General features: G+C 38.8%; 4 protein-coding genes across 7 annotated transcripts in view; 1 reads left to right on the top strand and 3 right to left on the bottom strand.

Annotated features, from left to right (window-relative positions):
* Positions 1-10,386, bottom strand: part of tiam1a (TIAM Rac1 associated GEF 1a) — a 234,798-nt gene extending 224,412 nt beyond the window's left edge. Inside the window, exons 1-4 of one of the 4 annotated variants that reach the window (XM_061899333.1) lie at positions 10,371-10,386; positions 9,941-10,006; positions 6,457-6,489; positions 5,991-6,377 (exon numbers count right to left, since the gene is read on the bottom strand). The gene's annotated coding sequence lies outside the window, so the exon portion shown is untranslated. Of the gene's footprint in view, positions 1-5,990; positions 6,378-6,456; positions 6,490-9,940; positions 10,036-10,370 lie in introns of those variants that run through there. The other 3 variants (XM_061899334.1, XM_061899336.1, XM_061899335.1) reach the window with 3 other exon arrangements.
* Positions 10,387-16,620: 6,234 nt separating this feature from the next.
* On the bottom strand, positions 16,621-27,451 carry sod1 (superoxide dismutase 1, soluble). The gene is made up of 5 exons (XM_061899356.1): positions 27,288-27,451; positions 23,025-23,121; positions 22,887-22,956; positions 17,031-17,148; positions 16,621-16,946 (listed from the first exon to the last, which is right to left on the bottom strand). The coding sequence occupies exons 1-5, from the start codon at positions 27,357-27,359 to the stop codon at positions 16,839-16,841; spliced, it is 465 nt and encodes a 154-aa protein (XP_061755340.1). The 5' UTR covers positions 27,360-27,451; the 3' UTR covers positions 16,621-16,838.
* A 4,176-nt stretch (positions 27,452-31,627) lies between these two features.
* scaf4a (SR-related CTD-associated factor 4a) lies at positions 31,628-67,774 on the bottom strand. Its single transcript, XM_061899331.1, has 19 exons — positions 67,615-67,774; positions 60,079-60,162; positions 59,974-60,018; positions 59,726-59,887; positions 56,678-56,804; positions 56,458-56,600; positions 50,645-50,836; positions 50,492-50,568; positions 50,350-50,413; positions 46,550-46,690; positions 43,111-43,181; positions 42,861-43,045; positions 42,656-42,756; positions 42,468-42,581; positions 40,046-40,202; positions 39,865-39,980; positions 39,649-39,802; positions 36,371-36,520; positions 31,628-34,105 (listed from the first exon to the last, which is right to left on the bottom strand). Exons 1-19 carry the CDS (start codon positions 67,642-67,644, stop codon positions 32,628-32,630), a joined length of 3,591 nt encoding a protein of 1,196 aa, XP_061755315.1. The 5' UTR covers positions 67,645-67,774; the 3' UTR covers positions 31,628-32,627.
* A 3,059-nt stretch (positions 67,775-70,833) lies between these two features.
* The window catches only part of hunk (hormonally up-regulated Neu-associated kinase), a 24,748-nt gene continuing 23,492 nt past the window's right edge, over positions 70,834-72,089 (top strand). The window contains exons 1-2 of the mRNA XM_061899330.1: positions 70,834-70,991; positions 71,082-71,340. Of these exons, the coding sequence (XP_061755314.1) occupies positions 70,960-70,991; positions 71,082-71,340 (291 nt within the window). The 5' untranslated portion in view covers positions 70,834-70,959. The remainder of the gene's footprint in view (positions 70,992-71,081; positions 71,341-72,089) is intronic.

Here is a 72,089-nt window from a genome sequence, read left to right as displayed (position 1 = left end):
GGCGTGAGAGGTGTTAGTGACATAGCGTATATCTTGGCACATACAGATAAGTAAATACATATTCACTTCAGGGGGGGCGTGAGAGGTACTAGTGTATATCTTGACGCGTACAGATAGGTAAATAAACATTCACTTCAGGGGGGGCGTGAGATGTATTACCGTAATAAATATTCACTTCACCTATTCAGTCACCTAGAAAAATGTAACTTTGAGTATTTTCCATACAGCAGTGAGGCAGTAGCATAATTAGTCTTAAAAATAACTAAGGGTACTATGCTAACATGCAAACAATAGCATGCTTACAGTTGATTATTAATTAAATACTAAATTATACGACTGTTAAATTATCTTTAAAAAAATCCAGTTAATATGCTAAAAGTACAAAAATATATTCCTCCGAGGTGTGTACCCGAAAAGAAGCAGTAAGTTGAATGATGCAGACACGTTTGTTACTGGATGTTTTCTAGAGTTAAGGTATATGTGTTCATGTAGCACACTTTTAAAACAGCCACTACTGCCCCAAAGTCTTGTACTTGTTAAAAACAGGAAAGGAAAATATAACAAAAAAATAATACAAATCATAATGAGTACGGAACATTCTATAAATAAAACACAGCTAAACAAACCATCCATCCATCCATTTTCTACCACTTGTCCCTTTTTGGGGTCGTGGGGGGTGCTGGAAAACCAATGAATTAAATAATACAAGTAAATACAGTAAGTACTACACCTACACAACACAATTAGCACTATAAATAAAATAAGGGATGTCCATAAAAAAGTATTTTTTAAAGTATAAATAAAAACATTTAAGAAATAATATAGATAAATAAATATGTATAATAAAACACGCTTCTGCCTTGGAGACTTAGTATGTGTACGTAATATATAAATATAAGGATTTCATACTTGTTTATGTCTAAAAATGTGCTCTTTTACACGGCAATATTGTGTAATGATTATTAGGTATGTCCAGCTTGTGTGCTTAGCTGTTGTGTAGCTGCTCGCTCCAAGCAGCCTGGTATGTAAACACGCTGCGGGACTGCCAGTATCGGACATTTTACATGCGAGCCCGTCTTGTCCGATATCCAATCAGGATTGAATACAAAGTCTCCCTACTAACATGGTAATGCCCTCCTCTACCTCAAAGAACTGCTCACCCCCGCCACTCCCAGTTTGTGGAACACTCTACCTGACCACCTGAGGGCACCACAGACTGTGGATGCTTTAAAAAAAGGCTTAAAAACACTTCTTTAAAAAAAAAAAAAAACTTTTTGTAGTTTTATGCATGCTACTTCTGGCTATTATGACACGACACCTCCGCTCCTGACAGGCAAACCACCCCCAAGTCCTCCACACGACACCTCCGCTCCGGACAGGCTAACCTCCTCCAACCTCAGAAGACAAAGCTCCGAACAATGGGAGACCAGGCTTTCTGCTCCGCCGCTCCCAGTCTGTGGAACGCTCTCCCTGACCACCTGAGGGCACCACAGACTGTGGATGCTTTAAAAAAAAGGCTTAAAAATCCTTCTTTTTTAAAAACCATTTTTGTATATTTATGCGTGCTAGTTCTGGCTATTAGGACACGACACCCCCGCTCCAGACAGGCTAACCACCCCCAAGTCCTCCACACGACACCTCCGCTCTGGACAGGCTAACCTCCTCCAACCTCAGAAGACAAAGCTCCGAACAATGGGAGACCAGGCTTTCTGCTCCGCCGCTCCCAGTCTGTGAAACGTTCTCCCTGACCACCTGAGGGCACCACAGACTGTGGATGCTTTAAAAAAAGGCTTAAAATCTCTTCTTTTTTAAAAAGCATTTTTGTATATTTATGCGTGCTAGTTCTGGCTATTAGGACACGACACCCCCGCTCCAGACAGGCTAACCTCCAACCTCCGAGGACAAAGCTCCGAACAATGGGAGACCAGGCTTTCTGCTCCGCCGCTCCCAGTCTGTGAAACGTTCTCCCTGACCACCTGAGGGCACCACAGACTGTGGATGCTTTAAAAAAAGGCTTAAAATCTCTTCTTTTTTAAAAAGCATTTTTGTATATTTATGCATGCTAGTTCTGGCTATTAGGACACGACACCCCCGCTCCAGACAGGCTAACCTCCAACCTCCGAGGACAAAGCTCCGAACAATGGAAGACCGAGCTTTCTGCTCCGCCGCTCCAAGTCTGTGGAACGCTCTCCCTGACCACCTAAGGGCACCACAGACGGTGGATGCTTTTAAAAAAAGGCTTAAAAAACCCTTCTTTTAAAAAAAGCCTTTTTGTAGATTTATGCGTGCTATTAGGCTGTTGTAGTTTTTATTTATATTTATTTTATTTCTTTTTTTTTTAATACACTGTAGCACATTGAGGTTGTTTGCTCATTTTAAAGTGTTTTTTACAAATAAAATCCATTATTATTATTATTATTATTATTCGGTGACTCGGTGAACTACCCGGGTAGCGCCAAATCTATTTGTGGCGGTCCACATTTATTGGTGGCGGACCTCCATGCACACATAAAGCATCGTTGTGGATGTAAAGCACATGGCGATACATAACATGTGCAGAAATAGAAGTGATGATGAATAAAAGATGTGTGGAGTGAGTGGGGAGAGAAGGATGAGTGTGGGAACACAAAAGAAGACTTGACACTGCAGCGTCACATGTCACACACGCGCGACACAATGGACAGACAATGGAAACCGGCGCTCGGGAGAGGAACGGCTGATAAAATAATGTGCAAACACCGCTTCCTGTCTTCATTTTCCTCACCGCTTCCTCCTTTGTGTAACAACTGTTGGCTAATATTTGCTTTGGAAACACGGGGGGGTTCCATTTACATAACCAAACTCTACAGGGAGAAGCCTGAGAAAGATGACTCACGGGAACAAAGACGCATGGCTGAGGAAGCAGATCACAGCGGGGAAATAACGTAGAAAATGGAACCCGCGAGCAGCGTTGAGAGGGGCCCTGGTGCCAGCGGTCATGCGGTGGCAGCTCACCCTAATGCCTCGACCGAACGTAGGAAATCTCACAAAAATTAGAGCGGGGAGTCAACTTCTGCGGCAGCTAACTACTGTGTCAGGTGCAAGCGGAGCGGTGCGAGTGGTAATACGAGAGAGAGAAGGTGCGAATCTGGTAACAAATGGAGGAAGAAGAAATAATTCCCAAGAAAAACAGCAGTCTGGTGATCGCTTGGCTTCAAGCGGAAAGATGTTGAACAGACAACAGTAATATGTCAAGTACGCGGCAAAAACGCACTGCTAATTTGTAGCATTATTTGAAAAGTCACCTGCTACACAATGAAGAGTGCGTGTCAACATCTGCGGCCGATGCCACACCAACAAAATGCCCTAGCAACCTTTTCCAGATCAACAGCGTATGAAAAATCTAGTCAACAACATTAGGAGATAACGTCCGCAGGAACCTACCACATTGCGAAGGGCATACACTATTTGATTTCCTATTGTGAAGCCCATTTTTATTTGACATTTATTGAATTATCTTGTGTGACATCATGCACAAAAGTGCACTTTATTATTTTTTTAACTATTGTAGGGGCGTTCTGTACAAAAGGTGCACTTTAATTTAATATTGTTTTGATATGTCCTCTTGGTGACATCATGCACAAAAGTGCACTCACAGTTTGTTTTAAAATGTCTCTGACAATCTTGCACTTTCTGTTTTAAAAATGACATGAATGTTTGTGCCACTGCTTAATAACTGTTTCATAAATACACTTTTGGACAATTGACTTAATTTGGATTTCTTCTATGCATGAAAGTTTAAAAGTAGCATATATTAATGCCGTATGGACAAGAATGTTTTAATGTAGACACATAGAATCATCATACTGCTGTGATTATATGCATCAAGTGTTCATTCAAGGCTAAGGCAAAATGTTGAGAGATATATCGTGTATCATGATATGGCCTAAAAGTATCAAGATATTAATAAAAGAACATATCGTCCAACCCTAATATGTATATACATACATACATATATATGTATATATATATACATACATATACATATATATGTATAAATATACATACATATACATATATACCTACATGTATACATACATATACATATATACATACATATATATACACACATATATATACATGCATACATATATGCATACATAAATGTACATATTGATACACACATATAGATACACACATATAGATATATAATCTAAAGAAATATAATATATACAACATAAATATTGAGATATATATCGTGACATGGGCTAAAAAGATCGAGATATTAATAAAAGGCCATCTCGCCCAGTCCTAATATGTATATACATACATACATATTTATACATACATACCTGTATATATATACACATATATGTATATATATGCGTACATATATATATACATACATATATATATATATATCTGTATATATATATATGTATACATATATATATATACAGATATATATATATATATATACACATATAAATATATAAAGTATATACACATATAAATATATAAAGATATACACATTTATATATATATATATATATATGTGTGTATATATATATATATGTGTGTATGTATATATATATATATATATATATATATATATATATATATATATATATATATGGGCTTCACGGTGGCAGAGGGGTTAGTGCGTCTGCCTCACAATACAAAGGTCCTGCAGTCCTGGGTTCAAATCCAGGCTCGTGATCTTTCTGTGTGGAGTTTGCATGTTCTCCCCGTGAATGCGTGGGTTCCCTCCGGGTACTCCGGCTTCCTCCCACTTCCAAAGACATGCACCTGGGGATAGGCCCCTCCCACCTCCAAAGACATGCACCTGGGGATAGGCCCCTCCCACCTCCAAAGACATGCACCTGGGGATAGGTTGATTGGCAACACTAAATGGTCCCTAGTGTGTGAATGTTGTCTGTCTATCTGTGTTGGCCCTGCGATGAGGTAGCGACTTGTCCAGGGTGTACCCCGCCTTCCGCCCGATTGTAGCTGAGATAGGCGCCAGCGCCCCCCGCGACCCCGAAAGGGAATAAGCGGTAGAAAATGGATGGATGGATATATACTGTATACACACACACATATATATCATATATATATATATACATATATCATATATATATATATATACATATATATATATATATATATATATATATATACATATATATATATATATATATATATATGATATATGTGTGTGTGTGTATACAGTATATATATATATATATATATACATACACACATATATATATACACACATATATATATAAATGTGTATATCTTTATATATTTATATGTGTATATACTTTATATATTTATATGTGTATGTATATATATATATATATATATATATATATATATATATATATATATATATATATATATATATATATTCCCACAAATGATAACGAACCATGTACAAAAATGAATAAAGTTGGTAAATCGAGTTTACAAAGTTGCATTATCACTGGAGGACAAGGACTAGCTGAACATGCTACACAGCACACAGTCACACTGTAAGAGGTTATGCTAACCGCTAAGCTCGAGCTCTTGACTGTAAGAGATGGGCGGATCAATACAAATATCTACGGTATATAATAAAAATGTAAATTGTTGATCAATACTTAAAATAATGAAAAAAATACTTTGTCATTTTTGTTTATTGTTTACACATTCAGGACACAAGTACTTTAGGGTACTTTAAGGGCAAAGAGCAAATATATAAAACTAAAAAGAGATATGATCCAATATCACAACAGGAAATGAGGCAATATGTTACTGCGTACCTCATGTCATGAAAAGCAGATAGTAAATATATATATATTTATTGTTATTATATGGCAGTACAGTGCAGACTGCTGAGTATTGATTTTAGGCCCAAGTTGGATGACAAATCTGCCTAGCAACAGGAGCATACACACAGCAGCTTTTAACATCTTGATGAACATTCCACCAAAAGTTGAGCACGCTCGACACATTTTTGGACTCACTTGACTGATTCCCGGAGCATCTTGGGAATGTCACGTGAGTCGTCCCAGCGCCGAGATCCAGCATCTTGAAGTGGGGGGGGGACAACAGAGGGCCCCAGGTCAAAGTTCAGGCCACGCAAGCTGCGATGCCTTTGAAGGCAAAAGAGAGGTTTTGAGGCACAAAAGAGGAGCAAAGGTGGTCAGATTTAAGAAGCCGAGCTCCACTTTCCCATGAGACACAGCTTAGGGGTCAGGGGTCAGGGGTCGTGTCACAGGGGTCATGTAATTAGTCTGTCTGGCAGGATGCCATCTCCTGGAAAACATCGGCTGCTTCTAATGGAGGCTTGGAAGCACTTTAGAGAGGTCAGTGTACAGCTTGTGCAGCGACACATGCCAAAGGGCCACACACTGAAAAATAAATGTATGCGGGGGCCAGTTTGATATTTTACATTTTGAAAACCAATACAATATGAAGATTTTTTTTTACCTTTAGGTCTCTTCTCAAGTTCGGTCCTGGGACCTAAAAGGGTTTTAAAATAAGTCACATTTACAATACTTTCAACAAGAAATATTTCAAGGTGAAGTAATTGGAGCCTTAAATAGGCAAATAATTATTTTTTTGTTTTGTGTTATTAAAAAAAATGTCACTAAAATTATTTGGGTATGTATATATATATATATATTGTATACTCATAAAATAATTAAAAATAAGTCACCAATGTTTGCATTTTTACTTTCAACGCTTACATTTCTAGATCAATTTCAGATCTATCTGTTGATTAAAAGTTTGTATTATTTTGTTCATGTTTTGGTTTTAAAAACCCACACAAAATATGCAATATTTTCCTCAAATATTATTTTAAAGTGGAATATTCGTTGTGAAGTAATTGGAGCCTTTAATGTGTCGATAATTCATAACAACAATGATTTTGATTCATTATTTTTTCTTTTAAAAATGACAGTTCTAAAGGAAAAAAACAGCCTGTATGGCAGTTTTGTGTTATTAAGAGTCAACTTTGCAACTTTTTCTCGTTACATTTCACCTGTTTGCTCTTTTATTACACTTCTTTATGGAGTTGGGGTTTTTTTAATAGTATTTTTAGAAATAAAAAATGTTGTTGCGATCCAAACTTTGGACACCCCTGCTCAGAATCATAATCACCTTTATTGTCATTATGCAGGGTAACGAGATTGAGATTATACAAGCTGTACACTGACTACTCTAAAGTACATCCACACTTTCTTCCTGTAGGTTTGTCAACATGCTCATGCCAATATGCTGGTGTAGTAATTGTAATTCAATTATATATTTGTATAATTATTACAAATAAAATACATAATAAATACATAATATTTAAATTAAATAAACAAATAAATAAAATTAAAAGGTTAGAAAAAATTAACATAAATAAAAATAAAATTAATAATAAATACATAAACACTGATTTTTTATTTTATGTGTATATGTATATTAAAAATATCAGTCTGTATTTGAATGAATCCAAATCCCGAGCAATATTAATCAGTAAATCCCAGGTGTGACGGGACGCCCTCTAAAATGCGGCCCAGCTGGTTCCACAGCAAAACTTTCACAATAAAGCAGCTGAGTTCCAGCCTCGCCGCCCGCGTGTGTGCAAGCGGGTGAGGAATATCTGGCAGCGGCGCCACTTTTGCCGGTATCTCTCTGAAATGTGACGTGCGCGCAGCCAATGTGAAATAATGCAACCTTTCACCTGTTGTAACTGCACCTCTGCCGCGAGACTTACGGTAAAAAGTAGCAAAAAAAATTCCTGGCCACAATCCAAGGCGGAAAATTGGGTCAGAAGAATTATTTCTAACAGCCGATAATGGAAAATAATTTAACATTCCTTTATACAATGTTATCATCAATAACATTATATATATATATATTGTAACTGAGGGTTTTATATAAGTCGCCTATACTTTATAAAACTACAAAAATAACAGGCTCTAATGTTACACAAAAAACACGTTATTTCGTTTTTTGTTTTTTTTTACAATTACAAACAGTAAGTCAAACAACAATATAAAACATTATAAAACATTATGAAAACAGTACAAAACAGCGCCAGGGGGTTGTACATTCAAAATAACAAAAATAGAATACAAACAAATATATATATAATGCAGAAAGTGAAAAGCCATAGGCTCATTCAGATTCATTAAACAACTTAAATTTGGAACACGTTTTAAAGTCAATACTTTTTTTTTTTTTTTAAAGGTTTATTTATAAATTTCAACAATTACAAACAGTAAGTCAAACAACAACATAAAACATTATAAAATATTATGAAAACAGTACAAAACAGCGCCAGGGGGTTGTAAGTTCAAAAATAATAAAAATAGAATACAAATATATATATATATATATAATAAACAAAATGCAAAGCCGTAGGCTTATTCAGATTCATTATAACTTAAATTTGGAACAAAGTATCATCGTTTTCACAGCTTTTTTGTTGTTAGAGGTAGAGAGTGTTTTGTAATTGTTGAAATTTATAAATAAACCTTTGAAAAAAAAAAACAGGAACTTAAAGGCTTTTTTATATATATATATATATATATATATATATATATATATAAATAGTCTGATCTTGAATGAGATTGTGCTGAAAATGTTCATTTTCCTGAAGGAACTCTCCTGAAGGAATAAATAAAGTACTATCCATCTATCTAAATAATATAATATTAATTATAATAATATATATAAAAAATATGTGTGTGTACATATATATGTATATATACACACACATATGTTTATATATACATATGCATATATATAGATATACACTGTATATGTATGTATAATATATATGTGTATATACACATATGTATATATGTATATGTTTATATTTGTATATATATACATATACACTGTATATGTATGTATAATTATGTATATATGCATGTATAAATATGTTATTTATACTCCACTGAATATATATATATATATACAGATATATATATGCGTTCATACGTATATACATATGCATATATATAAATATACACACATATTCATATGTATATATATAAACATTTATTTATGTATATATAAATATACACATATATACATTAGTATATATATATAATACATATGTATATAAAGTTAAACAAGCAATACATACATATATATGTGTATGTGTGTGTGTGTGTGTGTGTAACTTTTATATATGTATGTATATATTTTTTGTGTGTGTTTTTTTATATATACAATTTATTAACTACTCTTAAATCTCTCGATCACCTTCACATCTATCAGTTGAAATCAATATTTTTTTTTCTGTTTTATGCCCATTTTGTCTAAAAAAAATATATATATATCCTCGTTTTTCTTGGCGGACGCACAAAATATGCAATATTTTCCCCCAAAAAACATTTCAAAGTGAAATATTTGATGTGAATTAATCTGAGTCTTACATAGGTCAATAAACCATAACAACAATGATTTTGATTCATTATTATTTCGTGAGCAATGAGTTTTACTTATTTTTTTGGCCACCACAAGTCTCTCGGAAACGCTACACAAATATATATATATATATATATATATATATATATTTTTTTTTTTTTTTTAAAGCTACAAAATTAAAATCAGAGAATATTTATTTAGACAAAATATTTTGAGGAAATGTATCATTATGACCAAATAAAGTCAGTATTTTTTTTCAACGATTATTACAATTTGATATTTAATTTATGCTTTTTTTCCCCAATATGCGATATTACCTTATTGACTTTTGCGTTTCGGCCTATACAGGGATTTAACCCTTTAAAACGACCAATTTATTAAATTTTTTACAGTATATCCTCAAAAAATAGAATAGTTTTCCTCAGTTCATACAAAAATGTACTTTGTTCTGCATGTTTTATTTTATTTTAAATACTTTTGTCCCTCCTCCATATTTGGTCATTGTTTCCTTTGGAGTGTTTTGACACAATTTGTGACTGACCTGTGGATGTTCTGTCCAAAAAACCCTCGCCCAGGGAGATCAGAGGCACGGAGTTCCAGACCATTGCTGCTGAAAAAAAGGGGACAAGAATGAGAGAGCAACACAGGACGAGCACGAGAGGAAGTGTGTGTGAGTGTGTGTGAGTGTGTGTGTGTGTGTGTGTGTGTGTGTGTGTGTGTGTGTGGTAAACAACGCAGGGCCACAGCTGCTCACTTTAATAACAGGCCAGAAAGAAGCTTGGATCCAATTCCAGCATCCAAACCCTCCAATCATAAAATGATATTTATATTTCAGTAGCTCAGCTGCGTGTGACATGTTCATCAAATGTTTCATGTGCGCGCAACCGCGTTTAATAATTCACGGGGAATAATCGTCATCAATATTTGAGTATGTGGACTTACCGCCTCGCTCACTTTTCAGAAGAGCTTACTTTTGGATGAAGATGACAAAGAGTGAGTGGGAATGTTGGGATGATGATGATGATGATGATGATGATGATGAAGCTGGTTGCCAGGTGAGGCTCGACGTCACCACCTGGTGGACAATACCGAGCAGTGCAGCACATGTTAGAATGGCGGCGAATGTTTTTTTTTAATAAAACGTTTTAAAACTACAATAGAAGTTGTCACTCTTACACGGAGAAACTATACAATTTAAAAAAATTAAAAAATAGGATTTCTTTGATACATTTACTTCCGAAGTAACGACAGTTCATTGAACCTTTTAGTAATTAAAAAAAAAAAAGTTTTATATTAAAACAGCTCCTCAGAGAAGGCAGTCCGAACAGTTAAAAATACAGTAGACATAAATACACAAATTATTGTATTATATAAATGACGCGTAATTGTAGAATTCAGTTTGGTTTTGTCTTCCCACCATTGCTAATGCTAGCATCGGCGCTAGCTCGCTTAGCAAATGCTACTTCCGGTATGAATGATTACGCAGTAAAAAAAATACGTCGATTAATTTTGACCATAAAATGTTGAATATGATGTAACTTATTTTTATGGACTTGCCTCTTTGTGGTGTTAAATTCCTGTTATAAGCTGTTTTACAGTATATGCAAAACTCCGCTCCACCACAACGTGTCACCACTTCCGTTCTTCAAAATAAGAGCTCAAGGCATACACCGTATAAACCAGGGGTGTCCAAACTTTTTCCACTGAGGGCCGCATACTGAAAAATCAAAGCAAGCGGGGGACATTTATTTTAAAAAACAATACATTATATGAATATAAAATTTACATTTAAGCCTTCACTCAGGGTTTTGGTAATAATAAAATGTTAAAAATGTGTCATTATTCAGTATTATTTTTATTATTCCAAGTTTTAAATCTCTAGTGCAGGGGTCAGCAACCTTTTTGAAAGCAAGAGCTACTTCTTGGGTACTGATTCATGCCAAGGGCTACCAGTTTGATACGCACTTCAATAAATGGCCAGAAATAGCCAATTTGCTCAATTTACCTTTCATTTATATATATATTATATATATATATATATATATATATATACACACAAAAAGGGTATTTTGTCTGTCATTCTGTCGTACATTTTTTTTCCTTTTACGGAAGTTTTTTTTTATAGAGAATAAATGATGTAAAAACACTTTATTGAAGGGTTTAAAAGAGAAAACAGGAAAAAAATGACGATTAAATTTTGAAACAGCACTTTGTTAGAATATATAACAAATTGGACCAATCTGTATTTCTAACAAAGACAAATCATTATTTCTTGTAGATTTTCCAGAACAAAAATTTTAACCCTTAGATGCACGAGTGACTGGACCCTACACTCTTCCACAAGTGGGTCAAAAATGACCCATGTTAGAATCAACGTGTTTTCATGCCATTTGTTGTCATTTTGGTGAAGAATAATCACTTGTATAATATTTTGTAATATATTTAGGACCACACAAGAATGATTTCATGTTTGAAATATCTTTATTCTTCAATTTTCTTCTTCACAATTTAAAACAAAATTACCCAGAACAGCAATAGAAAAAATGTGAACATCCATTGTGTGTGCGTGTGTGTATGTATGTCCAGTCATTGACAGTTCTTCTTTCTTTTCCCTGTTTTGCCTGGTCTCATCATTGTATGCAGTTCAGACAAACTACCTGTTTCTGGCTGTGATCATTGCACACAGGTACATTGCATTTCCCACAACTGTTGTTAACTTTGCGATCTTTGTTACTTGGGCAGATCTGACACCTCTTTCTCTTTGGTTGGCCCTGTCTGCTTCTCACCTGTGGCTGGATTTTGGCTTTTGTCACCCTACACCTTTCCATTGCTTCAATAATCGGGGTTTGCAGTTGGGGGCAGCCTTCCAGTCGACTCCTCATGTGTGGGGTGACAAGCTCCTTTGACAGCTCTTTGAGGAAGATCCGTCGTGCATTGGTGATGCCGCTCTTGAAATCTGGGTGCTGAGCCGTGAAAAAGGTGTATGAATTCAGGGTGGCGATGTCAATTATGTTGTACCACAACACCATGGGCCACCTCTGTGTTTGGCGCTTGCAGGTGTAGGTTCCAACCATCTGGTCAGTGGTGTCTACAACTCCTTTCGTCTTGTTGTAAAATGTGATCACTTCTGGTTTTTTCTTTCTGCTATTTTCATCCACTACTTTGTCGTGGTGCATCGTGCTCAGGAGCACAACAGCTTTTGCTTTCTTTCTGACATAGCTGACCATGGTAAGGCTTTTGTTGAATCCAAACTCTGTGCTGTGAACCTCCCTGGACTTGGAAGGCTTCATCAGAGGAGGGATGTCTGGCTTGTTCAGACGTAGAGTCCCCACAATAGTGAGATCCTTCTCTAGAAGATGCTGTGCAAGAGGCACACTGGTGAAAAGGTTATCCATTGTGATGTTGCGACCTGTGTTTCTAAATCTACCACACAACTGCTTGACAATGTTTTCCCCCAGATTCTTCTGAACCTCTTCACCTGGTTGTCTCCCTGTGTAAACTATACCATCTATTGCATAGGGGATGCGTGCATCACAAACCCAGAAGATCTTTAGGCCGTACTTGGCGGGCTTGCTTGGCATGTACTGTAAGAACTTGCACCTACCCCTGAATGGCACAAGCTGTTCGTCCACAGTGACACAATCACTGGGGATGAATCGCTGTCTGCAGTTGACCAGGAACAGGTCCCAGACATAGCGGAAGGCTGACATATGGTCTGTTTCCAGTCGGAAGGCTCTGGTCCTCTTATCATCGAAGCGCAAGGTACGGCGAATGTCTTCAAATTTTCCAACAGCCATAGTGGCCTTGTACATGGGATTATGTAGAGGACTCCCAAAAAGCTCACGGACTGAAACATCCCAGTTCTTCTCACTTCCTGCAAGCAGGGCCAATCCAATGAAGGCCATGAATTCATCTTTAGTGACATTTGTCCATTCTTTTCTTCTAGCTGTTGCTACTCTCCGTCCTACCAAGTTTGTGCACTTCATCACCTCTTGTATTATATCATCAGTGATAAAGAGCTCCCATGCATCTTTTGGTGAGACAGTGGTGCTAAGCCCTTCTGCAGGCCCTGACCGACTTCTGATGATATTGTGGCTCTGTGTTCTACCCTGGGTGGGAGGTAACTCGCTCCAGTAAGAGCCCTTCCGACTCATTCTGTTGGACATGATATTTTCTTCTTCAGAGGACACCGAAGAGGAATCTTCTGAGTCAGATTGATCCTGTTCAGTTGGATTTCCAGGTGGACGACTGCCACTGCCACCTGGACAATAGTCTGGGTCCTCATCATCAGAAATTTCAGACTCTGAGTCCAACCCCGTTACTGCCTCTCCATCATCCAGCATCTGTAGGACCATTTCAACTGTGTATCTAGCAGCCATGACACCTTGATGAAGAAACATGAGAGTAATGTTTTCAATAGATCAATATGTAGCACTCACTTACACACACATACACACTAAATACCATATAGTAATGCTAGCTAGCTAGTGTTAGCTAGTTGTAAAGTAGGCTAATTTATTGATGAATAATACTAACACTCTTTCACACACACAAACACAATACAAATAGTAATGTTAGCTAACTTAGTTAGCTAGCTAGTGTTAGCTAGTTGTAAAGTAGGTTAATTTATTGATGAATAATACAAACACTCTCACACGCACAAACACAATACAAATAGTAATGTTAGCTGACTTAGTTAGCTAGCTAGTTTTAGCTAGTTATAAACAAGGCTAATCCGTTGATAAATAAAAGCAGTGAATAAGTCATGAAAAACACACACACACACAATACTATATGACAATAATACTTACATGTATCAGCTATTGCTGTGTAAAATAGTCTTCCTGAAGTGTCAAACTTCTGATATAGCCCGTGTGGTCCACAATTTATTTATTCCAGACAGCCACAGCTGATAAGAATTGAAGGTTCCCATTGGATTCCAAAGAAAATGCATGCGGGTCATTTGTGACCCACTTATGGAAGCTTGGGGTAGTAGTACAAAAACTAAAATTTCTTAAAATTTTTAAAAGGTACATTAGAAATGTAAATGGAATTATGTCAAAAACATGTTTTTTGAGGAATACCTGGAATATGAAATGTTAAAAAATTTTCATTACAAAGATATTTCAAGAAAACAACCTCACCGGGTCATTTTTGACCCACTTATGCATCTAAGGGTTAAAAGAAATTCAAAAGACTTTGAAAAAAGATTTAAATTTGATTCTTAAGATTTTCTAGATTTCCCAGAATATATATTTTTAATTTTAATCATAAGTTTGAAAAAACATTTCACAAATACTCTATGTGGAAAAAACAAAAGCTAAATTGAAGAATTAAATTAAAATGTATGTATTAATCTTTACAATAAAAAAAAGTAAATGTACTTGAACATTGATTTAAATTGTCAGGAAAGAAGAGGAAGGAATTTAAAAAGTAAAAAGATATGTGTTTAAAAATCCTAAAATCATTAAGGTAGAATTTTTTTTTTTTTGTCCTTCTGAAAGTTTTAAGAAAAATACTTATAAAAACAATCACTGTAAACATGATCATCTAAGGGAAGAATGTAATAAAAAATATAAATTTGTCAGGACAGAATAAAATTATACAGTCTACAGGTCCTAAGATATGTAGATATCTAATGTGTTCATACATTGTTTATGTAGGATATAAACGTGTATATATATACAAAACCTAATCATATTGTTTCTTCAATTCAAAACTAGCTGACATTTTTTTCCTTTTACGGAAAGTTTTTTTGTAGAGAATAAATGATTTAAAAGAGAAAACAGGAAAAAAAAATGACAAATTTTGAAACAGTTTATCTTCAATTTCGAGTCTTTAAAATCCATAATTCAACCGAAAAAAAGAGAAAAACTAGCTAATTCGAAACTTTTGGAAAAAATAAAAATAAAAAAAATTATGGAACATCATAAGTAATTTTTCCTGATTAAGATTAATTTTAGAATTTTGATGACATGTTTTAAATAGGTTAAAATCCAATCTGCACTTTGTTAGAATATATAACAAATTGGACCAAGCTATATTTCTAACAAAGACAAATAATTTCTTCTATATTTTCCAGAACAACATTTTTAAAAGAAATTCAGAAGACTTCGAAATAAGATTTAAATTTGGTTCTACAGATTTTCTAGATTTGCCGGAATGTTTTTTTTTTTTTTTTAAATCATAAGTTTTAAGAAATATTTCACAAATATTCTTTGTGGAAAAAACAGAAGCTAAAATGAAGAATTTAATTAAAATGTATTAATCTTTACAATAAAAATAAATACATTTACTTGAACATTGATTTAAATTGTCAGGAAAGAAGAGGAAGGAATTTAAAAAGGTATGTGTTTAAAAATCCTAAAATCATTAAGGTTGATTTTTTTTTTTTAATTGTTTTTCTAAAAGTTATAAGAAAAATACATATTAAAAAAAATCAATGTAAACATTTAAGGGAAGAATGTAATACAAAATATAAATATGTCAAGACAGAATAAACTATATAGTCTATAGGCCCCTAAGATATGTAGATATCTAATGTGTTCATACACTGTTTATGTTGGATATGCGCATCTATGTGTGTATATATATATATATATATATATAACCTAATTAAATAGTTTTTTCAACTTAAAAGTAGCTGACAGTTTTTTTTTCTTCCTTCTCTGGGATTATACTCCCAGTTTTGATCTCGGACATCTGGTCACTTATAGCATAAAAGAATGTTTTATTACTGTTAAACAAAATATGAATAATAAAACATGTGTCCTTTATCATGGGTACATGTATGACAAAAACCAGTGGTATTGAGTGAGGTAAGATGAATTAAATGTGCTGATAGTTCATTGCGCCTGACAAATGTATTGCACTGAGTGGAGCAGATCACCACTCCAAGATGGCGGCCCCGCGTCTCGTTAGCGCCAGTAGGCAGTAGTGCTGTCTATTCTAGCCCGCCTAGCCAAATGATACTTCCGGTATCATTCCAGACATAAAATGTTAATAATCTTGACCTTTTACTTGGACATTTTGCTACACAATATTAGTTGGGGTCATATCTCCAGTTCTTTAGCAGCCAATAACATTGTAAATACAAAGCAACTGGTGAGGTTTTTACATTTTTAAATCTAGTTCTTGATATCAGTTTTATTTATTTTAATATACAAGCCAAAAGAAGCGAAACGTTAACATGTGACCTGACAGAATCCTAAAAAGAGAACATCATGAAGATGAACTTTATTACACTGTCAGTTTACAACATGTTAAGGAGATTGGCAGAAGAAAGAATAGTTTGTAAAGTAAGAAGAGTGGAAATGCTGGTCGTCAGCAACACCTGAGGCAAAAAACAAAAACAAACAGCTTCACAACGCTACACAAACACACTTCGTAGCTTAGTTGGTCTTTTAGGTGCTATGGGAAGAAAGAGTTGCCTCCATGTTTTACTGAGTGATGCCGATCACGCCGCAGGCCAGACGTGCGCCAGCATTGCCCGTCTTCAGGCTTTCCTCGTTGCCTCCTTTGCCCAGGTCGTCGGCTTTCTCATGGATCTACAAACAAATCCCGCACGCACGGTGAAAAGACCACAGGTGCAAAAGATACATTTCCGTCAGGGCAGAAGAAGAAGAACTGACCACCATGGTTCTTCCAATGATGGAGTTCTGGCCAGAGAGGGAGATGACTTTATCTGTGATGTCGAGTTTGGCCACGTTGTCCGCACTTGCAGTCACGTTGCCAAGGTCCCCCACGTGTCTGTCACGTAGCACAAGACAAATGTCACTGCTTTGAAAAGACAACAACTCACCTAAATAACAGTAGGGCTTAGCGATATAAGGCGGGTTTGTCTCTGTGCGATACAGAAAATGACAATCGTAGGGGTGTGACAGTACGTGTATTTGTATTGAACTGTTTCGGTACGGGGGTGTACCGAACTAGTTTGTACGCTAAAGTCTTAAGCTGCTTTGCTGCTTCTGCCTCTGTCAGCACCCAACATTGTCCCGCCCACACAACCTTCTGATTGCTTACATACAAAGCCAATCAGCAGTGTGTATTCAGAGCGATGTAACAACCAATCAGCAGTGTGCATTCAGAGCGATGTAACAACCAATCAGCAGTGTGTATTCAGAGCGATGTAACAACCAATCAGCAGTGAGTATTCAGAGCGATGTAACAACCAATCAGCAGTGTGTATTCAGAGCGATGTAACAACCAATCAGCAGTGTGTATTCAGAGCGATGTAACAACCAATCAGCAGTGTGTATTCAGAGCGATGTAACAACCAATCAGCAGTGTGTATTCAGAGCGATGTAACAACCAATCAGCAGTGAGTATTCAGAACACATGCAGTCAATGACACTACTTCCACATTCACACACTGATGGAGGGAGCTGCCATGCAAGGCGCTAACCAGCACCCATCAGGAGCAAGGGTGAAGTGTCTTGCTCAGGACACAACGGACGTGACGAGGTTGGTGCTAGGTGGGGATTGAACCAGGGACCCTCGGGTTGCGCACAGCCCCTCTAACACCATCCCTGGTTATTTATTTACCAAATTTGTAAACAATAGCTTTATCCTTTTAACTTTGGGAACACCATAATGATTCTACACACGTTAATCGACATTAAACAGCCTTAAGTTGTTGCTTAGATTAAATAAAACTTTTTTTCTACATATAAAAAGTGCAACATTAAACACTTTCAAGTCAACTCATGCTTAATTTATTACAGCATTTAGGAAGCCTGTAGTTGATTTTTATTATGTAAAAGTTATATTTTTGTCAACATGTGATAGCAGGGACCCTGCCATTCAAAACTAGGCTGCAACATTACTAATGATTCATGTAACTATTGCTGAAAAAAAAAAAAATAGTACAGTAGCAATAGGAAAGACTATTCATCCCTGAACACCATGGAGTTCAAGTGAAATAACAGACAGAGCTTTGCTGTCCCTAACACACAGCAAAATGAGCTAACGTTACGCTAAAAGCTAATTAGCTTTCAACTCAAGCTAGAACTGCGAGCAAGCTGAGCTGCAGTGCAAGTTTCTAGAAGGTCAACGGGCTCATAGTGATGTTACTAGTAGGTGACTGGGAGGTGTTTTTTTTTTTTTATCATTTGGGAAAAGTACACAGCCTTATGCTCACCTACTTAACACATATCTGCTCGATGCTGAAGCATTGACTAGATGCGCTCTGAATACGCACTGCTGATTGCTTACATACAGAGCGATAACAGCCAATCAGATGGTTGTGTGGGTGGGACAATGCTGGGTGCTGACACAGAGGCAGAAGAAGAAAAGCAACTTGTTAAGACTAGCTTAGAAACTCGTTCGAAACACCCCTGTACAGAAACGGTTCAATACAAATACACGCAACGTCACACCAATCTGATAAGACACAGGTTGCTTTATGCACACACACAACTTTGACAGCAGAAAGGAAACAATAAGTCACGTGTAAGAAGACAGGAAACACGGCCAGATCTACTTTTCTCTCACAGACAAAATTCCAATAGGGACAAACCACTTAACAACACAGTGGGCCTGTGATGACACACATTGCGATACAGACACACACATTAGTTCCAAGACAAGTGGATTGCATTACAGACACACTGATGCACATGCGGGTTTGCAAACAACTTTGCTCCACTAATACTTCCACTGTCAATGTTCTTTTCACTCATGGACCAGAAGTTACAGGTTTCATATTATTTTCTGCACAACGACTCATTTAGGCAAGACAGGCAGGTTTGTTTCCAAAGCACAAGTCATACAGCAGGCAATGCAAAGTGCTTTACAGGAAATTAAGGCAAAAAAAATAAAAATAAAAATCATATTTCACATTAAAATGTCAATACACAAACTTAAAAGTCAGATACAATCAGTGGTCATATACACATGTGGCGATTTGTTGGGCCGTGCCAGCAACTTATGAGTTACAAGTTTGATTCCAGCCTCTGCCATCCAAGTCACTGCCTTTGTGCCCTTGGGCAAGACACCTCACCCTTGCCCCCCAGCGCCGCTCACACTGGTGTAGGAATGGTTGGCCAGTTTGTGCCTGCAGCCCCTCCGACCACCGCCAAACTGGCAGCCACACTTCAGTCTACCCCAGGGAAGCTAAGGCTACTAATGCAGCTTACCACCACCAAACTGGCAGCCACACTTCAGTCTACCCCAGGGAAGCTAAGGCTACTAATGTAGCTTACCACCACCAAACTGGCAGCCACACTTCAGTCTACCCCAGGGAAGCTAAGGCTACTAATGTAGCTTACCACCACCAAACTGGCAGCCACACTTCAGTCTACCCCAGGGAAGCTATGGCTACTAATGTAGCTTACCACCACCAAACTGGCAGCCACACTTCAGTCTACCCCAGGGAAGCTAAGGCTACTAATGTAGCTTACCACCACCAAACTGGCAGCCACACTTCAGTCTACCCCAGGGAAGCTAAGGCTACTAATGTAGCTTACCACCACCAAACTGGCAGCCACACTTCAGTCTACCCCAGGGAAGCTATGGCTACTAATGTAGCTTACCACCACCAAACTGGCAGCCACACTTCAGTCTACCCCAGGGAAGCTATGGCTACTAATGTAGCTTACCACCACCAAACTGGCAGCCACACTTCAGTCTACCCCAGGGAAGCTATGGCTACTAATGTAGCTTACCACCACCAAACTGGCAGCCACACTTCAGTCTACCCCAGGGAAGCTAAGGCTACTAATGTAGCTTACCACCACCAAACTGGCAGCCACACTTCAGTCTACCCCAGGGAAGCTAAGGCTACTAATGTAGCTTACCACCACCACCACGTGTGAAGGTGCAGTGAATGAATGATGGGTTCTCACTTCTCCGAGCCCTTTGAGGATCTAGTGTATAGAAAAGGGCTAAACACAGTAAATCTAATCCATTATATTTAAATTAAATTAATGTAGTTTTCAGCCTGGATTTAAACATTGCCCAGCCCCTCTCACATCTTCAGGAATAATGTTTCTAGGTTTTAGAACAAATGCATATGTTTTTTTGGGCAATATTTGGAACCTGGCTGAAAAACTGACTTTAAATTGAACATGACAACTGATAGTATTTTATCGACGCTTTGATATAAATTTTACGTCTATGTACATTTGATTTTAGGTTTTGAATTAGATTTTTTACATTTTCTGCTAATCACCTCGAACTGCCTTATCTACGTTAATGGCAGGTCAAATGGAGTGACTTAATCCAAAAGATGGCGCCATTGTAGCTTCAGTACAAGCAGTAAGTGTGCCACACACTCGCTAAGGCGTCATTTAGCCCTCACATCGTCATGAAGAAAAGATTAAATATTTACACGAACAAAAGAAATATATAGGTCAGTGTTTTTCAACCACTGTGCGGCGGCACACTAGTGTGCCATGGGAGATTATGTAATTTCACATAATTGGATTAAAAATATTTGTTGCAAACCAGTAATTATAATTTGCATATGTGCCCTTGTTGAGTGTGTGTGCCGTCTAGAGCTCGGCATAGTAACCGTGTAATACTCTTCCATATCAGTAGGTGGCAGCAGGTAGCTAATTGCTTTGTAAATGTCGGGAACATGGTTTGTCGTGATCACAATGTGGGAGGCAGCATGCAGGTAAAAAAGGTATCTAACGCTTAAACCAAAAATAAACAAAAGGCGAGTGCTGCTAAGAAAAGGCATTGAAGCCTAGGGATGGCTATGCAAAAGAAAACTAAAACTGAACTGGCTGCAAAGTAAACAAAAACAGAATGCTGGACGACAGCAAAGACTTACAGCGTGTGGAGCAGACGGAGTCAACAAGGTATGTCCGTACATGACAACAATGTCCCCACAAAGGATAGTATCAAGTTAAATAATCTGGATTGCAAAGTAGATGCGGGGAATAGCACTCAAGGAAGACATGAAACTGCTACAGGAAAATACCAACAAAACAGGAAAAGCCACCAAAATAGGAGCGCACGACAAGAACTAAAACACGACAAAGGGAAAACACCAAAAAATAATGCATAAGTTACGGCGACGGTTGGTTATCCTTTGAATTCATATCCAACCATTTTGGGATTAATGTTTTGTTGTCAATATCGGCTGCTGAGTTTCATTTTTTTTTAATGTTTTCTGCTGGTGGTGTGCCTCAGAATTTTGTCAATGAAAAAAAAAAATGTGCCTTGGCTCAGAAAAGGTTGAAAAACACAGATATAGGTAATGTTTATTTAGCCTTTCCATGAGACTATTTTATTCAAAATGACATCACTTTCACATCCCCCAACCTTTTTCTCTTTATTACCATAAATAGATTGCTGACCTGAGGACGACACTAGGTTTTATACAACATTAGTAAAAATGAGGATTATCATTCTGGCAGCAACACATCTATATTGCAGCAGACTAGAGCTAATATATGATAGTCTCACAACCAGAGGTGGGTAGAGTAGCCAAAAATTGTACTCAAGTCAGAGTACTGTTACTTTAGAGATTTATTACTCAAGTAAAAGTCAGTAGTCACCCAAATATTTACTTAAGTAAAAAGTATGTTGTGAAAAAAACTACTCAAGTACTGAGTAACTGATGAGTAACCTGTTCCTTTAATGATGACGGCAACAAGTAATGCACAAAAACAAAAATAGCAATGAACAAATTCAGAGCCAGGAATATCTCTTAAGCAACTAAAACAATATACATTAAATATATATTTAGTTTTACACCATATTGAAAAAAAAATTGTAAATTATTTTACTTTTGCAACCTCATAATATTGGCTAAGTTTTATATTCATAAATGTAAGTTTCTCACTACCCGACCTGTTTTTTGTGCCTTTAAAAAAGGTTTACATTAAAACACTACCTCTAACAAGCAAAATGCTGTGAAAACAATGATGCTGTGTTCCAAATTTAAGTTATTTACTGAGATTGAGTGAGCCCATGGCTTTGCACTTTATTTTATATATATTTAGGCATACCATTTTAGTTACTTTGAATTTATAACCCCCTGGTGCTGTTTTTGTACTTACATTATTATTTTCAACTGTTTGTAAATGGTGAAATTCATAAATAAAGGTTTATTTAAAAAAAAAAGTGCAGTTAATCATGTGACCGCCTGGCTCTGATTGGTGAAATTGAGTCAAACGTCACCAGTGACTGCATTTGATTGGTGAAACGCAGGCATGTGATAGATCCTACTTTGAAGGTCTGTCGGACAAACCAAATTAAACAAAGCGTGCATTACCAGATTGATTAAAAAATAAATAAATAAATAAATCGGTGGAGTGTAGTGAGCTGAATGTAGATAAATGGAGCGAAGTAAAAGTAGCGTTTCTTGTCTTTAAATATACTCAAGTAAAAGTATGTTGTATTAAAAGTACTCTTAGAAGTACAATTTATCCCTAAAGTTCATCAAGTAAATGTAACGCGTTGCTACCCACCTCTGCTCACAACAGGGAAAGGTGTGAGCTCACCTGAGGTGACAAAATCCCAGGCCCAAGACTTACCGCTCTGTATCTTTTGGGCCGCCGTGAGTCTTGTTTTGGGGGTTGAAGTGGGGGCCGGCACTGATGCAGCCTGATCAACACACACGACAGCGTGAGTGGTATCTGACATTTACAAGTCTTTACTCCCCCGGTGCTTACCGTTAGTGTTGTCTCCGAAGGAGTGCACGTGGAAGCCATGCTCCCCGGGCGTGAGGCCTTTGATTTCACCCGTCAGCTTCACCGGGGACGAGTCGTTCTAAAGCAGATGGACAACATTTTTTACTACTGCGCTCACCTGCATAACAAAATATTTACACTTTCATTAACGGCCTGCGGAACATTCTAAAAATACCATGGTTGTCAAAGTTAACGTAACAACTGAACATTTTAATAACAATTTTTTTTTTAACGACCATTTAATGCACACGGGTAATTTTCTAAGTTTGGGCCGGGCCGCAGCGGGACTTCACATGCTACTGAGCGAGCAGAAAGAACATCAGAAGCACTTATCCAGGAAGAAAAATACAGATTAAATCAGCAAACACCTTTGACAATCAAAGCATGATCGTAACAATCCACATTTTGTTATTACTGCATGAAACTGCCATGTAAACATGGAAGTGTAGCTCCTTCTCTGAATACAAGTGCTCCTACAGCAGGAAAACTAATTCTGTATTCCTACTAAATCTGGCAAGACACCAATAGACTGCAGGTAATTTTATATCATTGTCATTAAAAGAGTGTTTGTCCTTTTTGTGTTGAGCAGTTTAAAACATGTTCACCCCCATCCTCAAGAAACCCGGTCTGGACCCCAACAACTACAGACCCATCTCCAACCTCCCCTTCCTCTCTAAATTTCTTGAACGTGCAGTTGCCTCCCAAATCAAATCCTACCTTCACCACAATAACCTATACGAAATGTTCCAATCCAACTTCCGCTCACTCCACAGCACAGAATTTGCCCTCTTCAAGGTCACCAATGACATCCTTCTCTCCGCCAACTCTGGTTCCCTCTCCATCCTCGACCTCAGTGCTGCCTTCGACACCATCAACCACTCCATCCTCCTATCACGCCTCCCTTGCTTTATCCGGCACTGCCCTCTCCTGGATAAAATCCTACCTCTCTGACCGTCAGCAATTCATCTCAACCAACAACTGCACCTCCTCCACGGCGTCCCCCAGGGCTCAGTACTCGGCCCACTACTCTTCACCATCTACCTCCTACCTTTATGTCAGATCTTCCGCCACCACGGCCTTCGGGAGAATCATTAAATAAGAAAACTAGTGAGAAACAAAATAACCAGGAACTAATAATCTTATAATATTGCATTTTTTTGTGTCCGATTGTGCTGCTTTTTAGTAAGGCTGAGTCAATATAGGTAATGACGTCACGACTTGGCACTTTTAAGATATTCAAGGTCTGCCGATAAACGCATTTTTAATGTCACTTAATTTGCATAGATAGTAAACCAATAGAATAGGACGAATACATAATGTTTTTATTTTTAATTATAATTATTATTTATATTAAAGGCCTACTGAAAGCCACTACTAGCGACCACGCAGTCTGATAGTTTATATATCAATGATGAAATATTAACATTGCAACACATGACAATACAGCCGCTTTAGTTTACTAAATTACAATTTTAAATTTCCCACGACGTATCCTGTTGAAAACGTTGCGAAATGATGACGCGTGATTGTGGCGTTATTGGTTGTAGCGGACATATTAGCCTAGCACCACACACGGCTAAAAGTAGTCCTTTTACATCACATAAATACACATTACTTTGGACATCTGTGTTGTTGAATGTTTTGCAATTTGTTCAATTAATACTGGAGACTATAAAGAATGATGCTGATGGTGGAAAGCAGTGTATTGCAGCTGCCTTTGGCAACCGAAACACAGTTTGTTGTGAAGCTTTAACACAGAGCGGTGAAGCGAACATGTTTCTCTACATGTCAACCAAATGTGATATTAAGTCGGCTCTTACCGGACACTTGAGCAAATTGTGCCAACTCCTCCTGCAGCTGTGATATTGGCTCCTCTCAGAGACACTGGCGTTCACCGCAGCCCTCCGACTTTCAGGTATGACTTTATAATCTCACTGAAACACTATGAACACAATAAGCAGATAAGGAAATGTTCCAGAATTATCCTAGTAAATGTGTCTAGTAACATCTGAATCGCTCTCACTGCTGCCACCTGGCGCCTTCGCCTTTTCTTTAGTGCTTCACTCTAACTTTCTTCATCCACAAATCTGTCATTCTTGCTCAAATTAATGGGGAAATTGTTGCTTTCTCGGTCCGAATCGCTCTAGCTGCTGGTGGCTGTGATTATAAACAATGTGAGGAGCTCCACAACCCGTGATATCACACACACATCGTCTGCTACTTTCGGTTGAGGCAAGGCTTTTTTATTAGCGACCAAATGTTGCAAACTTTATCGTCAATGTTCTCTACTAAATCCTTTCAGCAAAAATATGGCAATATTGCGAAATGATCAAGTATGACAGAATGGACCTGCTATCCCCGTTTGAATAAGAACATCTCATTTCAGTAGGCCTTTAAACACATGGTCGCACAATTCTTCATACTTTATTGGTCCTTTTGTTTCATATTACCTAGTTTCAAGTATTTTATTTCTATTTTTCAACGACAACATATAGTGACCCCGCCCATGGGGAAAGTGCAATTTCAATGTAATGTACATTTGGTAATCAGATTTCAAAATAAAATAACATTCCCACAACCAACAGGCTGTCGGCAACAGATGACACCTGCTGGCAGACAGGAACGTTTCCGGGAGAATTATTAAAGGCCTACTTATTTAAACGGGGATAGCAGGTCCATTCTATGTGTCAAACTTGATCATTTCGCGATGTTGCCATATTTTTGCTGAGAGGATTTAGTAGAGAACAGACAAAGTTTGCAACTTTTGGTCGCTAATGAAAAAGCCTTGCCTGTACAGGAAGTAGCAGACGATGTGCGCGTGACGTCACGGGTTGTGGAGCTCCTCACATCGTTTATAATCACAGCCACCAGCAGCTAGAGCGATTCGGACCGAGAAAGCGACAATTTCCCCATTAATTTGAGCGAGGATTAATGATTCGTGGATGAGGATAGCGAGAGTAAAGGACTAGAAAAAAAGAAAAGAAAAAAAAAAAGACAGGGCAGTGGGAGCAATTCAGATGTTATTAGACACATTTACTTATTGTGTTACTAGTGTTTTAGTGAGATTATATAGTACCTGGAAGTTGGAGGGGTGTGGCCACGGGTGTGGTGACCGCCAGTGTCTCTAAGGGAAGACGCAAGCTCCGCTCACAACTACGGTAAGAGCCGACTTATTACCACAATTCTCACCGAAACCTGCCGGTTGACATGTAGTCGGGAACCATGTTTGCTTGACCGCTCTTCTCCATAGTAAAGCCTCACTTTCGGGAATTTTAAACAAGGAAACATCGGCTGTGTTTGTGTTGCTAAAGGCAGCTGCAGTGCACCGCTTACCACCGCCATCTTTCTACTTCGACTTCTCCATTATTAATTGAACAAATTGCAAAAGATTCAGCAACACAAATGTCCAGAATACTGCGTAATTATGCGATTAAAGCAGACTTCCAGCTTGGATCGGGCTGGAAGAACATGTCTGCTACAACCGGTGACGTCAAACGCAGACGTCATCATTCCGCGACGTTTTCAACAGAAAACTTCGCGGGAAATTTAAAATTGCAATTTAGTAAACTAAAAAGGCCGTTATTGGCTTGTGTTGCAATGTTAGTTTATATCAATGATGAAGACTTAGACTGCGTGATCGGTACCAGTGGGTTTCAGTAGGCCTTTAAATAAGAAAAACTAGTGAAAAACAAAATACCGGATACTAATAATCTTATGGTATTGCATTTTTTTGTGTCCGATTATGCTGCTTTTTAGCAGGGCTGAGTCAATGTAGGCAATGACGTCACGTCATGACTCGGCAGTTTTAAGATAATCAGCGTCTGCCGATAAACGCATTTTTAATGTCACCTAATGTGCATGGATAGAACAGGACGCTTACATAAATAATGTTTTTATTTTTAATTATAATTTTTATTACTATTATTAAGTGCGACGGAAATGACGGCCTTACGCAACAGGCGTCAATCATTAAACCCGCGTGCAAAGGTTACAAGTTCAGTAGTGAGTAACCGCCGCAAACGTCAACATAATTATGTTACAGCCCCGGACGGCGTAAGGACAACATTTTTAGTCACTTTTTATTGACCGAATTAGGAGGAAGACGTGCACGAAGTTGTCAACATTCTAAGCAGGCACTAAAACGGACAACTATGCTAACTTAGCAGGCTAGCAACGTCACACCGTAGACTCGACTCGAACGCCTCAAAATGTCGCTTTGGTGGATTAAAGTGTGAAATGACTAACCTCCTGCTCGAAGAACACAGTGCCGGAGGTCTCCCCGGCTCCTTTCAGCATACAAACAGCTTTGAAGACCATCTTTGCGGTAATTTGAGGAGGAGATTCTTATTCACGTCACTGTTGCTGCCGCTGCGACTCATTGAATAACACGCCACAACCGAACTTTATATGCCGCACAAGGGGGCGGGCTTTAACAACAGCCAATCACAGGTGAGCATTGGCAAACTCCCAGCTTCTGGATTGGTCAGTGTGGATTATTGCTTCCGCGACCAAGAGACCGATTTTTATACAATAAACCTGTTTTGTACTTACTTTGATTATTATTTATCAACAAGGGAATAAGCGGTAGAAAATGGATGGATGGTTGTTTGTAAATTTTGGAATCCATAAATAGAAGTTTATGTATATCTATATATATATATAAAAATAATAATAATAATAATAATAAAACCGATTTAATCAACAACAATATGCTACTTAAATGGATAACTTTCCCCCTCTCAGCGTGTTCTTTTAATCACCAAATCTTTGAGCATTCCTCTTTTTCTCTGCAAAACTCATATACTTTTCCAAAGTGGATTGTCCTTGTACCGTTTGACTCCAGTTCCCATGGAAACAGCTCCCTGCGCTGGTTTCCCTCGATGGGCGTTGCCGCTCGCAAATGGTCCACACCCTAAAGCAGGGGGCACCAAGGCGGGCACCAAGGCGGGCACCAGGTCGCCCGTAAGGACCAGATGAGTCGAGCGCTGGCCTGTTCTAAAAATAACTCAAATAGCAGCACTTACCAGTGAGCTGCCTCTATTTTTTAAATTGTATTTATTTACTGGCAAGCTGGTCTCGCTTTGCTCGACATTTTTAATTCTAAGAGAGACAAAACTCAAATAGAATTTGAAAATCCAAGAAAATATTTTAAATAATTGGTTTTCATTTGTTTGAATAAATTCATTTATTTTTTTACTTTGCTTCTTATAACTTTCAGAAAGACAATTTTTGAGAAAAAAATAAAACCTTAAAAATGATAGGATTTTTAAACACATATACCTTTTTACCTTTTAAATTCGTTCCTTATCTTTCCTGACAATTTAAATCAATGTTCAAGTAAATAAAAAAAACATTATTGTAAAGAATGATAAATACATTTTAATTTAATTTATTTTAGCTTCTGTTTTTTCGACTAAGAATATTTGTGAAATATTTCTTCAAACTTATCATGATTAAAATTCCCAAAAAATATTCTGGCAAATCTACAAAAACTTTAGAATAAAATTTAAATCTTATTTCAAAGTCTTTTGAATTTCTTTAAAAATTTTTATTCTGGAAAATCTAGAAGAAGTTAGAAATATAGCTTGGTCCAATTTGTTATATATTCTAACAAAGTGCAGGTTGGATTTGAACCTATTTAAAACATGTCATCAAAATTCTAAAATTAATCTTAATCAGGAAAAATTACTAAAGATGTTCCATAAATTATTTTTTTAATTTTTTCAAAAACATTCGAATTCGCTAGTTTTTCCTCTTCTTTTGTTTCGGTTGAATTTTGAATTTTAAAGAGTTGTAATTGAAGATAAACTATGTTTCAAAATTTTATTTTCATTTTTTTCCTGTTTTCTCCTCTTTTAAACCGATCAATTAAGTGTTTTTTTTCATCATTTATTCTCTACAAAAAACCTTCCGTAAAAGGAAAAAAAAATGTACAACGGAATGACAGACAGAAATTATATATATATATATATATATATATATATATATATATATATATATATATATATTTATTTATTTATTTATCAAAGGTAAATTGAGCAAATTGGCTATTTCTGGCAATTTATGTAAGTGTGTATCAAACTGGTGGCCCTTGGCATGAATCAGTAGCCAAGAAGTAGCTCTTGCTTTCAAAAAGGTTGCTGCCCCCTGCTGTAAAGTGTCAGGGCTGCATGGTGGGATCTTTTCTATGTGTGTTAATTTAAAACCAGCCACTTATATTTATGCCTAATTATGTTATATTAATTACATGATGATTAGCGTGCAGAAACATGATGGAAAGATCCAAATATAATTCAATTATGTGTATGTTTATGCCAGTAATATATGCAGTAGTTAGCATTAAAATGTTCAATTCCTTCAAGTAATAATTATTTTATTGAGCATATTTGTATTTTGATTCAAATAAAGTTATAAAAAAATAAATGACTGACAATGCAAAGAGTATAACTCCACTTGCCAGTAGATACACACACAATAGATACACACACAGTAGATACACACACAGTAGATACACACACAATAGATACACACACAATAGATACACACACAATAGATACACACACAATAGATACACACACACTTCATGTCTACACAGTTCACTCCATTTTGTGAAAATGTAAGAAAAAAAGAGCAAAACATTGAAATTTAATGAGAAAAATAAAATTTGCATTAAATAATATATTTAGTCGCCTATAACACCAAGTTTTGTCTTTAAATAAATCTGTTTTTAATATATATATATTTTTAAATACAAACATCAAAATGGCCTTCGCACATTTCATTTCTCAGTCTGTGGCCCTTGGCGGGAAAAGTCTACAGACCCCTGATTTAAACGGAAGCTGTCAGAACAAAAATAAAATATTTACAAAGTTTAGTTTGTTAATTGAGGATGAAAATACTAACTTATGAATCCATTTGAAAAATTACAACTATGATAAACACGGTTAAATGTTTAACTGAACAGCCATTTTTGTACATGCAGAGCTTTTGACACTTATTCAGTTGCAAAATCCTATTACTATTATTATTATTATATTATTGCAGGGGAAAGAGCAGCAACGATCGGGGGAAAAAAAGAGCAAAACAATCGGAATGTAATGACAAAAGGCTAAAATGTTATATTAATATTAAAATACTTAAGTCACATATTATACACAACTGAAACAAAGTTCATTTTTAAAAATATAAATATGTACATATATATATATATATATATATATATATACATATACAGTGGGGCAAAAAAGTATTTAGTCAGCCAGCGATGGTGCAAGTTCTCCCACTTCAAATGATGACAGAGGTCTGTCATTTTCATCATAGGTACACTTCAACTGGGAGAGACAGAATGTGACAAAAAAACAATCCAGGAATTCACATTGTAGGAATTTTAAAGAATTTATTTTTAAATTATGGTGGAAAATAAGTATTTGGTCAAGCATTCAAAGCTCTCATTGATGGAAGGAGGTTTTGGCTCCAAATCTCAGGATACATGGCCCCATTCATTCTTTCCTTAACACGGATCAATCGTCCTGTCCCCTTAGCAGAAAAACAGCCCCAAAGCATGATGTTTCCACCCCCATGCTTCACAGTAGGTATGGTGTTCTTGGGATGCAACTCAGTATTCTTCTTCCTCCAAACACCACCAGTTGAGTTTATACCAAAAAGTTCTATTTTGGTTTCATCTGACCACATGACATTCTCCCAATCCTCTGCTGTATCATCCATGTGCTCTCTGGCAAACTTCAGACGGGCCTGGACATGCACTGGCTTAAACAGGGGGACACGTCTGGCACTGCAGGATTTGATTCCCCGTCAGCTAAGTGTTTTACTGATGGTAACCTTAGTTACTTTGGTCCCAGCTCTCTGCAGGTCATTCACCAGGTCCCCCGTGTGGTTCTGGGATTTTTGCTCACCGTTCTCATGATCATTTTGACCCCATGGGATGAGATCTTGCTTGGAGCCCCAGATCGAGGGAGATTATCAGTGGTCTTGTATGTCTTCCATTTTCTGATAATTGCTCCCACAGTTGATTTTATCACACCAAGCTGCTTGTAGATTCACTCTTCCCAGTCTGGTGCACGTCTACAATTATTTTCCGGGTGTCCTTCGACCGCTCTTTGGTCTTGGCCATAGTGGAGTTTGGAGTCTGACTGTTTGAGGCTGTGGACAGGTGTCTTTTATACAGATAACGAGTTCAAACAAGTGCCATTAATACAGGTAACGAGTGGAGGACAGAAGAGCTTCTTAAAGAAGTTACAGGGATCTTCCTTGTTTGAAATGACCAAATACTTATTTTCCACCATAATTTACAAATAAATTCTTTAAAATTCCTACAATGTGAATTCCTGGATTTTTTCCCACATTCTGTCTCTCCCAGTTGAAGTGTACCTATGATGAAAATGACACACCTCTGTCATCATTTGAAGTGGGAGAACTTGCACAATCGCTGGCTGACTAAATACTTTTTTGCCCCACTGTATATGTATGTATGTATGTATATATATATATATACACACACATGCATACATCTTTTTCATCTGGCAGAACAAATGCACTTTAGGTTAAAAAAAAGACAAATGGACACATTTTGGTACAAAAATAGTTTATTAAAAACCTTTTTGTGGCTGAAATGTTGAACATTTTACATCCATGTCTTTTGTACGGTCAATGTTCACACATTTGGGCGTTAAGCTGAAAGCAAAAGGCCGTAGCGAGTCCTTCACATTTGCTACCGGGACCGACTCGCTGGAGAGAGAAGAGCGGCGTGCCTCCTCGGTGCCGACAGTCAACAGTTTATGTACAGAGGGCCGATCCAAGCAGGGCTCTTCATTTGTGATTACGATGATTGGAGGCGATCACTACAAATCACGTAGGTGGGACAAAGTCTGTTTAGTGAGGAAAAACACACAGTGGCACTAATAAAAGCAAACAAATCAGCCCAGGTGAGTTCATCATGTGTAAGCTTCTTACTGCTCTGGAGACGTCGATCTCTACGTCAGGTGACACTTTCAGCATTTTTAGCTTGGCCTGCTCCCAAATTGTGTTTTTTTTTTACAGGGAATGTATTGTAGTTAGTGTATTTGTATAATAGTTGCGCATGAACACAGCAGATGCACATGCTATATGAATGTTTGCCTCATTCCTGTGAGAATCCTGCGTGTGAGCGAGGCTTTAAGGAGTGGGGGAGGGGTCGCTTTATCCAGGACGAGCGTCTGTGAAGAGATAACTCTGTGTCGTCCTTCTTTGTCGGACTTGTCAGGTCTTCACGTGGAGGAAAACACCATTCCTTGCGCGGTGAGGAACGAAGCAGAAACGGATCGGTTTTTGCAGCTGATCCTTGAAAATTGGAGTGACGGAAAACGAAGCGAACGCGAGACCGGAACACACGACGGCTGTTGTCATGGAGTAAAAAGAACAAAAGCTTGTAAAAGTCGTTTAAAAGAAGGAATCTACTTTGATGGAGACAGAAGTCAAAATGGACATGCAAGAACTCAGTTCTCAGGTGGCGACTCCCATGTGATCGCTTGTGGACCAGGTCATGGAGTCATGGGACCAGTTTAGACACAGGTAGTATTCCGCAGGAGTCTATGAGGCCGCCTCCGGTTTGGCCTCCATGGACTCGGTCTGAGCCTCGGAAGACGGCGGCTTAGCGGCGTCTGGTTGCGGGGGAGGAGCCGGGGATGCCGATTCAGTAGTTTTTGGAGGGGCTTCCAAAACAGGTCCTTTACATATATCCGTGGAAGCCGCTGGCTGCGGAGCCGCCGGCTGTGTAGCCGACGACTGCGGAGCCGACGACTGCGGAGCCGACTGCGGAGCCGACTGCGGAGCCGACTGCGGAGCCGACTGCGGAGCCGACGACTGCGGAGCTGCCGGCTGCGGAGCCGACGACTGCGGAGCTGCCGGCTGCGGAGCCGACGACTGCGGAGCTGCCGGCTGCGGAGCCGACGACTGCGGAGCTGCCGGCTGCGGAGCCGACTGCGGAGCTGCCGACTGCGGAGCCGGCTGCGGAGCTGCCGACTGCGGAGCCGCCGGCTGTAGAGCCGCAGGCTGGGGAGCTGCCGGCTGCGGAGCCGCCGACTGCGGAGTCGTCGACTGCGGAGTCGTCGACTGCGGAGCCGCCGGCTGTGGAGCCGCAGGCTGCGGAGCCTCAGGGCTGCGAAACTTGTCCATGTTCTCCAGCACGGCCAACCGGTCGTCGCGGTCCCACCGTGTGGTCCTCTCGCGGCGTCTGGGCCGCGCGGCTTCTTTGCCGTCTGCTCCTCTTCCGCTCTCCCGACTTGCGCCGTCCGCCCTTCCTCTGTCACCGCCTTCGCCCCTCCCGTTCTCCCGCTCTCCGTCGCCGCCCCTCCCTCGCTCCCATTCTCGATCCAGGCTGCTTCGCCGGTCCCTCCAGTCTCGTCGGTCTCTGTCCCTCTCCCAGCCGCCGCCACGCTGATCGCCGTCTTCCTGCCAGCCGCCAAGTCTGTCCCTCGCGTCCATTCTGTCGCCGCCCCGCGCTCTGTCGCCGAACGGACGCCTGGCGCCCCCAAACCCTCGATCTCTCTCCCGGTCCCGCTCCCGGTCCCGGTCCCGCTCCCGCTCCCGGTCCCGATCAGGCTCCCGGTCCCGCTCCCGATCAGGCTCCCGCTCCCGGTCCCGCTCCCGATCAGGCTCCTGGTCCCTGAATCCCGTCCACTCACCCCTGATAGGGCGGCCGCTCCTTTCCTCGGGCCCGTCGCCCGAACGGGGGACCCCTGGTCTGACAAAGGGAGGAGGGGGCCCGTGAGGGGGCGGCCCATGTGGAGGGAAGGGAGGTCTGATGCTGTGCAAAGGGGGCATCCCAAACCCCCCTTTGGGCGGAGGAGCGTCGTGGCGGATCATCGGCGCGTGAGGCCCCCTGTGCATAATCTGCTGTTGGACGGGGGGCATGGCGGGGGGGTGTGGCCCCCGGGGTGGAGGGAAACGCTGACCGTGCAGCATGGGAGGACCCGGGGGCCGCTGCATTGGGATTAAACTGGGCCGTGCCCCCAGCAGACCCCCGGTAGGAGGCTGGATGCTTCCTGGAGGGGCGCCGACCTGGTTACCTGCAGCCCAAGACAAACAGCGTTAGGAAAGTTGATTTATTGGGGGTGCACAAAAAAATAAATCAATTCACATCCGAATCGCAGCACTTAGTCTCAGTCAATGCATCATTTTGTTAGAATGAATATGTGTAAGTTATCACACAATTTTAGTATGCTCAAAGTCCGTTGCTATAGTTATTAACTATTATGCTCAAGTTAGACTTTTGTATCTGTGCAAGGACGAAACTTCTTGTCTGAGGGGTGGCTTCAGCCGCAGATTTTATCTTTGTTTTAGCCCGCTGACAGCCAAGGACTTCAAGGACCTCAACGAAGATAACACGACAGCACGCAGACGAAGCAGAGACCAGGCGAAATCACAAGGCCCCAGCACACTCCGGCACATATTGGGCATACTGGAGCTGCTTTGCATAATAGGTGTGACCACTCCTTTTAGAGGCGGCCTCAGTGATGTAGACTGGGGAACTCCTGATTAAATAGAGGGACGCAGGAGCTGTACCTAAGAGCGTAGGGCGAGACTGTGACTAAGTGTGCAGCTCCATGTGTTCTCCTCATGAGCTAAATTGAACTCTCGTCTCTGCATGATTCCTTTCTTCTTGTCTGTTTAATAGATGTCATCAGTGTTTGAACCTGACACATTTTCAAAAATAAAAATGTTTTTTTTTTTTATAAAAATGCATTTTTAAAAATACGTTTTTAGACAATTTCCATTCAACCTGTTTTGAAACAGTTTCATTATAATTATTATACCAAATAATATGCAATCAGTTTGAATCAAGAATTGGGTTGAAACGAGAATCGGTTCTGAATCGAATCGTCACCCCAGGAATCGGATCGAATTGATGGGTGCAGCGGTGTCAAAAACTGTGTTTAAATGGATTTATTTTTCAGTTCTTTAAAAAAAATTTACATTAAATTTTTCGATTTTTCAATCGCGAAAAATCACGATTCTTATTTCTAACGACTCTTAATCAATTTTTATTTTTATATATGTCCTGTCCAGCCACTCAGGCAAACCATACTTTTGATGTAGAGAAGGGGTGCCAAGTTAGTTTTGGAGGAAATGCTATTCCTGGTAAAATCATGGCATAAAAAGACGACTGTTTAGTCTTAAAGTTGCCAAAAATAGAACAAGCACATTCTGAACATGTAAAAACCACAAATAAACCTCTTGGCAAAACATTCCAAGTTAGTTGGAAATTCTGAGGAAAAATGGGTCCAGCTTCAAAAACACCATGAACACAATGACTTGGTCTCAGAGTATTTACAAAAACGTTAAACTTGAAGCACTTCCTGTTTAGCATTCTCATGTTGGCAGTTCACCATTAAATACGTTTGGAAAAGCAACCGGTTGTTTCGACAAACCGTCAAATTGGTGACGTCCGCAACTGCCACAAAACATTCATTCATCATCATTCAAATATTCACTCATAACACAAACAAAATAAATATCAAAATGACACAATAGCCAAAATCAAGGTAACGTAACGTAACGTAACTACAAACTTAACCAATGTGAACATGCTTAGATTTAAGCATAAAATAAAATAGAACAAACGTAGAAACACAATGTTACAATGGAGTTCAGGGTGCGCATTGCAAGCACTGCATGGAACTCTAACTACAAACACTTAAGTCTTTGCATCTTACTGTTTCATTATTTTATCTGTTGAGTGGGTATTTGACGATGAAAGACGGTGTTGTGCGTCACTACTGCTGCCGTCTGATTGTTTGCACCTGCGCTGTAGTGGCAGCCAATCCAGACGGCGCTTGAAGTCAGCTGACACGTCATCTTCAACAGTGTCATGTGTGACGTGGGTTGCGCTTGGATGGCTATTGCGACATCATAAAAAAAAATAATAATGCAGCTTATTTTTATATTTAGCAAACTGAACTTGCGGGTTTACGGCCGGATTAAACCTGCATGTTTGACACCCCTGACGTAGATGATCCATTTCGGCTGTACAAATTGACTGGAAGTGTTGGATACTTCTCTTGTTGCCTTATTTGTATTTGACCTTATTAAATGTTTGGGTATACATTTTTTCAACAAAAGCAGTTTTCTTTTAAGTAATATAGAAATATATCAGCTGTTTAAGTATTTCATGGAGTAATGTAGTTAATCATAGAACTGGCATCCAATGTTATTAAAAAAGCATTGATTTTGAGTAATGGATTCTGAATCGAATCATCATCCCTAAGAATCGAATCGTGTTGACAGCCCTACCACTCTGACATCATCATAAAATCATGAAAAGAGGAACTAACACATGGCTCCCATCTGGTTATTGAAGAAGTTGGGAGCGTCCGAGACCTCCTCGTGTTTCCTGGTGACCAGACCTGCAGGGCCCAGAGGCATGTCTTCACCTTTGGCAGGAGGCGGCGGTCCGAGAGGCATGGTTCTGGGTGGGGGGAAACCTGGGAGAGGCGGAGGTTTGAATGCGTGTTAGCATGATAACATTAGCGTGATGACTTTTCTGGCACTTTTTGTGACTGTTGACCCTAGAGCGGCAATTCTAAACCTTTTTGACCTCGGCACCAAACTGTTCCACTACACAGAGGTCTGGAGCCCACTCAAATATGAACACTAAATTAATTAATTTTAACAGTATTCAATAACTATATCTAACTGACTTCAAGTTTAAGAGGATAAACTCCAAAAATAAAAACCTAAAACCAAAAAAAGGACAAATACTAAACATCAACAACATAAAGGACCCATCTCACCCCGGAAATAACTTTTTGAATTGCTGCCCTCGGGCAGGAGATACAGGACAATAAAATGCCGTACAAACAGATTTAAGAACACTAATGTCGCTGAACACAAGACAAGAATGACTGTGCGTGTGAGCTGTGTGCTTGGTATTTTTATGTACTTTTATCTATGTTCTTTATGTGTTATTATGAATTTGCACTAAATTACTTTTTGCTTACCATTTCATTGTACGATGTACAATGACAATAAAGATATATTCCATTCTTCTATTCTAAACATACTGCAAAAGAAGGGACTCATAAAACTGATGAAAAATATGTGTACATACAATTAGGCAGCGCTAAAATGAATACATTCTAACCAAATAATAATTAATTATAAAAAAATATATGTTGCTTTAAAAAAATTGTCGAAATAAGTAAAAATACAAACAAAAATACAGCTTCCCCAATTTCATAATTTTTGCGCTTAAAAAAAAGACTTAATCTCCAGATTTCTTCTGTTTGTTTATTAAATGAAATGAAATGAGTTGTACTTGTATAGCAGTTTTCTACCACTTTTTAAGGAGCCCAAAGCGCTTTGACACTACTTCCACATTCACCCATTCACACACTGATGGCGGGAGCTGCCATGAGAGGCGCTCACCAGGACCCATCAGGAGCAAGGGTGAAGTGTCTTGCCCAAGGACACAACGGACGTGACTAGGATGGTAGAAGGTGGGGATTGAACCAGTAACCCCAACTTCGCCACGCCCAATGGTTATGACTGCCACAAGTGTTAAAAAAGTGTATTACAACAGAGTACTGCTGTGGCCCCCACAGAGAAATATTTTTTGACATCCCTCTCGGGCAGTGATTTTCACGGCACACTAGTGGTTAGAGTGTCCACCCTGAGATCGCTAGGTGGTGAGTTCATTTTTATAGTCCAAAGACTATACAACTAGAACCCATTGCCTCCCTGCTTGACACTCCGCATCAGGGGTTGGAATTGGGGGTTGATTCACCAAAAAGTTTACCGGGCGCGGCCACCGCTGCTGGCACTGCTCCCCTCACCTCCCAGGGGGTGAACAAGGGGACGGGTCTAATGCAGACGACACATTTCACCACACTTAGTGTGTGTGTGACAATCATTGCTACTTTGACTTTATACACTTACGTAAAGAACTAACGCAATGTAAGCAAATACTCCAAAGACATGCACCTGGGGATAGGCCCCTCCCACCTCCAAAGACATGCACCTGGGGATAGGCCCCTCCCACCTCCAAAGACATGCACCTGGGGATAGGTTGATTGTTAACACTAAATGGTCCCTAGTGTGTGAATGTTGTCTGTCTATCTGTGTTGGCCCTGCGATGAGGTGGCGACTTGTCCAGGGTGTACCCCGCCTTTCGCCCGATTGTAGCTGAGATAGGCAGCGCCCCCCGCGACCCTAAAGGGAATAAGCTGTAGAAAATGGATGGATGGATGGAAATTTCCCCACACCTAGTGTGTGTGTGACAATCATTGGTACTTTAACTTGAACTTAAAGTCCTACTGAAAGCCACTACTAGCCACCACGCAGTCTGATAGTTTGTATATCAATGATGAAATATTAACATTGCAACACATGCCAATACGGCCGCTTTAGTTTACTAAATTGCAATTTTAAATTTCCCGCGAGTCTCTTGTTGAAAACGTCGCGGAATGATGACGTGTACGGACTGTCAGGAAATATTAGCGCTGCACCACTAGCGGCTAAAAGTCGTCTGCTTTAACTGCATAATTACACAGTATTCTGGACATCTGTGTTGCTGAATCTTTTGCAATGTGTTCATTTAATAATGGAGACTAAAAAGAACACTTCTGTTGGTGGAAAGCGGTGGATTGCAGCTGTCTTTAGCACCGAGACACAGCCGGTGTTTCTTTGTTTGTTTTTAACACGGAGCGGTCTAGCAAACATGTTTTCTCTATGTCAACCAGCATATTTTTGGATGGGGAAATTGTGATATATATCTTACCGGAGAAATCATTGGATTATTCGTCGTCCTGCAGCAGCTGTTTAAAAGACAGCTGTGAGCTTGGCTCCTCGGCTTCTCTCTAAGACACTGCGTGTTCACCGCAGCCATCCGACCTCGAGGTATGTCTTTACAATCTTTAAAATCTCACTAAAACACTATTAAAACAATAAGCAGATAATGGATCTTCCAGAATTAGCCTAGTAAATGTGTCTAATTACATCTGAAACGCAGACACTGCCGCCACCCGGAGTCGTTGCTTTTTTTCCCCCTTGTCCTTCCCTATCAATATCCTAATTCACGAATCTTTCATCCTCGCTCAAATTAATTGGTAAATTGTCGCTTTCTCAGTCCGAATTGCTCTTACTGCTGGTGGCTCCCATTAAAAACAATGTGAATATGTGTGGAGCCCTGCAACTCGTGACGTCACGCGCACATACTTCCGGTAAAGGCAGGGCTTTTCTATTAGCGACCAAAAGTTGCGAACTTTATCGTGGATGTTCTCTACTAAACCCTTTCAGAAAAAATATGGCAATATCGCGAAATGCTCAAGTATGACACATAGAATGGAGCTGCTATCCCCGTTTAAATAAGAACATCTCATTTCAGGAGGCCTTTAACTCATTTACATAAAGAACTTACGCGATGTAAGCAAATACGCCAGATCATCAATGCTGGTCCGTCAACAATCACTATTTCTTCAGATCATCAATTTCTTCATATATTTCAAAAGGAAAATTTGGGAATGTCGGGAAAAACTGGACCTTTGTGCAGTATGCGACATAGCACAATTGCCCTGAAAGATCTGAAACCTTGGTCTAGGTGAGCGTGTGCTACCTGGAGGCATCTGCATGGGGTTGAAGCCAGGTCGGATGAACGGCGGCGGGGGCATGCCCGGGGGGAAGGAGGGAGGTGGTATCCCGATGGGGGCAGGGAAGCCAGGAGGCGGCACAGGTCCCATGCCCATCATTGGCTGCTGCATTGGAGGAAGCTGGGGCAAAAGGCACGTGGTTAAAGAAGGCGTGGAGGCGGTGGCGAGAGACGGTGGTCTACCTGTGCAGGAGTAGCTGCGGCTAACAGGTGCGCCTCCTCGTGCTGCTGTGACTCCGCCCCGCCGTTGTGGTTGAGCTCCTCTGGGTTCATGAGGGCCTTCCTTGCTGTGCTCCACTCTGGAAGGAGGAGATACCGGTAAGAAGACCAAAGTTCCATCAGGAGAGGAGAAGAGAGATGTTACCTGGTGATAAAGTGTCTCCATCCAGGACGCCTCCTTCCTTCAGCTCCTCCAGTTGGTCCTCCATCACCTTGGACCAGGGCACGTAGGTGACCCCCAGCTCCACGTTCCAGTACTGTTTCAAGTCAGCCTTGATGCCCTTGTTCAGAGCCCACGCAATCTGGTGGCAGACAACAAACTTATCCCTCATGTCTTCATGCATGCTCACTCCAGATTAGGACTGCAGCTGGCATTATTTGAGCAATCCATCCATTCATTTTTTGGATTCATCTATCTATTACTTTGTCTGAGTAATAAATCCATTAGTTTGTTTGATTAATCTATGTACTATTTTATTTGTTTGATTAATCTATCTATTACTTTGTTTGAGTAATCCATCCATTAGTTTGTTTGATTAATTTATATTAGTTTGTTTGATTAATCTATTAATCTGAGTAATCCATCCATTAGTATTGTTTGATTGATCTATATAATAGTTTATTTGATTAATCTATCTATTAGTTTGTTTGAGTAATCCATCCATTAGTTTATTTGATTAATCTATCTATTAGTTTGTATGATTAATCTATTAGTCTGAGTAATCCATCAATTAGTTTGTTTATTAATCTATCTGTTAGTTTGTTTGAGTAATCTATCTTTTAGTTTGTTTGATTAATCTATTAGTTTGAGTAATCCATCAATTAGTTTGTTTGAGTAATCTATCCACTAGTTTGTTTGATTAATGTATCAATTAGTGTGTTCAATTAATCAATCTATTAATTTGTTTGATTAATCTACCTATTAGTTTGTTCGATTAATCTATTCATTAGTTTGTTCGATTAATCTATTCATTAGTTTGATCGAATAATCTATCCATTAGTTTGTTCGATTAATTGGGTAATCTATCCATTAGTCTGTTTGATCAATCTAACCATTAGTTTGTCGATTAATCAAGTAATTAATCCATTAGTTTGGCCTTTATACCTATTTTTTTTTTTAAATACTTGAAAGAATCCTTTTTTTTTTTTACTTGCTTTGACCTTCATTATCTTCCATTTACCTTCTATCTTCTTCTAGATTGTATTGACCTTTCCTCCCTGTTTTAAACCTTCTTTTGGCTTGTATTTACCCTGTACATTTCTTTTATCCTATTGTATTCTATTTTGGATTCTATTTACGTTTTTTGTTTTTTTTACCTTCTGTTTACCTTATTCTACCTTTAATTTACCTTTTATTTATATATTTTTTTTAACTTTTGAATTGCTTTTTAACTTTTATTTACATCTTGCCTTTTCGTTAGCCTTTTTTACCTTCTGTTAACCCCTTATATTCTTTAACAATCAATTTAACTTGTTGGACCTTTTATTTACCTTCTTGTCAAATTTTTTTTTTTACATTTTATTTATTTTATTTCGGCTTCCGTTTACATTTGTTAACACTTTTTACCTTCTATTGACCATTTTTTAAACACTGTTTTAGCTTTTATTTACTGCTTTTACGTTTAATTCCAAACATTTTACCTTTTAAAAACCTTATTTTACCATTTTTTTTGCTTCTTTTGCCTTCCGTTGACTTTCTTTGGAACTTTTATTCAACTTCTTTTATGCAGTCCGGATTTTATAATTTTTTTGTTATTTAGTTAATTGTTTAGCTACACTCAAACGATGAATTTGAATGCAATTTGAAGTTTTTTTCTAGTCCAGTGGTTCTCAACCTTTTTTCAGTGATGTACCCCCTGTGAACATATTTTTAATTCATGTACCCCCTAATCGGAGTAAAGCATTTTTGGTTGAAAAAAAAGAGATAAAGAAGTAAAATACAGCACTATGTCATCAATTTCTGATTTATTAAATTGTATAACAGTGCAAAATATTGCTCATTTGTAGTGGTCTTTCTTGAACTATTTGGAAAAAAAGATATAAAAATAACTAAAACCTTGTTGAAAAAGTGAAAAGTTATTCAATTATAAATAAAGATTTCTCCACATAGAAGTAATCATCAACTTAAAGTGCCCTCTTTGGGGATTGTAATAGAGATCCATCTGGATTCATCAACTTCATTCTAAACGTTTCTCTATAAAAAAAATAAATCTTTAACATCAATATTTATGGAACATGTCCACAAAAAAATCTAGCTGTCAACACTGAATATTGCATTTCTTTTCACAGTTTATGAAATTACATTCATATTTTGTTGAAGTATTATTCAATAAATATATTTAGAAATGATTTTTGAATTGTTGCTATTTTTTAGAATATTAAAAAAAAATCTCACGTACCCCCTGGCATACCTTTAAGTACCCCCATTTGAGAACCACTGTTCTAGTCCATTTAATAGTTGCAGCCCTGCCTAGATGACATATTCGACATTCCACTATGAAAGAAGACAAAAGTGCAGTGGCTACACCTAGTGGACATGATAGGACATTACACTTTGATTCTTTCACCTTGATGGCTTTTTGGTTGACTTTGTAGGGCCCTCGACTGAGTTTCTGCAGGGCCCTGAAGGCATCATGCCGATGTACCATGACGATGTAGGCGCAGCCGCGTGGAGGGATCATCTAAACAAGGACAGAAAGACCTTGACAATTCCCACCTCTTTGTTTTTCACATCACATTTGCTATCATTTCTCACATTGATGGAGTCAATGGGTCCAAACTCCTCCAGCAGGCACGCCACGTCCTGCTGCTGAGTCCTCTTGTCCAGCTGGCCCACCCACAGAGTCGTACTGCAGACTGAAGCGCACACATTGGAGATGACCTCTCTCACACACACACACACACACACACACACACACACACACACACACACACACACAAGTCAAGCCTTCAGGACTCACTGCTCAGCGTCTCGTTCTTGGACGGCGGTAGACCCTTTTGGCGACGCTCGCGTTCCCGCTCCCTCTCCTTGCGCTCCTGCGAGCGGGATCGCGGGGACTGCTGGCGGCGGTCCCTGGAGCGTGAGCGCCTGTGCCTGGATCGGCGGGTGCGGGAGTTGGAGCGCGACCTCCTCCGCTTGGGAGACCTTGCATGTATACAAAGAGTTGCTGAAAGGCTCTAAGTGTTGAGCGACGAACTCAAACCGCTTACCTGGAGCCTGAACGTGACCTTTGACCATGTCTGCCATCCCTCATAGATGAACCTGCGTCGACTGACGAGTCCTAAATGGCATCCAGAGGTTACAAACAGGGATGAACAATCATTTTCTCCCCAAGCTCATAACTTCCTGTTTCTCAAGACTAGTACAGAGAACCTATTACTAGGGGTGTAACGGTACATGTATTAGTATTGAACCGTTTCGGTACGGGGGTTTCGGTTCGGTTCCGAGGTGTACCGAACGAGTTTCCACAAGGACATATTAGGTAGCGCACCGCAGGTTGTGTAAACAATGCAGAGCTAGGCAGGCTAGCAGCGACCGGGCTAGGACAACATGCAAAAGACAGCGCTGGAAGACCCTCCTGCCTCGTTAACATCTCCCGTTTGGGAACACTTTGGCCGCGCGGTGCGATAGAACAATGGAGAACGGAGGTTTGGTGACATTGTTCAGCAGCAGTAGGGTACGATTCTGCTAACACGTCAAACATGCTAACTCCTTTGAAGCGTCACCACCGCATTTAAGCAGACTCTCCTCGGCGAGTCAGGCCGGGCTGAAGCAATAACATATGTTTTTATAGCAGCAGATTTAAGACCATCTATTCATCCATTCTCAAACCGCTTGTCCCGTTCAGGGTTGTAGGGGGTTGCTGTATGACATTAAAAACTAAATTTTGACCCACTTCTATGGTGGAAGAACAATAAGCCCATATATCCTCTTACTGCCAAGTTAGCCAGGCTGGAAGGGTGTTGATGAACGTGGACCTCGACTTAAACAAGTTAAAAAACTTGTTGGGGTGTTTGCATTCAATGGTCAATTGTAGGGAATATGTACTGTACAGGGCAATCTACTAATAAAAGTTTCAATCAATCAATCAATCAAAAAAAGCACTTTATATGTAGAAAAGTTTTGTTAAGAAACCATTCTGAGGCTTATCTTATTTAGTTTTTATTTTATATATGTTGACCACGTTAACCTTGGCAATGGACCCTGTGTGTTTATGTATGTTATGCCATTGTCTACAAATTTGATAAATAAATAACCAAAAAATGTATATGTTGTTGTTTTCATACTGTACCAAAAATTAACCGAACCGTGACCTCTAAACCGAAACGAAATTTTTGTGTGCCGTTACACCCCTACCTATTTCAAAATATTATTTTCAATGGCGATTAAGGTGCAGTCTTTAGCAGCAAATGTCGTTGTGGGGACGGTGGGGTTTAAGGTGGCTGATAAGGTTTGACGTGTTGAAGCACGACTTCTTTTCCTTGCTTGTCGAACAATTGCTGCAAAAATCACACGCAATGTTTTCATCTGCAACAGTGAAGTCCCACACACTCGTTTACGAAGGAGCTCAGCATGGTGATTATAAAAGAAGCGCTTGATTTGCCCAGCCTAACACACCTACAGGACAGCATGTAAAATGAAGCACAATAAAAGCTGCCACACCTTAGAAATAATTTTTTTTTACAGTATATATTGTATAAACTAGCTTTATAGGGGCAGGGATTTGTTTCTGACTGGTCACCTGAGATAGTGGGTGTGGCTACGTGTGTGTAGGGCTGAATGATTGCTGAATGAATAACACCTGCACCTGCCTGTGAATAGTTTTGGCCGGTATTGAGAGAGAGAGAGGGTGAACCAGGGTGCCGTTACTTCTGTTGACTGCAAAAGGCTATATTGTTCCATTATACTCTTGTCCAAATAGTCCTGCAAATCCATCTGCATGTAATGTATTGTTTTTTACTCAAAAGGAGAATAAATCAACCTCAAAACTGCAGTAATGACTTCATCAAGTTAAGTTAAAGTACCAATGATTGTCAAACACACACTGGGTGTGGCGAAATTATTCTCTGCATTTGACCCATCCTCTTGTTCACCCCCTGGGAGGTGAGGGGAGCAGTGAGCAGCAGCGGTGACGCGCCCAGGAATCATTTTTGGTGATTTAACCCCCAATTCCAACCCTTGATGCTGATTGCCAAGCAGGGAGGTAATGGGTCCCATTTTTATAGTCTTTGGTATGACTCGACTGGGATTTGAGCTCACAACCTGCCCATCTCAGGGCGGACACTTTAACCACTAGGCCACTGAGTAGTTTGTTGCATCCTTGGACTCAGCGTGTCACACAGAGCCCTGCTCTCTACTCTCAATGACTAATTTGTTTCTGATAGTCACACAAACAAGTATTTGTATTTATGTTATTCACATGTGAATAATGCTGTATAATAGACTATATTTATATTATTGACATGTAAAAAATACCTCAGTGTTTATTGTCTATTGTGAGCAAACTGTGGTGCTGAATTTCCCCCCAGGGATCAATAAAGTACTTTCTATTCTATTCTATATCTGCTGTACAGATTTAAATTACAAAAGTGAAGTGTTGAAAACTTCTCTTGTTGCTTTTGACTTTATCAAATGTTTGGGTAGAATTTTATTAAACAAAAACAGTTTTCTTTGAAGTAATATACCGTATTTTTCAGACTAGAAGTTGTAGTTTTTTTCATAGTTTGGCCAGGGGTGCGACTTATACTCAGGAGCGACTTACCGTAAAATATCAAATAATATTATTTAGCTCATTCACGTAAGAGACTAGAGGTATAAGATTTCATGGGATTTATGGATTAGGAGTGACAGATTGTTTGGTAAAAGTATAGCATGTTCTATATGTTATAGTTATTTGAATAACTCTTAACATAATAAGTTAGGTTGACATAGCAGGCACCTTCTCAGTTGGTTATTTATGCCTCGTATAACGTACACTTATTCAGCCTGTTGTTCACTATTCTTTATTTATTTTAAATTGCCTTTCAAATGTCTATTCTTGGTGTTGGGTTTTATCAAATAAATTTCCCCCAAAAATGAAACTTATATATGTTTTTTTCCTTCTTTATTATACATTTTTGGCCGGTGCGACTTATACTCCGAAAAATATGGTAAACATTTATCAGAGATTTTTATTTTATGAAGGAATGTAGTTCATCATAGAACTGGCACCCAATGTTATTAAAAAAGTATAGATTTTGAATTGAGAATTGAATCGTCACCCCCAAGAGTGGAATCGAATCTTGCAAAGGCCAAAGATTCACAGCCCCAGTTTTCCTTGTGTTTTTAAATCAGATACTGGAGCTTTTTTTCCTCCATGTTATCGGATTTCCCGGTATGATGTCATAATTCTTTCTATCAGCTTGACAAATTATCTGTTCGATATTTATCGTGCGTCCATAGTCTTAAACACAAACCTCTTTGCCACGTTTTGCCTGGACTAACAGCTTTGAGAGGAATACTGCAAGTGCTCCTCCACAGTAAAGTTTCATGAAGGCAATAAAATTGAAATTGAGAACGAATCAACGGATGCGATTACTCCTCCGCACAGGATACACAGGTGGAAGGAGAGGCCTTGTAGTGGCTGCTGATCCTACTTAAGAGTGTTACCTGCTGGGCTGATCCAGAGGGAAAGAAACCCCCTGGGAAGCCTGGAGGCAGCTGGCCTGGTTGATGGTGTCCCATAACTGGGAAGCCTTGTCCTGGGAGCACGCCGAAGGCTGGGAGCTGACCGTTAGGTGGAAGAGCGCCCTGAGAAGGACAAAAGTGCTTTTGATGATCACGTTTAACAAGTATTAACAATCCTTTACAGTGGAACCTCCATTTACCAAGCACTCTATTTGACAAATTTTTGAAATACGATTTTTTAGTTAGAACGTTTCAATCGTTGGCATTCACATATGTAAGATTCTAGACCAAAACAATCGTTATTTGTTATTATTCCGCCGCAAGTTTGGAGTTTTCATCCAATCTGAACCCTTCAAGTATCAAAATGTTCTGCTCGACCGGGAATTGTGAGCTCCCCTCAAATTATTTTAACCCAGAATTCATTTTTCCCATTTAAAATGAATGCACTACTTTTCCAACTTGCACAACTCCCACATTTCTCACCCGGTTTGAACTGTTCCGACATCCAGACACTCTACTCACCCTGGAGAATCAAACTACCATTTTACAAGTTGAAAAAAAATTCCAGGAATTACCAGAATTTTACCAAAGCCCTATTTTCACCTCTTCCTGGAAAGTTTTCACAAGCCACATTTTTCAACCGATTATAACCTTCAAAACATTCCTCTTAGTTGCGACAACACATGTTCCTATTTTTTTTTCTGTACAAATTCCCGGGTTTCTCAAAATTCCAAAATAGCAATTCTCAATTCAAATTGTTGCTACGTCAACATTTTTCAAAATTCCAACACCAACCCATTCATATCTTCTAGGACAATTGTGCTAGTATCAATATTTTCATAAATGTCCCCCTTTTTTCCAAAAATCCCTTTCAAATGAATGAACGTATTCGTAGTTGTAAAATGCCCAAAATTTGCTTACATTTGCTCCACTTTCGAACCGATTCAGAACTTTCAACCATCCAAACACAGTATTCTTCTGATACATCAAAAGTAAAACATGTTTTCCCTTTCCCCAAATTCCTGGTTTTCCCAGGAATTTCCCCCTATTGACAATGAATGGGCAATATACAAACTTTTTACATCATCCGATTTGAACCGTTCCAACATCCACACACTCTACTCACCCTGGACATTCAAATGACCATTTTCAAAGTTGCTAGAATAATTATGTATAAGTTATCACATAACACTTATGCTTAAAGGCAGTTGCTATAGTTATCAGTTGTGCGGAAGTTGTACTTTTCTATCTGTGCTAAGGGACCACTTGCAATCTTGGGTTGCGAGTCACCTAATATCAGTGTTTGTGTCCAAACCCGGCCTGCTGACTGCCAAGGACGAACATCGAGTCCGGTGACGCAGACAAACCAGTGACAGGGCGATATCACGAGTCTCAGCACATTTCTATTTCTGAATAATCATATAGTGTCTCACTGGGGCTGCTGAAATTACTCCCTTCCTTCAGAAGCAGCCTCAGTGATGTAACCAGGACCTCCCGAATAAATAGTGGAGCACGTGGGCTGTGCCTTAGAGCGTAGTTTGGAACTGTAAAGGAATGTACTGCACAATACGTCTCTCCTCATGAGCCAAATTCAACCTTGTCTCTGCAAAATCCTTGCTTTGTGTCTGTTTAATAGATGTCATCAGTGTTTGAACCTGACACAAGTTCCCAAAAAAATCCCAGGAATTCCCAGAATCCCCGGTTTACCAAAGCCCTATTTTCACCTTTTCCTGGAAAGTTTTCACAGTCCACATTTTTCAACCGAATCCACCCACAAAACATTCCTCTTAGTTGGGACAACACATGTTCCTATTTTTTTTTCTGGTTTGCCCAAAATTCCAAAATACCAATTCTCAATTCAAACTGTTGCCACGTCAACTTTTTTTCAAAATTCCAACACCAACCCATTCATATTTTCTAGGACAGTGGTTCTCAACCTTTTTTCAGTGACGCACTCCCTGTGAACATTGTTTTTAATTCAAGTACCCCCTAATCAGAGCAAAGCATTTTTGGTTGAAAATAAGAGATAAAGAAGTAAAATACAGCACTATGTCATCAGTTTCTGATTTATGAAATTGTATAACAGTGCAAAATATTGCTCATTTGTAGTGGTCTTTCTTGAACTATTTGGAAAAAAACTTGTTGAAAAATAAACAATTAATTTAATTAAAAACAAAGATTTCTACACATAAAAGTAATATTCAACTTAAAGTGCCCTCTTTGGGGATTGTAATAGAGATCCATCTGGAAACATGAACTTCATTCTAAACATTTCTTCACAAAAAAATAAATCTTAAACATCTATATTTATGGAACATGTCCACAAAAAAATCTAGCTGTCAACACTGAATATTGCATTGTTGCATTTCTTTTCACAGTTTATGAAATAACATTCATATTTTGTCTAAGTATTATTCAATAAATATATTCATAAAGGATTTTTGAATTGTTGCTATTTTTTTTCAGAATATTTAAAAAAAAATCTCACGTACCTCTTGGCATACCTTCAAGTACCCCCAGGGGTACACGTACCCCTATTTGAGAACCACTGTTCTAGGACAATTGTGCCAGCATCCATTTTTTTCAAAAATGTCCGCCTTTTTTCCATAATTCCCCCAAAATTCCCTTTCGAATGAATGGATGTATTCATAGTTCTAAAATGCACCAAATTCTCGAACTTTTGCTCCACCTTTTAACCGATTCAGACCTTTCAACCATCCAAACAAAGTATTTTTCTGATACATCAAAAGTAAAACATGTTTTCCCTTCCCCCAAATTCCCTGGAATTAACAGAAATTTCCCCCTATTGACAATGAATGGGCAATATACAAACTATCCACATTTCTCATCCAATTTGAACCGTTCCAACATCCACACACTCTACTCACCCTGGACATTCAAGCCAACATGTTCCCTGGTTTTGAAAACTCCCTGGAATTAACAGGAATTTCCACCCATTAAATTTAAATTGGCGATATACAAAAACTTCTCCATTTCTCATTCGATTTGAACCGTTCCAACATCCACACACTCTACTCACCCTGGACATTCAAGCATTTCAGTTCCACTCCCGCGCACACTGGCCTTTCACATGCAATTCCGATCGGACTTGCAAATTCTTGTTCATTTTGTGTCCCACTGGCAGCCATATTGTGCTTGTTCGTATTGAAGGGACCGAGGAAGCAGGCCTAACAACTAAAAGTTTTTAGTTGTGATGAGAACAGACTTTTCTGGAAAAAGATGCCAAAGCGGACTTACATCACAGCGGAGGAAAAGACGACCTCACTTTCTGCGGAGCCCAAAGACACCGCCCCTCCCTCTCCTCTCCTGAGCTGCTTCTTTGCCGATGTTAATGTACGTGGATTTTCTTTTTTAAATATTTATTATTGGGGCAATATGGTTGCTAATGTTAAGGATTTTTGTGATTTCGGATCGTTTTTGTGGGCACCAAAGGGACTTCTGTGCGTGTTGCCAGAGAAGAGCTTGTGATTGTTTTTTAGGCTTGCTAACAAAAAGATAGTTAATTCCTCATGTGTGTTTGTAGTACAGTACTGTATAGCACTTCACATTGTGTTCAAACCTTCACTTAAATATGGACTTTTGTGGAGGCCGGAACCTATTGTTCATTTTTAGTTTGTTTTTTTACAGAGAAATGTGCTTTAATATTTATTTGTAAGTTCACATTCAATTATACAAATATGTATTGGAATGTAATCTATTTAGTACTTCCTACGGTCGGATTTTTGAATATGAAACATCCACACACCCAACATTTACAGTACCTGCTGCGAGGGGTCCTGAGACATGTTCATCATGGACGGTGGGAAGGAATGAGGCTGCTGCATGCTGTCGTCATGACAACAATGACATCATCATCAGCACAACACACAGGCTTCAGAGTAGGTGCATTAATCAAGGCCTTACAAGGAAGGATGCGAGGAGTCATCTTTGTCATCTCCGGCTTCTGGCTCGTCGTCGTAGTCGAAACGATCCAGCAGCGTCTGGGAGGAAGAGGGACTTTGAGCGCGGGGAGCGTTTGTGGGGCACGTTTGAAGCGGCGGCCATCCGACCACTCACCCGATCAAAGGCCGTCTTCTGCTGGGAGGGCGGGGCAGGGCGCGGGGGCGCTGGGCTGAAGACGCGGGCGACGTGTTGGACGTCCGGCTGAGGGGCGGGAGGCTGAGGGGCAGGAGGCTGAGGGGCGGGAGGCTGAGGGGGTGGCTCCGCTTTCGCCGGTTGCTGCTGGAAGTTCTGGAGCATCTGCTGAAGCTGAGCGGTGGGAGGGGGAGCAAAGACCGTTGAGGAATCACGAGAATACGCGCACAAAAAATTGTTATTTTGACAAGTATCCTCACAAATGTGATGTGGTTAAATTGTCATTTTAGTAATGTCTTGTCAATGTAACACTCACCATGTGATTTATGTTGTGTTGCTTCCCTTCACTTTTACAATTGGATGTCCAATATAATGTACTACATACATTTTAGTGTTTTTTTTGTAATTGACCAACTTTATCATCATTGAAAATGTAATGTAAAATTGTATATAATGCCTCTGTCCTATAGCCACGCCCCCTTGTGATATATACTTCCGTTTACAGCAGTCATGTCAAAAATATATTTTCTCGCTGGCTACTAATAAGTACAACTGGTTGGGAACTAACAGTGTTGGGATTATGGTCATCCAAATATGATCAGCAAAGTAGAAAGCCACCAACCCAACATGTAAGCAAGCTTGGTGACGCTAACTATGCTAACTAGCGAGTTTGTTTCGCCGCCCTGTTGTCTCCCTGTCCTGCGGTAAAGTGTGGCGTTTAGGCAAGAGGAACATCAAGTACCTGCGGCTGAGGCCAGCGCTCAATAAGTAGATCCTATTCTTTTATATTGTAGTGCGTTTACGGATTATAAATCGCTCCGGAGAATAAGTCGCACCGGCCGAATATGCAAAATAAAGAAGGAAAAAAACATATAAGTCGCACTATACCAGGGGTCACCAGCGCGGTGCCCGCGGGCACCAGGTCGCCCGTAAGGACCAGATGAGTAGCCTGCTAGCCTGTTCTAAAAATAGCTCAAATAGCAGCACTTACCAGTGAGCTGCCTCTATTTTCTTAATCTTATTTGTTTACTAGCAAGCTGGTCTCGCTTTGCTCGACATTTTTAATTCTAAGAGAGACAAAACTCAAATAGAATTTGAAAATCCAAGAAAATATTTTAAAGACTTGGTCTTGACTTGTTTAAATTAGTTCCTTTATTTTTTAACTTTGCTTCTTATAACTTTCAGAAAGACAATTTTAGAGAAAAAAATACAACCTTAAAAATGATTTTAGGATTTTTAAATACATATACCTTTTTATTTCCTTCCTTTTCTTTCCTGACAATTTAAATCAATGTTCAAGTATTTTTTTTTTTTTTTTACTGTAACGAATAATAAATACATTTTAATTTAATTCTTCATTTTAGCTTCAGTTCTTCCGACAAAGAATATTTGTGAAATATTTCTTCAAAATTATTATGATTAAAATTCAAAGAAAGGATTCTGGCAAATCTAGAAAATCAAATTTAAATCTTACTTCAAAGTCTTTTGAATTTCTTTTAAAAACTTTTGTTCTGGAAAATCTAGAAGAAATAATGATTTGTCTTTGTTAGAAATATAGCTTGCTCCAATTTGTTATATAAAATAACAAAGTGCAGATTGGATTTTAACCTATTTAAAACATGTCATCAAAATTCTAAAATTAACCCTAATCAGGAAAAATTACTAATGATGTTCCATAAATTCTTTTTTTAATTTTTTCAAAAAGATTCGAATTAGCTAGTTTTTCTCTTCATTTTTTTGGTTGAATTTTATAGTCGAAATTGAAGATAAACTATGTTTCAAAATTTAATTTTCATTTTTTTCCTGTTTTCTCCTCTTTCAAACCGTTCAATTAAGTGTTTTTTTCATCATTTATTCTCAACAAAAAACTTTCCGTAAAAGAAAAAAAATGTACGACGGAATGACAGACAGAAATACAAATTTTTCTATATATATAGATTTATTTATTAAAAGTAAATTGAGCAAATTGGGTATTTCTAGCAATTTATTTAAGTGTGTATCAAACTGGTAGCCCTTCGCATTAATCAGTCCCCAAGAAGTAGGTCTTGGTTTCTAAAAGGTTGCTGACCCCTGCACTAGAGTGAGTATAAGTCGCATTTTTGGGGGAAATTTATTTGATAAAATCCAACACCAAGAATAGACATTTGAAAGACAATTTAAAATTTATAGTCTCTTACGTGAATGAGATAAATATAATTATTTGATATTTTACGGTAATGTGTTAATAATTTCACACACAATAATTTCACATGGCCAAACTATGAAAAAAACTGCGACTTGTAATCAGAAAAATACGGTAATTTACTTACGTGAAGTTTGTTATTAGAGTTCCGGTCGGGCGGGTTTTCACAGCACACATTTACGGTGTTGTGTGTTGCACGGAGATTTTTTACTGCATGATTACTGATAAGAAAACCAAAATAGCGCCATCTTTTGACACTCCTCCTTTGACTCCTATCCTTACACGCAACAATATTTCATTAAAAAAACGAGGAAGTGATATTTTGACACGGATAATATCACTAATTAATATTGCATTTGTCTTTTGGTCAAAGGTTACTTTCCAAATAGGCTTCTTTTGTGATTGATGCTGTATTACTGCCTTCCCCAATGTTTAACCAACACATTCCAGTTCACAAACAGTCTGTTTTTTGCTCTTTGGCTCTCTCTCTTTTTTTCTTCCCATTAAGCCAGGTGTCAAAGTCGTTTTCACTGAGGGCCACATCGCAGTTATGTTTTGCCCCAGAGGGCCGATTCTAACAGTGAATACTTTATTACACAATTTTTTATGCATTTTATTTGTAAATATTTTTTTTTCAATCTAAAATTTTAAAAATATCATAAGTTGCAATAATTTCTGTAAATTACTGTAAATAGAAAAACAGTACTGCTGTTTTTATGGTAAAAAAAAGGCAGCTCAGTTGCCAGAATTCTACTGTAAAATGTACTTTTTTTTTTTAAAGTAAATAAAAAAAATGCAACTTTACAATAAAATTTTGACACCTGAGCTACCAGGGTTTTTTTTTACCGCAAATTAACAAATGTAGATTTTTTTTGTGTATTATTGTAAATACCAAAACGACACCAGAGTTTATTACAGTAAAAAAAAAGTACTGTTTTTTTCATTTATAAAAAAATGCTGTAAAAACCACAGTATATTTCACAATTTTACCTAGAAATCTATTGCTACTTTTACACTGCACAATTTGATGAATAACTTGCTTTGAAGTCATTATTTTTAGTATTTATTTATATTAAAAAAAACGTTTGAATGTTTGGCAACATATTTTTGCAAAATTACACAGTATTTCAGTGAACAAAATTTGCGATTACACGGAGTAGATATTTTTTTTTCTCCCAAAGCAGAAAGAAAGAAAGCATTTAGTAAGGAAAGTTATTGATTGATAGATTGATACTTTTATTAGTAGATTGCACAGTGCAGTACATATTCCGTACAATTGACCACTAAATGGTAACACCCCAATAAGTTTTAAGTCGGGGTCCACTTTAATCAATTCATGGTACAAATACATACTATCAACATAATACAGTCATCACACAAGTTAATCATCATAGTATATACATTGAATTATTTACATTATTTACAATCCTGGGGGTGGGATGAGGAGCTTTGGTTGATATCAGAACTTCAGTCATCAACAATTGCATCAACAGAGAAATGTGGACATTGAAACAGTGTAGGTGTGACTTAGTAGGATATGTACAGCCAGCAGAGAACATAGTGAGTTCACATAGCATAAGAACAAGTATATACATTAGAAGTACATTTGAGATGTTTATAATCCGGGGAGATGGGATGTGAATGGAGGAGGCTATTAGTAAAGTGTTGAAGTTGCCTGGAGGTGTTGTTTTAGAGCGCTTTTGAAGGAATATAGAGATGCACTTACTTTTATACCTGTTGGGAGTGCATTCCACATTGATGTGGCATAGAAAGAGAATGAGTTAAGACCTTTGTTAGATCGGAATCTGGGTTTAACGTGGTTTGTGGAGCTCCCCCTGGTGTTGTGGTTATGGCGGTCATTTACGTTAAGGAAGTAGTTTGACATGTACTTCGGTATCAGGGAGGTGTAGCGCATTTTATAGACCAGGCTCAGTGCAAGTTGTTTTACTCTGTCCTCCACCCTGAGCCAGCCCACTTTGGAGAAGTGGGTTGGAGTGAGGTGTGATCTGGGGTGGAGGTCTAAAAGTAACCGGACTAGCTTGTTCTGGGATGTTTGGAGTCTAGATTTGAGGGTTTTGGAGGTGCTGGGGTAGCAGGAGGTGCAAGCGTAATCGAAGAAGGGTTGAATGAGAGTTCCCGCTGAATCCTCAAGGATTGCAGAGTGGAGATTCTGTAGAGGAATCTCGTTCTTTGGTTGACCTTTTTGATCACCTTGGTTGCCATTTTATCACAGGAAAGATTAGCCTCTAGAATGGAACCTAGGTAGGTGATCTCATCCTTCCTGGTGATAACAATGTCACCCACTTTTATAGTGAAGTCACTGACCTTCTTAAGTTTGATATGGGACCCAAATAGGATGGATTCCGTTTTACCTAAGTGTATGGATAGCTTGTTGTCAGCGAGCCAGGTGCAAATATTAAGGAGTTCAGCACTGAGGATTTGTTCCACCTGTGACTTGTCCCTGCCTGATACCAGCAGGGCCGAGTCATCCGCAAACAGGAACAATTCACAGTGGCATGCTGATGGTATGTCATTTACGTATATTAGGAACAGTAAAGGTCCTAGTATACTGCCTTGGGGGACTCCACAGCTTACTGAGAGGGGAGGGGACATGGTGCCGTTCACCTCTACCACCTGTTTCCTCCCTCCAAGTAAGATTGCATCCAGCTCCATGAGGTTTCGTCGAATCCGATTGCTCGGAGCTTATCCAACAGTATAGCGTGGTTAACGGTGTCAAAGGCCTTCTGAATGTCCAGCATGACCATGCCGCAGTATTTATAATGTCCAGCATGTCCAGCAGTATTTATAATGTCCAGCATGACCATGCCGCAGTATTTATAATGTCCAGCAGTATTTATAATGTCCAGCATGACCATGCCGCAGTATTTATAATGTCCAGCATGACCATGCCGCAGTATTTATAATGTCCAGCATGACCATGCCGCAGTATTTATAATGTCCAGCATGACCATGCCGCAGTATTTATAATGTCCAGCATGACCATGCCGCAGTATTTATAATGTCCAGCATGACCATGCCGCAGTATTTATAATGTCCAGCATGACCATGCCGCAGTATTTATAATGTCCAGCAGTATTTATAATGTCCAGCATGACCATGCCGCAGTATTTATAATGTCCAGCATGTCCAGCAGTATTTATAATGTCCAGCATGACCATGCCGCAGTATTTGCCCGCGTCCACCTCATGTTTGATGTGGTCGGTCAGATAGAGAAGGCATGTGTCAGTGGAGTGCTTAGTTCTGAAGCCGGATTGGAATTTGTACATTAGTTTATTAGTAGCAAGGTATCTATCAACTTGTTCATAAACTATTTTCTCCATTACTTTCGAAATGGAACTGAGAATAGAAACAGGTCAGTAGTTACAGTACTTTATTCATACATATAATTTTCAGGATTTCGAGGGGCCAAATAAAATGAAGTGGCAGGCTACATCTGGCCCCCGGGCCTTGAGTTTGATACTGGGCAGTGTAAACTTGCTTCTCTGTAACCTGATGTTATTTGATATCTCACATAAATACCTTGGCTTTCTCTGGACATGTCTTTAATGAATAGGAACATCTCCAAAACAGATAGAAATAGAGAAGTGCTCACCTGCTGACCCTGTGTGGTCTGGAAGAGCTCCGCCACGGCGGCGAAGGGGTTGTCCTCTTTCTGCAGCTGACCCGCAGGCGCGGCGGCAGGGTTGGCCGTCGTCACCGTGGTGACGGCTTCTTTGGCTGGAGACGGAGGTGTACCTGCAATTACCAATGATCAGCTCCATCCTTTTTTGAAAAAAGAAGGTCGTCTGAGCGGGAACACAAACCGCCGTCACCTGGCTCGTCGGAGCCGGCGTAGGGCCCCGCGCCCCCGCTGGCGGCCATGTCCAGGAGGGGCTGAATGACCTCGCTCTTGAAGACATTGTTCTTCTGCCACAGGTTCAACACTCGCACGAGCTTACTCTACAAGAACACAGGTGAAATGTGAAGAGAACTATGAGGATGGGCGACATGGTCTAAAACAGGAGAGTGCATACTATGACCAACGGGCCAAGTGTGGCCCGCCAGCGCTTTCAATTGGGCCCGCGAGACGAAATGAGAATTAATAAGAAATCCAGTTCGCAGGGAGATTCCAATTAGTTTTAAAAGTCTAGCAACATTGATACTATTACTTTGTCGCCATCTTGTGAAAAAACTGAGTAATTCAAGTCATTGACCTATAATTTTACTTTGAATGGAGTCATGCGCAGCATTAACTTATATTACCTAATGCAAAAAACCTTCCCTAGTCATGGTGCAAAAAAAATATATATCCTTCCAAAACAAAATGTCAATTCTGAACAACCTGCTCACTGAACTTAATGGATATTAGAAAAAACGTCTCACACCATACGTTTTTTTAAGATTACATCCATTTAAATCCATTACAAAGCATTATGGGAAAATACAAAACACTCTCCACGCTTATACCTGTTATGCGCATTTTAGCTGCTTGATATTTCTGATTGATTACAAAACTTTAAGGAGGTTGTCACAGAAGCAAAAATGGTAGGAGTTGAACTTTCACATACTATTAATATCCATTATATTAAGTATATATCCATTGTATTAAGGGACGTCGTGGCGCAGTGGGAGAGTGGCCGTGCGTAACCCGAGGGTCCCTGGTTCAAATCCCACCTAGAACCAACCTCGTTGTGTCCTGAGCAAGACACTTCACCCTTGCTCCTGATGGGTGCTGGTTGGCGCCTTGCATGGCAGCTCCCTCCATCAGTGTGTGAATGGGTAAATGTGGAAGTAGTGTCAAAGCGCTTTGAGTACCTTGAAGGTAGAAAAGCGCTATACAAGTACAACCCATTTATCAATATAATACACATACACAGACAAATTTATATAACATTACTTTACCATTTTTTTTTAGCCAAAAGCGGCCCTAAAGTCAAAAAGTTTGGACACCTTTGATTTAATGCAATATACTGTAAAATCAACAACATGAAATTTTTTTGATTTGTATCGTATTTCTGTTAACTGTGTCAAAAAAATCAAATACACAAATGTTAAAAAAAAAACCAACCTTATTATACAGTAAAAAACTATTAGATCAGTAGCCAGACTTACTGTAATTTAAAAACAAGACACTGTTTTCACATTTACACTAATGCACCATAAACACAAGAGTTTATTGTTAGTGTTGATTTTACAGTTTTGTTGACATTGTTTGAGTGTTTTCTTTGCTTGTGTTGACATTTCCTTTCTGCCTTGATAGCTGAGGGGATTATAATCAGAGGAAATTTGTATTTGAAATAAAATTGTTTACATTCCATATAGTTTTCTCCTGCTCCTTATTTTCCATAGGTCACAAAAATATTAGTAATTATCGATGTGGACCTAGGGCTGGGCGATATGGACAAAAAAATTATATTTTTGGAGGCGGCGGCGATGACCAAGAAGAACGCGGAGTTGGAATATAATTACAACACTTTATGTACATATTTATATACATATTTACATATTATTTACATACTTATACAATATGTAACTACAAGCTCCATTCACAGACAGAGTCCCATTGCTTTTATGAGCGGTTGAGCGAGTCAAAAGCTGGGAAAAAAAATTAGTTTTAAACATTTTTTAATTTTTTATTTGTGGCGGCCGTAATTCTTCCATGGCGGGCCGCCACAGATAAATGAATGTGTGGGAAACCCTGATGATGAAGAGGGCGGTAAAGGCAGCGCTTTTTCATAGCACGCCCGTATTAATGTTGAAGGACAAAAATCAGCAGACATCTGCGAGAACAGTTGCTCTAAAACTCGCGAGTCTCCCGGAAAGTTTGGGTGGTTTGACATGTGTGATGCTGTCAAACGCAATTCATTTAAAACTCGCGAGTCTGAGACCCCTGGTTTATACATAGCACAAAGCAACAACAAAAAAATTCTATATGTATTGTTATTTCGTTTTAAATTTCAAAAGAGTTTTGAGGCTCCCATTGTTTTGGGGGAGGACAAGGAAGCCAACAAATAAGCAGCGTTTGGTAATTTTAACGTGAAATAAATTATATCGCTATTACGATATTTTCTTAATAAATGATAAATGGGTTGTACTTGTATAGCGCTTTTCTACCTTGAAGGTACTCAAAGCGCTTTGACACTACTTCCACATTTACCCATTCACACACACATTCACACACTGATGGGGGGAGCTGCTATGCAAGGCGCTAACCAGCACCCATCAGGAGCAAGGGTGAAGTGTCTTGCTCAGGACACAACGGACGTGACGAGGTTGGTACTAGGTGGGACTTGAACCCGGGTCCCTCGGGTTGCGTGGCCACTCTCCCACTGCGCTACGCCGTCTTAATTCATATCTTTTTTTAAAATACATCGATATATCTTACAAACTCGATATATCGCCCGGCCCTATGTGGACCGATATAAATGACTGATAACGTACACATCCAGCCCTATCAGAGTGAAGTGAGGTGAATTATATTTATATAGCGCTTTTCTCTAGTGACTCAAATCACTTTTACATAGTGAAACCCTTTTGATTGATTGATTGATTGATACTTTTATTAGTAGATTGCACAGTACAGTACATATTCCGTACAATTGACCACTAAATGGTAACACCTGAATAAGTTTTTCAACTTGTTTAAGTCGGGGTCCACGTTAATCAATTCATGGTAAAATATCTAAGTTACATTTAAACCCGTGTGGGTGGCGCTGGGAGCAGGCGGGTGAAGTGCCTTGCTCAAGGACACAACGGCAGTGACTAAGATGGCGGAAGCGGGGATCGAACCTGGAACCTTCAAGTTCCACGGCCGGTCTACAAACTGAGCTATACCGCCCCGAGAGCTCCAAGTGCACATTTTCTCTGGGTTTGCTTCTTACCCTCTCCTCTAGCGGGCAAAGGCAGAGGTTCTCGAAGGTTCCTGTGATGTTCTTGGTGAACCTCGGTCCAAACACGTCCTTGTCCGCTCCGAACTGGTGCCGGGACTGGCGGACAATAGAATCCACCACATACAGGCCCGCGACCTTGTACTCCGGCTTGCACTGAAGACAAAAAAACACAAGCGTTCAATTAAAAGTCTTCTCTATTACAACCGGGTCCATTTTAGTTGTCATTTCCTTTTTCTCACCTTTTTGATGAACTTCTCCACAATCTGGACCACGTGTTTGTAAAGCTGCACGCAGGAGACATGTTATGATTGATTCGGCCCCGATCGACTTACTTTGTGACTTACTTTTAATGCCTTGATGGCCGACTTGGTGATGGAGATCATCTTGGCCCGAGATATCGGTGGCTTGGAGTCCATCAAGGAGAATAACTGCAGACACGGAAGAAGATGACACATCACCTGCTAGGATATTAACAGCTCATATCCTGCCAAGACTAAACCATGACCTGCATCATTGTACAGATGGCCAAACATTGGTTGGATGGTTCAAACACAGAATTGACCCTAAAACACAATTATCCGTACAGCTAAACGCAAGAGAAAACAGGCTGCAAATGCAAAAATCAAGTGCATGAGAGAACTGCTGCGGGTTCATGAAACAACAACAGACCTGGGCAAAAGATTTTCAATTCGGCTCGCCGGACGGACTACATCAACTTTTTTAGACCTTTAACATCAAAACTGTAGCTGCCATTATGATGTGCAATGCTGTTTTTAATGACTTTAAGTGGAACCATAGAAAGTATTTCAATGGTTGAAATTGTGGCTTTTTGGTGTAATAAGAGTTATTAGCAGCTCAGACCAGGAACACAAGCAGAGTGGGCAGGGTTTGTTCTCAGAGCAGCCAGCCCCAAACGCATGTGTCAGGAGCAGAAGCGGAAGCAAATTTTTACAACAAAATTCTGCATAAAAGTGATAATATATCATACTGTAGGTGTTTATTACGCTTCGCATTCATATTTTGCTGTTTGTTACATTTTGGTTCTGTTTTGCTTGATTGTAAAAGATGTCTATTAAGGAGCTGGCCTGACTAGTAAGTGATGCTCATATGTTGTTAATATTCAGTGTTTTATTGTTCGTAGTTAATATTGTAAATTAATTTCTTTATTTTTAATGTACATTTTGGGTGTCCTATTCGGTAAAAAAACTGTAAAATTCCACTTTGTTTGTTTAAGTGGTCTGTCATAACTTTTTTAGAATTCTATCGGATATTGTGACTTTTAAAGTTAAAGTAGCAATGATTGTCACACAAACTAGGTGTTGTGAAGTTTGTCCTCTGCATTTGACCCATCCCTTTGTTCACCCCCTGGGAGGTGAGGGGAACAGTGGGCAGCAGCGGTGCCGCGCCCGGTATTAGTGATACAGAAAAAAAGGGACCCAACACAAATACTGTAGAGCTAAATGTGTGTATCGTATTTTTCGGACTATAAGTCGCAGTTTTTTTTTCATAGTTTGGCCGGGGGTGCGACTTATACTCAGGAGCGACTTATGTGTGAAATTATTAACACATTACCGTAAAATATCAAATAATATTATTTAGCTAAATCACGTAATAGACTAGAGGTACAAGATTTCATGTGATTTATGGATTAGGAGTGACAGATAGTTTGTTAAACTATACGTATAGCATGTTCTATATGTTATAGTTATTTGAATGACTCTTACCATAATATCTTACGTTAACATATCTTTATTATGCATTTTCGTCCGGTGCAACTTATACTCGGAAAAATACGGTATATCATTTATACACACACACATTTATTCTCTCAATGTGGCCCCCCGACTCAACACATTTGCCCAGCTCTGCCTTGGACCTTACCAAGGGCACCAAAACAAGAGCTGTCTACCTGTGAAAAATCGACATATGTCTTCATTTCTTTAAACACCTGGTGATATTGTTAAATATTCCCTTTTTAAAGAGGGCTTTCCCTCAGGTTTGACACCCTTAAAGGGGGACTGCACATTTTTGAAAATGTTGCCAATCACTGACTATCCTTACCTTACGTAAGACAAGAACACATATCAGGGTTTCCTGCAGTTAAAAACTAAGTTATTTCACTGAACTTTTTTCTGTGTTGAAGCAGCAAAAAAGGACATTATCTTTAATGAAGACTTTCTGTCTCTGATAGTTGATATAATAATGTAACTGCATCATAAAGCCTACATGAACTCCATGGTGTTCAGGGATGAATAGTCTCTCCTATTGCTATTGTACTATTTTTTCAGCTATAGTTTTTTTTGATTGATTTATACTTTTATTAGTAGATTGCACAGTTCAGTACATATTCCGTACAATTTACCACTAAATGGGAACACCCCAATAAGTTTTTCAACTTGTTTAAGTCGGGGTCCACGTTATTCAATTCATGGTAGACATTAGTCATTAGTAATTTAGCAGCCTAATTTTGATTGGCAGGGTCCCTACTATCATATGTTGATAAAAGTATAACACTTACATAATAAAAATCAACTACAGGCTTCCTAAATGCTGTAATAAATTAAGCAGAGACCCCAAAAGGGACAAGCGGTAGAAAATGGATGGATGGATGGATGGATAGGGATGAGCATATGTCAGCATGTGGCCCCACTTTTAACTCTTTTTTCCAAACACTTATCGCAAACGCTTACTTACAGTAAGTCATTAATTTGACTTGGTAAGTCATTATTTTAGTATCTCAGGTAACTTGGACTGTTTTGTTTTTACTTTACGTAAAAAATATAGAGATATATATCGTATATTGCCATTCAGCAAATGGAACGGAAAACACAACCAAAAGTTGTAGGCTTCTTCACGCAACGAAGCTGGCCTACGTCACCACAGTCTGTAGTCTATTGTCGCCCCAGGCTGTGGTGGCAGCAACGAGGTGGAGTTGTGATGGCGACCTTAAGCAAAGTTGATATATATGTATATACTAGGGGTGTAACGGCACGTGTATTTGTATTGAACCGTTTCGGTACGGGGGTTTCGGTTCGGCACGCGGCAGTACCGAATGAGTTTGGAAGCAGAAGTCTTCACAAGCTGCTCTGCTTTCTGCCTCTGTTGCTCTGTCTCAGCAGCAAGCATTGTCCCGCCCACACAACCATCTGATTGGTTACATACAAAGCCAATCAGCAGTTCGTATTCAGAGCAATGTAACAGCCAATCAGCAGTGCGTAATCAGACTTAAGAACGATGTTGTCAATACTTCAGCATCGAGCACAGAGATAATCGTTTAGCAGAGGAGCAGCGCACTCTACCCAAATTTTACTAAACACTTCCCAGTCACAACTATTACAAACATCACTATGAGCCCGTTGACCTTCTAGAAACTTAAACTGCAGCTCAGCTCGCTCACAGTATAGGCTTGAGGTGAGGGCTAATTAGCTTTTAGCGTAACGTTAGCTCATTTTGCTGTGTGGCGTGTGTGTGTGTGCGCGTGTGTGTGAATAGTGAAGTGAAGTGAATTATATTTATATAGCGCTTTTTCTCTAATGACTCAAAGCGCTTTACATAGTGAAACCCAATATCTAATTAATAGTCTCCTATTGCAATTGTACTATTTTTGCAGCTATAGTTACATTAATCATTAGTAATGTAATAGCCTAGTTTTGAATAGCAGGGTCCCTGCTATCACATGTTGATAAAAATACATTTACATAATATAAGTCAACTACAGGCTTCCCAAATGCTGTAATAAATTAAGCATGATGAGTTGACATTAAACTGTTTCAATGGAAACTGTTTAATGTTGCACTTTTTAATATGTAGAAGAAAGATTTTGTCATTTTATTTAATCAAAGCAACAACTTGAGGCAGTTTAATGTGGATTAACATGGGCAGAATTATTGTAGTGTTCCCAATGTTAAAAAGATAAAGCCATTGTTTGCAAATTTGGTAAATAAATAACCAAAACATTTACATTTTGTTGTTTTCTTACTGTAACGGAAAATGAACCGAACCGTGACCTCTAAACCGAGGTACGTACCGAACCGAAATTTTTGTGTACCGTTACACCCCTACTAATCAGACATATTTGGTCAGTGCTAATCCCTGCTAACATCCTTTTTAAGCTAGCTGTATGTACGTATTGCATCATTATGCCTCATTTGTAAGTATATTTAATTTCCTTTACTTATGTCCTCTGTGTATTTAATTTATTTGTGTATGTCACATGACACATTATCTGTATTTAATATCGACTGAATTTCTGATGTTGTTCCAGACCACAGCAAATGTTACCTAGCTCGCAAATATTGTAATAAATCCATTAGAAGAAGGTGTTTCCTTTAACTTGGACACACACATCTGCACCTTTGGTCATTGAAAGAAAGTCATTTCCAGGAGTTATATCATCTTGTAAGAAGTTTTACTAATGTTTTCTAATGTTGTAAAAATGTGTATAATAAATGTTATATTTCCACATCATGTGTTGCCTTCATGACAACGCTTAGATGAGGCTTTTAATTTTTGCGACTCCAGACAGATTTTTTTTTTGGGTCCAATATAGCTCTTTTAACATATCTCCTATGTGTGACTGCCATCAGCCGGTCACACTTGTCATTACACCATGTACCCCCCAAAAAATTGCTTCGAGGTCGGTAAGCAAAACCAGAATTATTCCGTACATGGTTATAAGGTGCACTCTTGAGTTTTGATAGGGGGAAAAAACGGATTTTAAGTGTGCCGTATAGTCCGGAAAATACGGTAGTTTGACAAATAAATTTGTAGCACAAATGAATGGGACTAGTTTGCGTAGATTATGACAAGGCAGGGGGCTGGTTATGAATAATAACACATTTACCAATAGAGTACTTTCAATTCTAATAACAAATAAAATGTAATAGTTAACATGCAAACAATAGTAAACAAAAATTGATTGCAGCACATTTTGGTGGGTGGCTATGAATAACAATACGTTAACAACACGACTATAATCTATAACAAAGGTTGCATTTATTATTTTATTGCAGCATTTCCCCCTTGCATGAGTTGTATATGTTTTTTGGGTTTTTTTTTTACCCTTTGCGTTCATATTTCGCTGTTTTGGTTGCATTTTCCATTAAGCGATGCGGCTTCATAGCTTACCAAAGTCATACGAAAACATTTTGATAGATTTTTGAGCGCCATGTGTAATGTTTATACATTTTCAATGGAACATATAAACTGTTGGTGTTGTTTATGTGTGACTGCCATCTACCGTTGGCACTTACCATTACACCATGTACCAAAAACAAAATACTTCGACGTGGGTAAGCAAAACCAGAATTATTCCGTACGTATTTATAAGGCGCACTGTTGAGTTTTGAGAGGGGAAAAAAATGTTTTAAGTGCGCCGTATAGTCCGGAAAATACGGTAGTTTGACAAATAAATTTGTAGCACAACTGAATTGGACTAGTTTGCGTAGATTATGACAAGGCCGGGGGCTGGTTATGAATAATAACACATTTACCAATAGAGTACTTTCTTTTCTAATAACAAAAAAAAAATGTAATAGTTAACATGCAAACGATAGTAAACAAAAATTGATTGCAGCACATTTTGGTGGGTGGCTATAAATAATAATACGTTAACAACACAACTATAATCTATAACAAAGGTGGCATTTATTATTTAATTGCAGCATTTCCCCCTTGCATGAGTTTTATATGGGTTTTTTTACCCTTTGCGTTCATATTTCGCTGTTTTAGTTGCATTTTCCATCAAGCGATGCGGCTTCATAGCTTACCAAAGTCGTACGAAAACATTTTGATGGATTTTTGAGCGCCATGTGTAATGTTTATACATTTTCAATGGAACATATAAACTGTTGGTGTTGTTTACTCGAGTCATATTGCAGTCTACACCTATCTCTTATGTGTGACTGCCATCAACCGATGGCACTTATCATTACACAATGTACCAAAAAAAAAATACTTCTATGTTGGTAAGCAAAACCAGAATTATTCCGTAAATGGTTATAAGGCGCACTGTTGAGTTTTGAGAGGGGAAAAAAAATGTTTTAAGTGCGCCGTTTAGTCCGGAAAATACGGTAGTTTGACAAATACATTTGTAGCACAAATGAATTGGACTAGTTTGCGTAGATTATGACAAGGCAGGTAAATGTGTTATGAATAATAACACATTTACCAATAGAGTACTTCCTATTCTAATAACAAAAAAAATGTAACAGTTAACATGCAAACGATAGTAAACAAAAATTGATTGCAGCACATTTTGGTGAGTGGCTATAAATAATAATACGTTAACAACACAACTATAATCTATAACAAAGGTTGCATTTATAATTTGATTGCAGCATTTCCCCCTTGCATGTGTTTTATTTTTGTATGTGGACCATTTCGTTGCTGCCGTTTGTCCCCTGGTCATAATCGATTTGGACGCGTTTGTCATAATGCATCTTTTGGGAATTTCGGTGTTTTATATATACGTTAACAACACAACTATAATCTATAATAAAGGTTGCATTTATTATTTGATTGCAGCATTTCCCCCTTGCATGAGTTTTATGGGTTTTTTTACCCTTTGCGTTCATATTTCGCTGTTTTAGTTGCATTTTCCATCAAGCGATGCGGCTTCATAGCTTACCGAAGTCGCACGAAAACATTTTGATAGATTTTGGAGCGCCATGTGTAATGTTTATACATTATCAATGGAACATATAAACTGTTGGTGTTGTTTACTCGAGTCATATTGCAGTCTACACCTATCTCTTATGTATGACTGCCATGTACTGATGGAATTTATCATTACACCATGTATCAAAAAATATATATATACTTCGACGTGGGTAAGCAAAACCAGAATTATTCCGTACATGGTTATAAGGCGCACTGTTGAGTTTTGAGAAGGAAAAAAAATGTTTAAGTGCGCCGTTTAGTCCGGAAAATACGGTAGATTGACAAATAAATTTGTAGCACAAATGAATGGGACTAGTTTGCATAGATTATGACAAGGCCGGGGGCTGGTTATGAATAATAACACATTTACCAATAGAGTACTTTCTATCTATTCTAATAACAAATAAAATGTAATAGTTAACATGCAAACGATAGTAAACAAAAATTGATTGCAGCACATTTTGGTGGGTGGCTATAAATAATAATAAGTTAACAACACAACTATATTCTGTAATAAATCTGTAATACAGGTTGCATTTATTATTTGATTGCAGCATTTCCCCCTTGCATGTGTTTTATTTTTGTATGTGGACCATTTCGTTGCTGCCGTTTGTCCCCTGGTCATAATCGACTTGGACGCGTTTGTCATAATGCATCTTTTGGGAATTTCGGTGACAAAAAGCCACATGTGAGACACGTAGAAACGCCAGAAACGTCACTTTTCCAATGTTTTCTTACGTTCCATCCTTTGCATAGTCGGAATAAAAGAGTATTTTTGCATGGAAAAGAGGATTATTGTTAGGAAGGAAGACCGTTTGTGAGCACAATAAAAAAAAAACACGGGGGGGGTTAAGGCAATAAACACCACACAAATATTATTCATGCTGGACGTGCAAAATATGATATTAATTAGCAAATATTAGAAGAAATGAGTAGAAATGATGAACGTTACAGCCTGGTTTATATTACAGGTTGCTGTAACCTTCTAGAATGTTCTGCGCTAGCTAGCGTGTTAATGTGGCTTTAGTTGGAACAGTAGTAGTCAAATACATTTTAAAAAGTTTTAAATAATAAAAAGTTTGTATGATTACACCGAGAAAGCAGGAGAGTAGTAGCCGGGCATCAAGGCCTCGTCAGGCCGGCTAACCGCGCTCGAACTCGGATCCTCTTTCGAGCCCCCACGGAGCTTTTATGGAAGCATTTGGAGCCCGCGGGCCTACCTCCTGGTTGAAGGCGTTGACGGCATCCATGGTGGTGCGACACCCCGCGACGTCCCCTTAGCAGCTTCTGCCGGCGTTTAGTCCAGCAAGTCTGGCCGCAACATGTCCGCTGCTCGCTGCTAACGCGCCCAGCTAACCTTAGCACCAGCAGGCTAGCTCCTCGGCGGGCTCGCAAGGCATGCCGGGATGGAAAGGTTGTCGTGTCCAGATTCGACCGCTAGATGGCAGCACAGTAGGCGTATAAAGGTTATTTTCATTCCATTAAACATAAACATACATTTATGATGGACACAACAGTCAAGGCACGTTCACTAATCAGCGAAATATGTCAAAGAAAGAAAACACAAGCAAATACAGGGAGTATTAGATGATTATAATAAAAAAGGAAAATGAACTAAAACTTTCTGTTAGCATCTCTTATGTTAATTGGTCAGTTTTGACCCATGTCTTAAATCAGCTTTGAAATACTAAAAACTATTATGTATCATCCAATATGTTTCTCATCTCTTGGTTACCTTGTTAGGCTTCCTTATCCATGAAAATATTGGTTTTAATATTTTTATTGGGCCTTTTTTTGTCAGTATACCTCTCAATTTCAATTTAAAAAATGGTAAAATTAACCTCAAGAGAGTCGTATAAATAAATAAAAGGTTTTTGTGTTACCTGACTATTATTGAGAGGTATTACAACACATCTCTTAAATAAATTATTTATATGTATATTTTTTCATTTTAATAATTTTATACTGAATTGACTGGACATGCCCGTCTTTGTTTGTTTTTGTACTGGATAACAAGGTAAAATGAGAATCCCTTAAAGCTCACATGATTGGTAGAGAAACTGGCTTTCTGTGTGTTCAGTTTTGGCTCCAATTATTGCTTGATATTCTTATTTTTAGAACTGGGTCGAAACCAACCCTTATAACACCAAAGTCATAATTTCAACCAGAGCATTTTATAATTTAGTGGCAAAAAAAGAAGTTTTATTTTGTTGAAATAGATGTTCCTGACAAAGTCAAAAAGCCTTAGTGCAAAAATATAAATTTATGTGGTTGTTTTATGCATCTAAAAACTGAAATGGGTCGGTGCCGACCCTAACCCAAGACGAAGGTTAAAAACTTTAAAAGCATCACATATTTCAGTGCAGAAAAGTTCCGTGTGAAAAAAATTATTGTACAAAAAATTATTGTAAAAAAAATAGAGCAGAAAAATGAAGTGCAAAAAAAATCAGTGTATAATGATTAATTGATTAAAAAAAATCAGTATAAAAAATGAACTGAAGAACATTTCAATGCAGAAAACTTCAGTAAAAAAAAATTTAGTGCGAAAAAAATATCTATAAAATGTATGTGTAAAAAAAATCTGAAAATTTCAGTATGGACAAATTCACTGTAAAAAAATGAAGTGCATAAAACTTTAGTTGAAGGAAATCAGTGCATAGAAAATGGGTGGAGAAAAATTCAAGGTATAATAATTCATTGATTGACAAAAAAAACATTCGATACAGAAAAATTATGTACAAAAAATCAGTGTGTAATGAAAAATCAGTTTAAAAAAATTAGGTGAAGAAAACTTCAGTACAGAAAAATTCTGGGCAAAATAGTTTAGTGTAAAAAAAGTATATAGTTTTCACTGTAAACAATCAGTGCAAAAAACTTCAGTACAGACGAATTTACTGTAAAAAGTGCAGAAAATGTTAGTGTACATTAATTCATTGATTGATACAAACTTCAGTACAGAAAAATTGAGTGCAAAAAAGTCTGGTGTGAAAAAAAAATTGTTGGAGAAAAATTCAGTGTAAAAACGATGAGTTTAGAAAAATTCAGTGCAAAAAAAAAAAATCAGTGTAAAATGATTGAATGATAAAACAAACAATAAAATAAGTCAAGAAAAATTTCAATGCAGACAACTTTAGTACAGAATAATTCATTGTAAAATAGTTTAGTGTAAAAAAAAGAAGTATATACAATTACACTACAAGAAAATCAGTGCAAAAAACTTTAGTAGAGACCAATTTTATGTCAACAATAAGTGTAGAAATATTCAGTGTGAAGAAATCAACGCATAAAAATTCAGTGAATAATAATTCATTGATTTCAGTCCAGAAAAAATCAGTCCAAAAAAGTTAGGGTTGAAAAACTTAACCAAAATAATTGTATAAAATGTCACTGTAATAACATCAGTACAGAAAATGTCACAGTATAAACTTCCATTGAGTGTACAAACAATCATCACAAAAAAGTTCAGTGTAAGATGATTGATCGACAAAATAAGTGTAAATTAATTACGTTACAGCAATTTCAGTGCAGAAAAATACAGTGCACAAAAATGAACACACACAAATTAGTGCAGAAAGGTTCAGTGTAAAAAAAAAATCAGTGCATAAATATTAATTGCGTCAAACTCAAGACCCACTTCCGGTATATTAAGCATCATTGGCTGCATGGAGCGCTTCAAATATGAAATTCACCGGAAGTGGGCGTTTTTGAAGCAACTTACTTTTACACAATAAACTTGAACAAACTTTATTTGTAAACCACACATTTTTCTCACGAACACATCTTTAATGAAATTGTCCGCGTTGTTCGATTCCGTTCATACATTTCAAATCTAAAAAAAAGTCCGTGTAAAAAAAAAAAAAAGTGTCTTTGTCAAACACCTGCCTCTACTTGCAGTACACCACACGGCCAATAGATGGCGGCAAATACTTGCAGTACACCACACGGCCAATAGATGGCGGCAAATACTTGCAGTACACCACACGGCCAATAGATGGCGGCAAAAGCGCGCATTTGCCTTCAAATGGCGCCGGTTTGTTTTTCTTCCAACAATGACAGGTGCACTCCTTCTAGGAACACATTTAAACACACGGAATAGCTTTTATAATTATGATGGATCACATATTTCGTTTAGAAAAACTATGCACATCAAAAAAAATGTATTTCGAGTACTTATTCGTGTTTTATTAGTTTTTGTCCTTCGTCAGATGATTGCGTCTTGGTGCAAATGCTCTAAAATATTTACTTTGACTGACGTACTTGAGCTCTAAAGACCCAATTAAGTGTGAGAATGTGGTCGATATCGGGCATATTCGATATTGTGTAGGAAAAGACAAGTTCTTTGTTCATGCGCCCTGTTTTCCCCTTTCCTCGCTTTTCCGGGCCCGAGCCCCGCCTACCGGCGTCGATTGGCTCAAACCCGACGCCCCCTAACTCTGGGAAACGCCCACCTCCGAACCGGGAAAGTCGTTTCTTCAAAGTGCCGACCCAAACAGTCGAGCACACGAGTGGATCCGAAGAGACGCGCGCTGACAAACTTCACTTTTTTTGAATGATCATTATTATCAATGAAGTATGACGTCATGGCTGTGACTTTAATGTAAGTTTGGGCCGGGGGGTGGGACAAAAGCAAAAGTGCTGAGTGGAACAGGTGGCGCACGAGCCCAGACCGACTGACTGGTTCCTTTAGGCGGCCAGACGCGCTTGTGAAGCCCGGGGAAAAGGACGCGGTCATGCCGGTAGCGGACTGCGACGCGCCGCTGGAGGGGAGCAGCCAGGAGGCGGCGGAGGGCATCTTCCTGCCGGCCTCGCTGTGCAGCCCGGCCGCAGACATCCTGAAGAACTTCTACCACACCAAGCGGGTCGGCAACTACCTGATCGGCCGGAAGCTGGGAGAGGGGTCCTTCGCCAAAGTCAGGGAGGGTCTCCATGCGCTCACCGGGGAAAAGGTCAGCCACACTTCTCTACAACTTTCATGCTTGTCATTTCAAATCTAGTCAACCAGCCTTTAAAAGAACAAAAACAGTCCCACACAAAAGTGACCATTGCTTGTTATAAAAACTGAATGATGTGTTCTTGGATATAATGGCCTCCCTCCTTGGTTCCAGTCAGCAGCATTTGTTTTGTCAGGTGGAGCAACAAAGGGAGTGTTTCTTGTTGTTGTTGTTGTTGAGGGGGGGAGAACAACAACAACAACAGCTGTTTCTTATATTTACCAAAGTAAAAGCATGTGCATAAAGACTCTGTTGAACATTCTATCACTATATATATATATATATATGTATATGTATATATATTATATTATATTGGTGTCAAATACCAGGGGGTATAGGTTATGGGCGGCTACACCATCACGCACGTGTTCTTCAAGTCTTTATTGAGGTGTGAAGGCTTGTGTTGCCTTAAACATCTCAATGGAGCTGTGCTTCTCAATTACTTCTGGTGACGTCATTGTGTATAATATTTATAAACACCCCCCCCCTAAATTAAAATATGATTGACAACCTGATATTTATTTATGAATGTATCTGTTAAAAAACACTTTTTGTTGACATAAACATCTCTATGGAGCAGTGCTTCTCTGTTATTTATGGTGACGTCATTTTTTTATAAACGCCCCCCCAAATCAAAATATAATTGAGAAGCTGATATTTATTTAATTCTTCATCCATTCAAATCACTTTTTGTTTACATAAAC

The sequence above is a fragment of the Nerophis ophidion genome, linkage group LG04, assembly GCF_033978795.1.
Source record: "Nerophis ophidion isolate RoL-2023_Sa linkage group LG04, RoL_Noph_v1.0, whole genome shotgun sequence".
Taxonomy (NCBI): Eukaryota; Metazoa; Chordata; class Actinopteri; order Syngnathiformes; family Syngnathidae; genus Nerophis; species Nerophis ophidion.
Note: the sequence above shows the minus strand (reverse complement) of the source record. Positions and strands in the feature narration are given on the sequence as shown.

Coding starts and splice junctions, on each gene's coding strand:
- scaf4a (XM_061899331.1), bottom strand. CDS start 67,644: ATGGATGCCGTCAACGCCTTCAACCAGGAG. Junction 60,019..60,078: donor CGGCCATCAAGGCATTAAAA/GTAAGTCACAAA, acceptor TCCTGCGTGCAG/CTTTACAAACACGTGGTCCA. Junction 42,582..42,655: donor GACCCATTGACTCCATCAAT/GTGAGAAATGAT, acceptor GTCCTTGTTTAG/ATGATCCCTCCACGCGGCTG.
- sod1 (XM_061899356.1), bottom strand. CDS start 27,359: ATGGTCTTCAAAGCTGTTTGTATGCTGAAAGGAGCCGGGGAGACCTCC. Junction 23,122..27,287: donor CTGTGTTCTTCGAGCAGGAG/GTTAGTCATTTC, acceptor CATCTGCTTTAG/AACGACTCGTCCCCGGTGAA. Junction 17,149..22,886: donor GGCCCAAAAGATACAGAGCG/GTAAGTCTTGGG, acceptor GCTACGTGACAG/ACACGTGGGGGACCTTGGCA.